General features: G+C 60.0%; 4 protein-coding genes across 6 annotated transcripts in view; 2 read left to right on the forward strand and 2 right to left on the reverse strand.

Annotated features, from left to right (window-relative positions):
* The window catches only part of FHOD1 (formin homology 2 domain containing 1), a 15223-nt gene extending 9685 nt beyond the window's left edge, over nt 1-5538 (forward strand). Inside the window, exons 13-25 of the mRNA XM_035336890.1 lie at nt 76-171; nt 268-321; nt 797-957; nt 1205-2115; nt 2365-2517; nt 2688-2870; nt 3114-3233; nt 3434-3595; nt 3676-3866; nt 3950-4142; nt 4229-4388; nt 4476-4652; nt 5160-5538. Of these exons, the coding sequence (XP_035192781.1) occupies nt 76-171; nt 268-321; nt 797-957; nt 1205-2115; nt 2365-2517; nt 2688-2870; nt 3114-3233; nt 3434-3595; nt 3676-3866; nt 3950-4142; nt 4229-4388; nt 4476-4652; nt 5160-5242 (2644 nt within the window). The 3' untranslated portion in view covers nt 5243-5538. The remainder of the gene's footprint in view (nt 1-75; nt 172-267; nt 322-796; nt 958-1204; nt 2116-2364; nt 2518-2687; nt 2871-3113; nt 3234-3433; nt 3596-3675; nt 3867-3949; nt 4143-4228; nt 4389-4475; nt 4653-5159) is intronic.
* A 6713-nt stretch (nt 5539-12251) lies between these two features.
* HSD11B2 (hydroxysteroid 11-beta dehydrogenase 2) lies at nt 12252-26214 on the forward strand. 2 transcript variants are annotated; one of them, XM_035336684.1, is made up of 5 exons: nt 12252-12548; nt 23784-23996; nt 24223-24408; nt 24590-24727; nt 25276-26214. In XM_035336684.1, the coding sequence occupies exons 1-5, from the start codon at nt 12281-12283 to the stop codon at nt 25632-25634; spliced, it is 1164 nt and encodes a 387-aa protein (XP_035192575.1). In that variant the 5' UTR covers nt 12252-12280; the 3' UTR covers nt 25635-26214. The 2 variants fall into 2 exon arrangements, with proteins under 2 accessions (XP_035192575.1, XP_035192576.1); XM_035336685.1 differs by lacking the exon at nt 12252-12548 and adding an exon at nt 22722-23228.
* A 157-nt stretch (nt 26215-26371) lies between these two features.
* On the reverse strand, nt 26372-60668 carry ATP6V0D1 (ATPase H+ transporting V0 subunit d1). Its single transcript, XM_035336686.1, has 8 exons — nt 60519-60668; nt 50294-50465; nt 37414-37592; nt 34222-34301; nt 29500-29577; nt 28730-28906; nt 28106-28183; nt 26372-27585 (listed from the first exon to the last, which is right to left on the reverse strand). Exons 1-8 carry the CDS (start codon nt 60646-60648, stop codon nt 27424-27426), a joined length of 1056 nt encoding a protein of 351 aa, XP_035192577.1. The 5' UTR covers nt 60649-60668; the 3' UTR covers nt 26372-27423.
* Nucleotides 60669-62343: 1675 nt separating this feature from the next.
* AGRP (agouti related neuropeptide) lies at nt 62344-65401 on the reverse strand. Of its 2 annotated transcripts, XM_035336689.1 has the most exons (4): nt 64936-65401; nt 63636-63826; nt 63439-63533; nt 62344-62638 (listed from the first exon to the last, which is right to left on the reverse strand). In XM_035336689.1, the coding sequence occupies exons 2-4, from the start codon at nt 63808-63810 to the stop codon at nt 62447-62449; spliced, it is 462 nt and encodes a 153-aa protein (XP_035192580.1). In that variant the 5' UTR covers nt 63811-63826; nt 64936-65401; the 3' UTR covers nt 62344-62446. The 2 variants fall into 2 exon arrangements, with proteins under 2 accessions (XP_035192580.1, XP_035192579.1); XM_035336688.1 differs by having other exon boundaries at nt 63439-63826.
* Between the last annotated feature and the right edge of the window lie 730 nt (nt 65402-66131).

Consider the following 66131-nt stretch of genomic DNA (forward strand, 5'->3'; position numbering starts at 1 on the left):
CCCCGTGCCACCGGGGTCCCACTTGGGGTGGCAGTGCCCTCCAAACCCCGTTAATGGTGCTCCTTGGTGGCGCAGCCCTGGAGCTGCCGTCGTCCACGAGAACCTTCCTGGTGGCTCTGATGATGGGGACGGTGCCCCCACGTCGCCAACACCACCCGGTGTCCAGGCAAGGGGAGTTCTTGGTGGGGGTCCCCAGGCCATGCCGTGGGGCTGGGGGTGGGTGCAGGAGACCCCTGTTAGCGGGGGCTAACCCCTGTTTTCCCTCAGGCGGGAGGATGCCCCCTCCTTGCATGGGGACAAGCCTATTCTGAGGAGGTTTGAGTAAGTAGAGGCATGCGTGTGTCTCCAGGCATGCGCTTCCTCAGACCGGAGGTGTCTGGCCTTGGAGGGCCGAGGAGCAGGAGGAGGGGTCCTCGTGTGTCCCAGCTCCACCACAACCTGGTGCCCTCCTGGGAGCTCCGTCTCGCAGCTTGAGGGTCATGGTGAACACCAGCTTGGGCCCAAGGACTGATGGTGGCACAGGTGCTGGTGGAGTCACCATCCTTGGAGATGCTCAGAAGCCACCACTGTGGCATCCCTGTCCCCGAGCCATGGTGGCATTACCCATCTCTCTGAAGGGCTTGGAGGCAGCTGGGGGCATGGATGGACCCTGCTGTGGTGCGGCTGGTGCCGGGGGTTTTGGTGCAGGACCCGGCCAGCGCGGTGCTTGCTGTGTGGTGCCGTGTGGTGTGGTTTGCCCGTCCCCACCTCCCCTGCCCCCTGGTGCCCCCAGCTGACGGCTGCCCCGGTCTTGCAGAGCTCGCTTCCTGGAGAACCTGGCTGCTGCCCAGAAGGAGAAGATCTCCGCCATGGCCAAGGGACGGCTCGACATCCTCAGCGATGTTGCTCCGGAGCATCTCGTCGCTTGGGATGGGGACAGCAGCAACGCTGAGCCTGGCACGGAGCCACCCAGCATGAGTACGTGCAGGAATGGGGTTGGAGCGTGTCCCCTCTGGGCCCACCAGGATCCGGGGGTGGGCAGCAGTGGTCCCTCTGGCCCCAGCCCACCCCGTGATGCTGGGCACCATGGAGGTGCCAGCACCATCCCGCTCCAAATAGTGTCCGAGCGTGCTCCCACCAGGGAATGGGCCCCAAACGTGGCGTGCAGCCCGGCAGCACCCTCCCCTCGGGTAGGATGTCTCACCCCCTCCCCATCTCCCTGCAGGGTCCCATGCGGGCCGTCAGGACACCACCGACTCCTGCAGCGCCATCTCCTCCGATACCAAGTTCATGCTGGACATGCTCTACGCTAAGGGCTCCTCAGAGATGGGGAGGCAGAAGGTCTTCCCCGAGGGACTGTCGTCCTCCCCGTACCAGGGCAAGGAGGAGACGGGCACCAGGCAGGGCTGCGCTGAGGGACACGGTGGTCGGGAGCAGGAGAGCACCTGGCTCCATGGCAGGGCTCCGGACGGGCCGGTGGCCAGTGCCCACGCCAAGCTGGCACGTGCCACATCCAACATTGATGCCGAGACCCACACGCAGAAGCTGGAGAACACCATGATGATGCCCATCAAGAAGGACACGGAGCTGTCGTGGGAGCACCTTCAGGCCAACCCTGTGCAGCTGAAGATCAAGGACCTGGACTTCACTGACTTGGGGGAGGAGGAAGACTTTGACATCTTGGACACGGGGCCCATAGCCAATGGCTCCTTCCTTCCTCCCGGCATCCAGGCAGCAAGCGCTGGAGTTCTCATGGTTCCCCCTCCACCTCCCATGGACCCCGGCTGTCCACCACCTCCCCCTCCACCTCCTATGGTCCCTGGCTGTCCACCACCTCCCCCTCCACCTCCTATGGTCCCCGGCTGCCCACCACCTCCACCTCCACCTCCTGTGGTCCCCGGCTGCCCACCCCCTCCAGGGCTCCCAGGCCCTTCGGCCACTGATGGCCCTTCCCAAGCCAAGAAGAAGAGGACAGTGAAGCTCTTCTGGAAGGAGCTGAAGCAGCTAGATGGCTCTGTGGGGCCGGGCAGGTTTGGGCAGGCGACGCTGTGGGCGTCCCTGCAGAACGTTGAGGTCAACACTGCCAAACTGGAGCATCTCTTCGAGTCCCGGGCAAAGGAGGTGCCGGCTTCCAAGGTACCAGCAGGCTGGCACCATCAGCTGGGGGGACTTTGGGGCACTGTTGGTTCACGTGGGACTCCTGGGCATGCACCGTCACCCTGACCCTGTGCTGACGGGCACCAAAGCCCCGAGGCTCGGCGGGGAGGTTGGGGCAGGGCGGATGCTTGGTGTGTGGGTTTGCTTGCCCCCGGCTCATGTCCACGGTGCTCTCATGAAGGTGAGCCCCCTGCCTGGCTGCCAGCCTCCGCCCTGTCCTCCCTGCAGAAAGCTACCGACGGGAAGAAGGTGGTGGTGGTGCTGGACCCCAAGAGGAGCAACGCCATCAACATCGGCCTCACGGTGCTGCCCCCCGTCCACATCATCAAGACGGCCGTGCTCAGCTTCGATGAGTTTGCCGTCAATAAGGAAGGGATCGAGGTGAGAAGCTGGTTCCTTGTGTGGGTCCTTTCCCCCAGCTAGGAGGTCTCCATGCCCATGCTGCCACTGTGGCACGATGTAGATGGCCTTCGGGTGACACGTCACATCTCCCACCAGCTTGGGGAGCGGTGACGTGGCTGGAGTCTGATGCATCCCCTTGCCTGCTTTAGAAAATCCTGACCATGGTCCCGACTGAGGAGGAGAAGCAGAAGATCCAGGAGGCCCAGCTGGCCAACCCCGACGTGCCCTTAGGCTCTGCAGAGCAGTTCCTGCTCTCCCTGTCCTCCATCAGCGACCTCACGGCCAGGCTCCAGCTCTGGGCCTTCAAGCTGGACTACGAGAGCCTGGAGCAGGTACAGGGCCACCTACCCCAACCCCCCCCACCGCCGCCAGCCCCAGCAGGGTCCCTGGGACGAGCCATGTGTGTTCCTGGTGGGACGTGGCCATATCTCAGTACAGGAGGTGTCCTGGTTGGGGACAGGCTGCAGGTCCCTAAGGCAAGCATGGGGTGGTTGTGCCCATGTTTGAGGGCAAATGCTGAAGCCCCTGAGGGTGGTGACACCCAAGGGGTCTGACCTGCCCCTGTCTTCATCCAGGAGATTGCAGAGCCGCTGTTTGATCTGAAAGTGGGCATGGAGCAGCTGGCCAAAAATCACACCTTCAAGTGCATCCTGGCCACGCTGCTGGCCATGGGCAACTTCTTGAATGGCTCCCAGGTGAGGAACGGGGTGCAGGGATCGCAGCCAGTCCTGGGTGCTGCGAGGATGATGGGACCGACCATGGCATGTGGGTACCCGAGGGGAACCCCTTGAGGCTTGGGAAGGTGCCTGAGGCTGGGTGGTGTGGGTGCTGGCCCACGTGGTCTGCTGGAGGGTGGGAGGATGGATGGGCCCTGCTGACCCTCTTGGGGTTTCAGAGCAGAGGCTTTGAGCTGGGCTATCTGGAGAAGGTCTCGGAAGTGAAGGACACGGTGCACCGGCAGTCCCTGCTCCACCACCTCTGCCAGATGGTGGTGGAGAAGTTCCCAGAAACCACGGACCTCTACTCGGAGATCGCCTCCATCACGCGCTCCGCCAAGGTGAGGCCAGGCCCGGAGCCCACACCTCCACCCCACCACCACCACCACCACCACCAAGGGCTGACGTCTCCCTCCTCCAGGTTGACTTTGACGAGCTGGCCAACAGCCTGGTGCAGCTGGAGCGGCGCTGCCGGGCCTCCTGGGACAACCTGAAGGTGATCGCCAAGCACGAGACCAAGCCGGTGCTGAAGAGCAAGCTGACGGACTTCCTCAAGGACAGCACCCAACGCATCGTCGTCCTGAAGGTGGTCCACAGGCGCGTCCTCAACAGGTGGGCGGCTCTCCGCGGGCAGGCCCCCGGCCCTGTGGTCCACCCGTGGTGGCAAGGCCCTGCGGTGACCGGCGTCCCTGCAGGTTTCACTCCTTCCTGCTGTACCTGGGGTACCCGGCCAGCGCCGTGCGGGACGTGAAGGTGATGCCCATCTGCAAGCTGCTGCGGGAGTTCGCCCTGGAGTACCGCACCTGCCGGGAGCGCGTCCTGCAGCAGCAGAAGAAGCGCGCCGCCCACCGGGAGCGCAACAAGACCCGCGGGCGGCTCATCACCGAGGTACGGGGCCGCCCCGCTGGCCGCGTCCCCCCAGCGCCCCGAGGGCCGCCCCGTGTCCCCAACGGCCACCTCTCGCCCACCTGCAGACCGAGAAGTTCTCCGGCATCGCCGAGGCCACCGCACCGCCTGCTGTGGTGTCGGCCAGCCCCGAGCAGCAGGAGCAGGCGGAGGTGGGCCATGAGAGCATGAAGAGCGTCCTGAGCTTGCCCACGGACGTCCCTGCCCGACGCAGCCGGGCCAGCCGGGGTAGGAGCGGGCTGGGGACAGGACAGCGGAGCGGGGTGGCCCATGAGGACACCCGGCTGATGCCAGCGTCCTCATACCCCCATGCAGGGACAGGGCATGTCACCCCAAGCCAAGGCTCCCCGGCCCAGGAGGACGTCCCCAGCTCGCCCGACGACGCCTCGGACGAGATCATGGACCGCCTGGTGAAGTCGGTGACGCAGAGCGCCAACCCCCGGCCCTGCGCCAACAAGGAGCGCAGGAGGTCCCGCGGCAACAGGAAGTCCCGTGAGTCCCTGCTGCCACTGTCCCCACGCCCTGTCCCACCTCTGTGTCCCTGCCACCATGCTCTGTCCCCTCTCTGTCCCCTTGCTCTGTCCCTGTACTCCCCCCTCCCTGTGTCCCAGCCCAGTTGCTCTTTCCCATCTGCTTGTCTCCACCCCCCTGCCCTGTCCCATCCCTGTCCCCTTGCTCTGTCCCCATTTTCTTTCCCATCTGTGTCCCTGTCCCATCTTAGTGTTGCTGGCCCCCAGTTCTGTCCCAGTACTCTGCCATGCCTGTGTCCTTGCCCAGATGCCCTGTCCTGTTTCTGGGTCCCTGTCCCCACGCCACCCCATGCGCTGTCCCTGTCCCCATGCCCTGCCTCCATCCTCACTGACCGCTCCGGAGCCCACGGAGCCACAGGGCACAGAACCTACCGAGGGACCCAACCGTGCCACCAGGACCCCTCGTCCCCCCCCCAGGGCCACCTCCCCGGCAGGCGGTGCCCCAGCAGCCGCTCTCCTCTCCCCGCAGTGCGACGGACGCTGAAGAGCGGGCTGAGCGAGGACCTGGTGCAGGCGCTGGGCCTGGGGCGGGCGCCGGGCATGGAGGTGTGACCTGACCACCCCTGCAACCCGGGGGGGCCCTGCCACCCGCACCCCGCGGGGAAGGACGCGGGAGGGACACTGGCACGCTCAGCACCCTTGGTCTGGCGGTCGGCTCCGGAACAGGATGGGAGCGATGCCGTGAGGCTGCTCCGGGGGGGGCAGGATGGAGGACGGGGAGAGTGCGAGTCGTGGAGGGCTCCGAGCAGTATGAGGCGAGAGGGCCCCGGCCCCGGCCCTGGCCCGGACCCCCTCTGGGAACGGGGATGGCCAGCGGCTGCTGTGGCAATAAAGTGTTGTGACATGTGCTGATGGCGTTGTCCCTTGTCCCTGCTCCTGGACCAGGGTGCTGGAGGATCTCGGGGCTGGGGCGATGCTCCCTGCAGCAGCCCTGGGGCAGCCAGCACCCTGGCGCTGAGCAGGGTGGGCTCGGGCTGTGGAGGTGGAGCCCTTGCAGACCCCCACAGGGACCCCACAGCTCACGGGCTGGGGACAGCATGATCCCCCTGTACCAGGACACCCAGGGGACCCTGCCAGACAGAGGACTGCTGCCAGCGCCAGGACAAGCTCAAGGCTGCACGCTCAAGGGCAGGATGGAACATGAGGCCACAGCGTTGTAAATACAGACGGGGCAGCGCTGCAGCGCCCAGATCCAAACCTCACATTTCCCTCCTAGCCCTCTCCTGGGGCATTTTAGGTGGACCAGGCCCTGGGCATGGGACGTGTACATGCCCCTGCCAGCGTGGCTGTGGCCGAGCTGGAAGCCTCGCAACCATCTCTGTGCGCTTGGCAGAGACACGCCAGCTTTGCGAGGACAGCAGCTCCCTGTCCCCGTGTCCATGCCACCTCCTGGCCATCCTGGGCATGAATTAAAACCCAAGCCGGGAGCAGGTGGGTACCATTTCCGAGCATCCTGCTGTGGCAGATGTCTCACCGCTTTCCGCAGCAGAGGTCACCGTGCTTGGGGCGCCGTCCCCCACGGCGAAGGCATTTGGGAAGGGTGTCAGGTCATCCATCACCGCAGCTCCGCTGCCCCGGCGCTGCCGCCGGCCCCAAATCCAGCACAGCAGGTCTCTGCGGCTTTCAAAGAATGAAGAAAAACTCCACCGGGCAGGGCAGCTCCTTCCTCGCCTTCGCCACGCGGGGTCTTCCCCCGCCACCAGACCCCGGGGAGGCTGGACTCGCCGGTGGCCTCGGCCACCAGCCCGTGTGCCTGTGCTGTTTCCTGGGACGCTTTGGAGCCAGCGGGGTGCCCAGAGCTGCAGGTGTTCAGGAGGTGCTGCAGGACGTGGTGTGGTGCTCGGGTCGGTCCCCAGATGGAGGACAAGAGGTGCCCAGGGACACCAGGGCAGCTGCCAGGGGCTGGGCACGTGGTGATGCGCAGCGGGGTGTGAGGGCCCCTGCAGCAGGGGACAGAAGTGACATTATGTGCATCACCTCGGATGCCACATGGCACATGTCGCAGGCTCACGGGGTGGGTAAACTGAGGCAATGCCACCCCCCCCAGAGGCCGTGTCCCCACCGAAGGCCTCTGCCAGCCTCTTTGTTTATTTTCCAGCTGTTTTTTTGGCTTTGCAGCCTTGGGGATGTTTCCAAGATACCCTGCCCGGCCCCTGGCACGCGCTGCCCTTGAGAGGCGCCTGAAGTGCTTGGCTTGGCCGCGGAACAAGAGCCTGGTGCCAAAAAAGCCATCAGGCAGGCGTGCCACCCCCACCCCCGCCGCGGGACGGAGCGGCATGCCGGGATGCAGGAGCAGAGGCAGGTTGGTGGGTCCCCACGGGGCTGCGTGGGGCTCCTCGGGGACACGAAGCGCGTGCAGCCCTGGGTGCCACCAGCAGCACTGCATTTGGGATGCCCCAGGGTGCTGCACCCCCAGGAGTGCCCTAGAGGATGCTGCTGGTGACATCTCCAGCCCTTCTCCTTGTCCCCATCCGCGTGGCGACCCACCAGCCTGCCGCTGGCCCCGGGCCACCCGCTGTCCCAGCTGTGTCCTGCTGCCACGAGGGGGCACGGCGGCCACGCGCACGGCACCGCGCCGAGGCCGTGTCCCCACAGCGCCTGTCCCGGCACCCCGTGTCCCGTGGGTCCCCGGGGAGTCAACCGGGGGCCTTTGGCTCACTCTCCTCACCTCTGCCACCCAGGGGGTGGACACGTCCCCCCCCCAAACACACACAGCTGCTGCCCCCTGCGAGATGTCCTGTGGCCGGGTGATCGCTGTCACAGGAGGTGACAGCCACGTCCTTGGTCCTGGATGTTCGTTTGCCTGGTTGGGACCTGCTCGTCTCTTCCTGCACTCTGCCACCTCTCCGGGTCCCATCCCCAAACCCCACCAAGACCTGGCCCTGCGCCAGAAGGCAGAGGACAGCAGAGGACAGCGGGGACGAGCCCAGCAGGGTTTGGTGCCATTTCTGCTATTCCCTGCAGCAGTTTGTCTCCTCACCGTTAGGGTGCGAAGAACTACAGCAGGAGCCTGTCCCCTTGTGCTCCGAGACGTCCTCTGCCTCCTCCACCCCTCCCTAAATCCGTGCTCGGGCACCACAGACATCATAACCTCACGTTTGTTCCTGGGCTAGAGACATCAAGAGAACTTCTTGCAAGACCTGGTGAGCCCTGGCCACCTGCCAGGTGCCTCCCCCAAATTCCTCCTGCCGTCTCCGCTGCAGGACTCATCCTTTGCCTCTTGAGCAACCCCGGGCTGCTGACACACTCGGCTCCGCGCCTGCCCTTCCCGGCAGCACGGAGCACAGAGGTGGAGGGCAGGATCCAGGTCACCGCGGCTGTGACCTACTGCCCTGGTCCCTCGGGGCGGAGGAGGCAGGATGTCACCTGGGGATGCTCCTGGCCCGGTCTCGTGGCCAAGAGGAAGCGGCGTTTGCTCCATCACCCTCATACTGAGGCTGAGGACCTGCGGCAACCGCAGGGAAGGGAGATGAGCGGTGATGTTGGGCTGATGTGATGGAGAAATGGGCTCAGCCCTGAGCTGCTCTAGGGATGAAGATGCTGGAGATGCCAGCCAGCTTCCCCTGCCCTCTTGCTGGTGGGGACTGGCATGGGTACCATGCTGGGAAAGGGTGCAGGGCCAGATACCCCTGCCTGGGACAGCATCTGAATGTCACCAAAGCTTCACAGCCCTGGCAAGAGGTCCCCACGGTGCTAATCCAGCTCTTGGCAGCGTGTCTGGGGAGCTCAGCCCCGGGGACACCACGGTGCAGGAAGCCCAGCGGCGAGGAGGCTGCCAGGGCTGGGTGGGGATGGTGACACGCGATCTTCATCCAGGCAGAAACGCTCGGTGTCACACCGGGGAATGGCTTTCCAGAAGGTGAAACCTCTCCCGAAGCCACGAACCCGGCTGGAAGTGGGGACGTGTTTTGTAAACACCTGGAGCTCCTGCACAACCTGAACCAACAGGTCAGAGCCTGGGATTTTCTGAAAAGGGGCTTTAGAACAAGAAAGATCCGGGCTGGGTACGTGGCTGGGTGCTAAGCACCTGCCGGAAACCTTCCTGGGGAGCAGCCCACGCAGGAGGCTTGCTGGCCGCAGGACACGTGCTTGGAGCTGCTCCAGGAGCAGGAAGGTCCACCCAGCCCCACCAGGAGCTGCAGACCCCCGCAGATGTGGGTCAAGGCCCGGGACTAAGGCTGAAGCCATGGACTGGGATGCACAGGATGACAGGTGCAAAAAAAACAAAAACAAAAACAAAAACAAAAAACACTGCAAACTGTGAGAAAACAAGCAAAAAGCCCTCGCTCCTGGACCGTCCCCAGCCTGAGATGCTCCTTCCCCTCGGAGCAGGATGGGACCCAGGGCCACCTGCCCACGAGCGATGGCCAAGGGGGTGGCAGCGCCGGAAAGACCGAAGTGCCCTGCTGGGTGCTCACCCGGGCGGTGTTTCCTGCGGAGATAACAGCGGTGGAAGGAGGACCTGCTGTTTTGGAGAAGATGAAGTACCTGTGGGAGCAGTGCGGGATGAATCACATCACTCACGGGCCCCGAGCCCCTGGAAATGGCTCGTGGCATTTCGAAAACAATGTAATGAATCTTCTGCGGATGAGATTAGGGAGGGGAACAATTATCTCAAAACCTGTTAGTCATGGGAGGCTCCGCCGAGCCGTAGGAACAGCCTAGGGCGAGGGGAGCAGGAGGAAGCCGCGATCCCCCCATGGGGACCCGAGCCGCGGCCCCGGTAAGGGCGCGGGAGGCGGCTGCCACCCGCCCGGCCCCGCTTCCAGCCGCGGGAGGTGAGCTGCAATTAGCCAAATGGGCACGGGAGACATCAAGTAGGTCAAAAGGTAATGGGGATCTCGGCGTTTCCCAACAGCGCGGGGCGGTGGGGAGGCACCCCGCGGTGTTGAGCAATGGGGAGAGGAACAAGGCCGGGCATTGTCTCCAAAGGAGCAGCCACCAAGGCCACCCCCACCGCGCACCAGCCCCTGCCTTCACGGAGAGAGGTGGGCCAGGGCACGCCGAGGATGCTGGAAGGGATGGAGGGATGGATGGACAGACTGACAGCCCAGCTCTGGAGGAGGTGGGTGAATTTGGAAGGGTCACATCTGAAACACCGTGATCAGTACGGTCACCTCAGGCTGCAGAACTACCTGGGGATGAGCTGCCCCGGGCTTTCCAGCACCGCAACCCCTCTCCAAAGCCCCAGCTCCTCCAATAGATTTGTAAAGATCAACATTGGTGGCCAACACCACGACGGCCACAGCAGGTAGACATGGTGACACTCATCTGACCTTAACGTGCATGCACAAGTGCTGCTTTGTGAGTAAATCCGTTCTCCTCAAGGTCCAGCACGGGGGACACAAAGCCCCGAGCTGGACATCTCCGAGCAGGACAGCCTCCAAACAAGCTGGGGAGCTGGGAGCCGCCGAGAGCCTCGAGTGATGCTGCATTTCTTGTAAAGAGCCATCTGCTGTTAGCCGAATGAGTGGGAGTTGGTCAAAAAATGCCATTCTGCTCTTTGGCAAACCACCTTTGTTCAGTGAGGTTGTTCAATGCCCGGAGATGGTAAGAGATGGGAAGAGAGCGGGCTGGCTGGGCTGGCAGTGCCCACTCCACCAGGCACATTCGCAGGGAAAAGGGGAATGGGCAAGACACAAATCAGTTCTGCACACAGTGATCCTCAACTTAACAACTTAAAAAAAAAATAGTTCGTAGTGTTTTAAAATGTCCCCAGCGTGGCTTTATGGTGTGAGGGATGTGGCTGGGGGCATCTGAAGGGGGTGAAGAGCCCAGGTGACACTGAGCAGCCCAGGTTCAGGTCCCTCCTGCACAGCGCAGCAACAGGCCAGGAGGGAAGAAAGAGCTTTGGGGCCTCCCCCTGCATCCACCACAACCACCGAGGGCTGTGTGGCTGCGGGGAAGCAGCGACACCTCCGTAGGTGTCTGGCTGCATGCAGCATCCTGCACCCCATCCCCATGGCTGGTCCTTTGTGCCACCGAGACCACGCTCCTCCATGCTCTGTCCCCCATCCCCTGCTGCAGTCCCCGTGCACCCTGCTTGGTAATCTCCTTGGGAAAGGAGCCCGAAGAGCAGGAGCGCTGCCGGCCATAAAGCCCGGGGAGGGCAGAGGTGGCAGGACCCCTGCCCCTCATCCCAGCGCGCTATGTCACCGCGGTGACAAAGGAGCGGATTCCTGGGGGACAGCCCGCGGCCGTGCTGCTGGGGACATCCCTCCTCCTCCTCTACCTCTCCGGCATTCCCTGCATTCCCCTGCCTGGAAGAGCAGGGCTGTGAACCCAGCCGGGTCCCACCACCACGCCCCGGAAAAACCACCCCAGCCTGTTTGCTGCTGCCCTTCTGCAGAGCTGCGGCTGCTGAAGCGTGGTTTTTCCGACGGGACCAAGGGGGTTGTGTCCGTACCACGGCAGGTTTTCTTGAAGCAGGATGGCACAGGCATGCTCCATCCCATCCGCAGCAGCCCCGCTCTGCTGTGAAGCTCGCGGGACCAGAGCCCGGTGTCGATCTGCGGAGGGCACCGCGGGTCAGGCCCGCCGCTGGCATTGGAGATGCTCCACGGCAAGGGAGCGCGAAGGATCACCGAGCACAGAGGGTTGGTGAAATATTAAAGCAGGAGCTTAATAAAGCAAGCCCAGCAGAGGCAATTACCCTGAGTAATAAAAATGGAAACGAGAGGACTTTGCCCCATTGGCCAGCACCAGCTGTACACGGCACGGCCATGGTGCGGGTGGTGGCACCTCGGTGGCAGGAGGTGCTGAGAAATCCTTTGGGATCATCCATGCTCCTCAGCCCCAAGTCCCAGGGAGCCTGGAGAGAGCCTGGGCTGTGATTCACACCCCCCCTGCCTGGGCCGGGTGCCGAAATGCACCTGAATGGGGTGGGTGGAGGGTGGCCCTCATCTCCTGTGGGGCTCCCTTGGCAGCTGAGTGGGTCCCGGGGTGCCACGGGGGTGGCAGCTGGGGGGTGTCTGGTGGGGGGCAGCACCCGGTGCTCCTGCTGGCCCAGATGGACACGGACGCTGGTGGCACCGTGTGCTGGAGGTGCCCACGGGGGGGACAGGGGGTGGTGACAGGGACAGGCAGTGGGTTGGCACCACCGGTGCCTCTGACTGCTGCGACACGGGCACCGAGCTGTGTCATGCTGAGCCGAGCCGAGCAGTGCAGAAGCGAGCCGTGCCGTGCTGAAGTGAGCCAAGCCGAGCTGCACCTGCGGCGTGCCAAGCTGAGCCGAAGCGAGCTAAACCCTACCGTGCTGCGACGCGATGGGACGAGATGGGACGAGATGGGATGGGGTGGGATGGGATGGGATGGGATGAGACCGGCTGGACCGAGCTGGGGCGCGCACAAGCGAGCCGAGCAGCGCAGAACCCAACCCGAGCCGAGCCGAGCCGAGCCCCGCCGTCCCCCGCGGTGTCCCCGCGCCGTCCCGGCCAACTTCTCCCATTGGCGAGGCGGCGGCGGCTCCGCCCCGCTCCGGGCGCTTATAACCGGCGGGGCGGCGGCCGCACGCGGCCGGGCGGCGCTCCCGGTGCCGGTGCCGGTGCTCGGGGGGCTGCCGGCGGCGGAGGCGGGGGGGGGGGGACGCGGATGGAGCGAGCGGAGCGCTGGGCGTACGGCGCGCTGTGGGCGGCGCTGGGCGGCAGCCTGGCGCTGCGGGCGGCCCGGCGGGACGTGGTGCTGGGCCGGGCGCTGCTGGTGCCGCTGGCGCTGCTGGCAGCCCTGCAGAGCCTGTGCCGAGCCTGCCTGCCCCTGCCCCTGGGGCTCGCCCTGGCCGCCGCCGCCGCCTGCCTGCTGCTCCGCCGGGCCCCGCCGCGCAGGTTGCTGCCGGTGGCGGGCAGAGCCGTGCTGGTGACAGGTGAGTGAGTGCCGGGGGGTCCCCCGGAGCTGCGCGGCGCTGGGGCTGCTTGCTCGTCTCGGTGCTTCCTCCTCCTCTTCCTCCCCGGGGGAGCCGCTCGCACCGCGCCCGGCCCAGCCGGGGTCCCCCCCTCCCCTTCTCTGCCCTCTCCGGGAGCTGCTGGGGGTGGCCGAGGCCGTGTCCCCCTCTCTGCAGTTTCCCTGTCCCTGGGATGTGCTGCTCAGCTCCTGCACGCCTCCTCGGAAGCGGAGATGCCGTGCGCTCCCAGCCCGGTGCCTTCACCCTGGCTGTGTTTCTTTGGGGTGTCCCCGTATGCAAGCACCTCGTGTCCCCTCTCCTTTCTCCTGGCCGTGTGCCTGGGGCAGCGAGGGCAGCCAGAGCCCCGTGGGACTCAGAGGGGTGCAAGTGGGCACCCCCGTGCTGGTGCTGGGCTCGGAGAGCCCCCAGCTCCCACCGGGAGCTGCAGAAGGGGACAAGCATCCCTGACTTGTGATGGGGAGCCCCAGCCTGAAGGGCTCCACGGGCAGGTGGGAAGCGGAGCAGCTCGTGGGAGCACAGGGAGGCCTCCGAGGAGCCGGGCAGCAGATGAATGAATGACTGAATGAGCACAAGGCAGGGCTGCCCGGGGAGGATGCGTGCGTGACGGCCACACGCAGCAGTCCCCGCTGCCCCGTGGCTCACCTGGCTGCTGGCAGACCGGGTCAAGCCAGCCCCGGGCATGGCATCACCCGTGTAATGGGTGAGTCAGTGGCTGGAACAAGGTGTTCTTGCCCCGGTGTGCTGAAGTGACACCTCTGTGGCTCCGCCGTGTTTGCTCTCGGCTGTAAATACTTTGTGGTTTTACAGGTTGGAGGTGCAGCTGGCCGGGTCGGCGTTTCCTTCCCGCTGCTCCAGCAGGTGCCCGCGATGGTGCAGATGTGAAGGGCTGGGGCAGCATCAGCACCCCGAGTATTTGCATGCCAATTAGCCCGACGCTTTCTGAGGGTTAATCCTGCTCCTCCGGGCAAGCTGGGCTGCTGTCTGCCCTGTGAGAGCAGCAGTCTTTCTGTCCTCCTCCTGCCTACGGGAAGCTAAACCCCTCGGAGGGAGGAGAGCAGAGCTGGGTGCCTGCGGATGCTGGGCAGAGGCAGCAGCTGTGGCGCTCTTTGCTCCCTGTGCTGCTTGAAAAACGGAGTGGGCAGGCTGGGACTCGGCATCTGAGGCTCCAGGTAACCGCCGTGATGAACATCCATGGCTTGGCCTCTCCAGGTCCAGCACCTGAGCAGGGTCTGTGCAGCACAACTTACAGGGCTGCAGGAAGGGCCCGCGCTCCCTCTACCTGGCTTGGCTCAGTTGTGAGCCCAGATCATCCTTTGGTCCCTTCTGGCCCCAGGGGATGTCTGAAATTCAGGGGTTCTGTGGAAACAGCCTGAGAAAAGTGGATTTCAGTGTTCGGAGTTGTGCAGCAGCAAACTGTCTGTTGATCCTTACACTTGGATGAGGAGTTGAAAGGAGTGAATCTTTGCTCAGATTGTGATGAAGTGAACAGCTCCAAAATAACACAGAGCGCTCGGCTGCTGGCTGGGGGGAGTTACTTGGTTATTTGGGTGGTTTGGGCCCCTCGCATCCCTGCTCCTCCCTGGTGCCCACCAGCCTGCAGGGCCAGCAGGCACACACAGACTGCCCCGGCTCCAGGCAAAGCACCTGGGTGAGCAGGGGCAGCCCGCGGGCTGACGGAGAGCGCGGCAGGTCTGGGTCGGAAGCATCGTTCCTCCTCCTTCCCCGCTGCAGGGGAAACTCGTTTTTCCTGGTGAGGCTCTCTGGTTACAATCGCATGCCCCATTAACAATCTGAAATGGGTCAGAGCTTAAGATCGTATTCAAGGTTAGCAGCGGTTTTGCAACTTGATCGTAGTCGAGCGGCGCTTCGGCGTTTCCCATGGACTCAACAGATGTTGAAGCATCTGGTGAGTGCGGCAGGATGGAGTGATTCAATCCAGATGTCCGGGCTCTCGCTGCTCGGCTGTGAAGGTGAACCGCTGTCCTTGTGAGAGCAGCAGCATCGCTCCCACCCCGACCCCCTGGGCTCTGGGTGCTGCCCTAGAGCCGTTTCTCCTTCTGTGCGTGACAGGGTGAAGACTTCAGAGCCGTTCAGCACTTTGTGCACGTGCCTGGGAACAGTTGTTGGAGCTGGGTCCCTGGGCACCTTGCGGGCTTGCCCAGCTCTGCCAGCAGCTGGGGGTGAGTTCTGGCCCGCTGGCTCTGCAGGGCAGCGTGTCCTGGTGCTGAGCACCCAGCACCGTGGGGATAATTGGGTTAAACGGGGGTGTCCCAGCAGCAGGTTGCTCCATGCCTCCAGTTTATGCTTTCCATTGCTCCCAAGTGCTGGACGTGCTGCTCCCCCAGGAGAGTCCAAGACGTGGGGAGCATCGTGTGAAGGCTGGCGGCGAGATGAGCAAAGCTCCGTCCCGGGCTGCGCCGAGCCTCCTGCAGCTCCTGCAGGCTGCGGTGGCTGTGCCAGCCCCTGGGTGCCCGGGGTTCCCGTAGGCAGCTGGCTGCAAATCAGATCGCTCCCTGCAACTGCCCTGGTTTTCCAGGCTCTATTAAAAATTAACAGCAGGGACAGCTATTCCTGCGAGCTGGGGGGGGGTGGAGGGGCAGGACCCAAACCAAACACCCCAGCCCTGGTGCACGAGCAATCCTTTGCATTAAAAAAAATAAATAAAAGCAGCACTTAACTCTGGGGTAGAAGCATCAGGTTGTTTTGCTGGGAGCAGAGCAGGAAGCCTGCTTTTTCTGCTTCTCTTTGCAGCGCTGAAGCTCTCGCCTCACTCTGTCAGCAGTTCTCCAAGGTTTTAGGATTCTTCTTCCCCTTGATAAGCTTCAAAAACAGCGATCGTCCCCAGCCCACCACAAGCATGTCGACGTATGCGCTCAGCTTTTTCTCACCGATCTATGAAATAAGCGCTCTCGAAGCCCTCTAATGACACAGATCTGTTGGGCACTGTGTGTGTGTCACCAAAAAGCGATGAGCGCAGCTAATTAGGAGGAAAAGCGCTGCGAAGCCGCACGCTGTAGGAGGACGGAGTTGGTGGCGAGACCCAGGCAGGCTTGCTCAGCGCTCAGGGTTACGCCGGGACATGAGAGCAGCAAGGCAGAGACTTCTCTGCAGAAATGAGAATGTCAGATGGTGCCGAGTGCCTCGGAAGCGGGGAAGTGTAGGCAGTTGCTGCCCTCTAGGCCGGCGAGCAGCACATCTGCGGCGAGGCCCCGTGTTGTGTTACCCGCTGGCGAGGCTGGCTCGCCCGGCGCCGCGATCTGCTTACAGGGCAGCCGGGCTGCCCCCGAGGGGCTCGCCTCCCGCTTGGTGGGGCGATGCCGCAGGCTGCCCTGCCCAGGCAAGCCGTTTGCCTGCTCATAATCTCCTGTGCTGGGGGGCTGCAGGGCTTTCGCCACCCCCCTTTGCGCTCTCCCCCTCTTCACCTCCCGATATCCAGCCTGAGCTCGCAGTCGGAGACCCCGCGGGGTGGGAAGCGTCAGGGACCTCTGTGGTCAGGCTGTAGGTACGGTTTGGGGCTGCTTTTCTTGACTCTCGCCAGAAGTGTGCCTGCTGTCTCCTTCTCCTGCTCTCCCCGCCTGCTGCAGCCTCCAGCCCCCGTTCTTCTCCCCCAGCCCGTGCGTGCCTCCACGTGCACCGTATCACTCCTGCTTCCCTGGAGGGCTGCCAAGCCCCAGCTTTTTATCAACTTTCTTGGTCGGTGCTGGCTTTCCTGTCGCACATGGTGCCGTCCCTGGATTTGGCTGTAATCTTGAGAAGCACTTTTCGGCTTTACAGGCTTTGCTGCCACGCGGCCCCTCGCTGCGCTGCTGACCCCCCGGAGCCAGATGGTGGGAGCTGCCCAGGCAGCTGGGGATGCCGAGGAGGGACAGGCTGCTGGCTGCCTGGGGAAGAGGTGCCAGCCCCAGCGGCTTCTTTCTTTGTTTCTTCTTCTGGTGGCGATTTTTCCAAGCCGGGTCTCAGCTCCTACCTCAAACACCCTTGAGCAGACCTGTGATCCCTCCCCAGTTCCTCCTCTCCGGTGCTGGGGCTTCGCTTTGACACGCCACGCACCCACTTCTCCCATCCTTTCCCAAAGGCGCCGTGACCCGCGGTTGCTCCCTCCCCAGTCCCGGTTACCAGGTGGGGACAGGCCCTATAACCTGCTGCGTGGCCGTCCCACGGTGACTTGTCCCCACGTCAGCTGGGACGCTGGGCTCTGCCTTCAGCAGCCGTGTACGAGGGATGCTGCCCCGTGCACCGTCCTTCAGTGTGACTGTGTCCGGCCGTGTCAGCTCGGAGGTGCTCTCTGTGGGTTTTGGGGACAAGGCACCAAAATGGGCTTGTGGCACTTGAGCTCTGCCTCTGCTGAGCTGCTGGGACGTGCTCCATATGGATTGTCATTACCAAGGCACCCCAACACCAACACAGCTCCATTGAAACCAGCGTGGCTTTACTGTGCTGCCTTGAGCAATGCCAGCTCTGAGCTGCTTAAAGCCATCTGCTATGGTGGCTCTGGAGCATCTGCTTTGGCCAACTCTGTCCCCAGTGTGGCTCTGTCCCATGTCCCCGGGGATGTGTCCCTGCCCACTGTGTGTGTCCAGCCCCATGGTGGTGGCACTGCCCTGCTGGGTGGCAGACCAGCCCTGGGGGCTCCTCCGTGGCTGACCTGGCCCACCACAAGGAGCCACAGCATGGCTGGCTTGGGAGGGACCTCAAAGCCCACCCAGTGCCACCCCCTGCCATGCGCAGGGAGACCCACACCCGAGCAGGAGGCCCGAGTCCCCCTCCAGTGAGCACTGCCAGGGATGGGCCGTCCCCAGCTTCTCCGGGCAGCCTGTGCCAGGGCCTCGCCGCCCTCAGAGTGGAGGTTTTTCTCCTAACATCTCATCTAAATCCCCCCCTCTTCCAGTTCAAAGCTTTAGTTTAGCGCAGCCATGGCTCTGGTTTATTGTGGCCATGGCTGGTGGGGATTCCTGGCTCTCCAGCCTGGATCCCACCCTGTGTCCTGCCCTCCCGTGGCCTCCCGGTGCTGTGGGAGGCTGGGTTGCTGTCGGTGCGGGCTCTGCTGTCCCTCGACGTGTCCCTGCTGCTGGCCCTGCGTCCTTCCCAGCGACAGCTCCCGCTGATGGATCGCCCTCGTGTCTCGTCAGCGCCGCGTTCCTGGTTCGCCGCGTTCCGCCCGAAGGTGATTATTCACCCGCTTATCGCTGAGCCTCTTCACAACTTCCTCTTCTTGGGGGGACATAAATTCCACATTAGCTTTGAAAGGAACAGGCTGTGCCATCGCCCAGGCGGTGTTTGCGCTCAGATCTGTCACCACCTCGCTCGTCCCCGCCTGGTTCCCGCAGCAGCCGTGGGGAGCGGGCACGGGGGATGCGCAAATCCCAGCCCCTGGGGGTCGCTGCCCCTCGGGGGGATGGCAGCCCCCTGCCGAAAGCTCCGGTCCAGCCCCAGCTCGTGGGGCGGCGATGTGCCGCTTCTAGGAAATTCTCAGCACACGCTTTCTGTGAAACCCCAACTCTCTGCAGTAGCTCCTGCTCAGAAGAGGCACTTCCTCCGCCGCCGTGGTTTGCTGAGCCTCCCTCCAGCCCCGTGCAGCAGCACAGCACCGAGGTCTGGCCTTGGCACCGGTGGCACCAAACCCCCCGGTCCCTTGCAGCAGCCCATGGTGCCGGCTCGGGTTGTGTCCTGGGATGTCCTACACCCGTTGCTCCTGCCTCTGAGGAACACTCTGATGCTTTTGCACAAGCACCTGCTGAGCCCCTTGGTGCAAGATTTGGGCTGAGCTCGGCAGGTGTCGAGCAAGCTTGAAGCGTGCTGTGAGGCTCTGTGCAAGCAGCCGGGTGAGCCCAGTCCTCGAGCATCACACCAAGCACTGGTCTCCTTCAGCACCAGGTGCTCGGGCTCGTCCCTGTCCTGGCTGCTCTGCTCTAAGTGGAGCTCGCCACTCCGTCACCCCTCGTTTGCAACCCGCAGAGCCCAGCTTTTGGGGCTGGGGACAGGCAGCTGGTGGCTTTTTGGTGACTGATGTCTCCCCGCGCTGATGTGTCTCACGCCTGCTCCGGTGACGTTGGGCCCCCAGCACTGACGCACTGGGGCCGATACCTGCTCCTGCAAAATGGGCTTTAATTCGGGAGCCCTGCTCGCACATCCTCCAGGGCTCCTCTCCATCTTCACCGCCGCGCCCGGCTGCCGCTGGTTGTCAAGGCAGAAAATCAGATTTTCCCCTGCTTCTCTTTGGTTTGTTAAGTGAAACATATCCTCCCGGGCAGAGGTTACGGCGCGTAATGCTCCATAAACACTCGGCTGATCTTTGTAATTCATACCATCTGGCTGCTCCAGCCCTGCCGCAGCCGGCAGCCTTGTTCCCCAGCCCCTGCTTGGGGGCAACAGGTCCCAAAGAGCCCCTTGGGGCTCTTTTTTTTTGTTCTCTTGTGGCTTTCTGGAGGGAGGTAGGGCTGGTGCGTCCTGTGGATGATGTGTCACAGGGATGGTGCCTCCCATGGATGGTGCGTCCCGTGGCTGGTGCATCCCGTGGACGATGTGTCCCACTGATGGTTTGACGCCAGCCCACGGCGTCCTTTCCCTGTAAGGGCTGGGATCAAGGCAAACGTGAGCCACGGTCCAATTTCAAATTAATCCAATTAAAATCCAGACATTTAATTTAAAGGGTCTTTGTGTGGTCAGACTTAAAAAACAAATGAGGGATGGGGCTGTGGGGCTGCTCCCCCAGCTCCCCTGGTCCATGAGCCCCACCATGGGCTCAGGGTCTGCCTGGTCCCAGTAGAGGACACACCGCTGCGGATGTGGCAGGGACACCCACCCATGCATGGGGGGAATCACTTGCTGTCCCGCTCACGTCCCCTCATCAGGAATTTGGGGCTGGGACACTGGTCAACCCAAAAGACCTCTCCCAGGGCATTCCTTGCATCCCAAACACACGAGCCGGGGACGAGCACCGCGGGCTGGGCTGCTGCCACCTTCCACCACTTCCCACCACCTCCTGCCACCCGGGGGCACGGGGGCTGCTCCCAGGGGAGCCCACGGCACGAGGCCGCCCGGGGCGCGGTTTCCTGTGGACGGTGATGGGGAAGGGGATGGCGAGGCCGGGGCGGCTGCGGCGGCTCAGCTGCTGAGGGCACAGGTGCCGCTCCAGTCCCCTCCCTCGACGTGGCCCTGCCAAGAATTTGTTCCCTCTCGGCACGGGCTGACATCACCCATTTATCGCTCCTCTCTCCAAACGCGCTCGGCATCCGGGAGGTGTTGGCTGCAGGGCCCTGCCCCAGACACATGGGCTTTTGTGTTCGGTGCTTCCTCCTGCCCACCCCGTGCACCCCTCGGGCTGCCCGTGTCCCCTGCCCGGGACGGCGGGGACGTCTGGCTCCTCCGTCTTTGTGTCCTGGATGTTCCCCACCTGTTGATGCTGTTTCTTGCTGCGCTCTCCTTTCTCCTCCTCCTCCCCCCCCGTCCCTTGGGGTGCGATCCCGAGTCCTTCTGCTGAGCAATGTGGCCCCACGTCCCTTGAGACCCTCGAGGACAAGCTCAGCATGACCCCCCCACCCCTTTGCCACTGACACCTGTGCTCTGCCTGCATCTGTCCAGCATCACCACCCGCAGCACCCGCCCCCTCCGTGCCAGCACCGAGCCGGCTCTGGCTGCGTGGCTCCCTCCTCTGCAAGGTTTTGGTTTTGGGGCAGGGGAAGGTCACTGCTTTGGCTGGGACCGGGGGCTTCCTTCCATCCCCGTGCCAGGATCAGCCCCGGCAGCGTACGGAGCACCTACGAGCAAAATGTCAGCCTTGTTTAGCTTGGCATCCCAGGCAGGATTTGCGCTTGAGCCTCTGGAAACAAGCAGCTCAGCGTGCTAATCCGCTTGGCCGCGGTGCCCGGCTCCCCTCCGGCTGATGGTGTCCTTGGGGCCGGCGCCGTCCTCGCCCCGGGCTTTGCTCGCACGAGACTCCGCAACCACAGGGTGCAGGAGGAGCTTTTGCTTTGCACCCTCTGGGATTTTCCACTTCTTCCAGCGTGGAAGGGGTCCGGGCACCATGGGAGCGGGGCTGGTCCTTCGGGGGATGCTCAGCCCTGGGGCATCCACTCCCAGCGAGGTCCCTGGGGATGCTGCGGGGTGGCCGTGGGGCGAGCAGGTCCCACAGACACCCCCCGGGCTCTGAGATGTGACCCCGTGGGGATGAGGACACGCGGCTGGGGGGAAGCCACCCCCACAGCAGCAGCCCTGCGTCACGTCCCGTGTCGGCGGTGGGCACGGGGGGGTTGTGGTTTGACAGCTACCGGCTGGTAGCCGCCTTGTCTCCCGGCTCAGATCTGCTCAGCAAAACTGCGGCGGGCGCCTTGAGCACGTGTCCGGTGCCGGCTGTGGGAGGAGACCTGAGACAGCAAAACGTGAGCACCCTGCATAGCATGGGGGGCAAGCAGCCCCCCCCAAAAATGTGCCTGGTCCAAAGCGGTGCCCACCGCCACAGCTGGGAGCTCAGCACCTCCGGTGTCTTCGCTTGTGCTGGCGAGGAGCATCCCTGGGGCTGGGCAGAGGCGATGCGAGGAGCATGCCGTGCACTGAGCACGCTGCGTGACGAGCATGCACTGCACCGAGCCCGAAATGTGCTGAGTAGGCAAACGCGAAGAGCCTGCGATGTGGGGAACGTGCCACGCCATGAGCACGCAACGTGACGAGCACAAAATACCAGCACAAAAAAAAATGAGGAGCGGGCTGTGCGAAGAAGAGCGTGCAGTGTGACGGGCACGCGCAAAGCGAGGAGCGCGCAGAGCGATGAGCGCGCGGCGCAGCGCCCGTGCCATGCTCGGCTCCCTCGTCATCCTCTTCGCCACCCCCAAAGCTGACGCTCGGTGCCGCAGAAATTGGCCGAACCTCCTGCAGAGCCCTCGGGGCAGGCTCTCGTCCCCGCTTGCAGCCTGATTTTGCAACCCGGGCTTCGTCTCCGCGCGGCCCCTGCTCCGAGGCAGGCGCTGGATTGCCGCTGGCTCGGGGCCGCAGCGTGGGAGGGCCGGGGGGGGGGGGGGGGGGGGGGCCCCCCGGCTCCTCCGGCAGCCCCTCGCCGCTCGAAGCAAAACCATTTGGCAGAGCCGGGGCTGGGACGGGGGAGAGCTGGCTTCTGCGGCCTCCTCGTGATGCAGCATCCTCCAAAGGACGCGTGCCCAGCGCCTCGGCTCAGACTGGCCGGCTCCAGCGCTCCCCGGAGGGCCGCAGCGGCTGCGGTCCCGGGGTTTGCTCCTCGCTCCGTGCCCAGCCCCGCGCTTGGGGGCATCGCGGGGTGCGCGGGTGCCGGGCACGGCTCGGGCAGCAGCACCGGTGCTTTGGGGGCTGAGGTCGGCACTCCGCTTTCTTTGCTCCCGAGACCTGTCCCGGCAGCCCCCCTCCCCCGGTCCGGCCTTTATTTGCCTTTTCTCACGCTGAATTTTTGCCACGGCTGAGTTTTCCCATGTCTCCCCTCCCGGGAAGCCCGGCAGCGCGTTAACCTCCTCGGCCGGCCACCGCCTGAGACCTTAAATAACACCAGAGCATCGCCGCCCTCCTCCCGCCAGCCCCGAGCAGACTTTGTGTGTGTGTGTGTGTGTGAGAGAGAGAATAAATTGAGACTTCCGAAGCCAGCCTCTGAGGCACCACAAACCCTCCCAGCAATTGCTGCCCGCGCTGCCCGGCCGCGCTTTCTCCCTTCTCAGCAGCCTGGGCCAAAACAAGCCCTGCTCCCGCTTGCCAGCCTTTGGGATTTATCTATTTATTTGGTCTCCCTGGGATTTTTGGGGTGTTTCCAGGTGTTCTGAGGATCCGGCGTGCAGCCGAGGGGGGTGCCGCTTTGTGCTGGGACCGGGAGCTTTCGTGTCCCAGGGAAGGCAGCGGGGAGCCTTGGGGACACGGCTGCGTGCGCTTTTATTTTCCAACTTTATCTTTATTGCGGTTTTCTCCTGCCCTGTTGGGCAAGGCGAAATGCACCTCCGGCCCCTTCCCACCCGCCAAGCACCGCGGCGGCCGGCTCCGGGGCGTTATCGCGCTGGCGGCCGGCCAGGCTCTTTTATGGGTTTATGACGCAGCAATAAAGTCGATCGGCGATGGGGACCCGGCCGTGGACACCGAGCCCAGCCCTTATCGGGCTGCCCCGGCGCTGGAGCAGGCAGCGCCCTGTTCCTGGCTGGGGGTGATGCCGCTGCACGCTGGCTCCAGGTGCGGGACACGGCCCTGTGCGTTTTATTTTTTAATTATTTTTTAATTTCTAATTTTCAATCAGGGCTGGCTGCGTTAACCCCGCTCGCTCCTCCCCCCCCCCCCCCACGCAGGTCCCCAGCTGTCCCTTCGTCCTGCCCCGTGCAGGTCACAGGTGCCCCCGGGGAGCACCCAAGGGTGCCAGGGCACCCCTGTGGGGCCCAGCGGGAGGGTGCAGGCGATGGGGCCGGCCTGGCAGCGCTCCCCTGTTAATGGTTAATGCGGCCAGGCAGCTGGGGCGGCGCGGGGAGCTATCAGCGCTGCCATCAGCCCCGGGAACACGCTGTACCGGGCCGGCTGTTTGTTTCCATCCCTGCGGCACCCATCTCCCCGCCGGCAGCACAGCCCTGGAGCTGTGGCTCTGCAGTCGCCTGCTGCGGCCGAGGACACGAGGGACATCCCATGGGGATGCTCCCCCGGGGCTTGAAGGTGGCAGGAGTGGAGCAGAATCACTTTTTGCCCTCCCTTCCCCGCCAGGTGCTGTTTTTGGCCATTGTTTTACAGAGGCTGAACGTGGCTGGGGAACTGCAGCATCTCCCACCTGGGCTTGCACCGGCATCTAAGGGTGGCTGGTGGAGGGGTCCCTGGGATGCTGCACCCGGAGGGGGACGTTCGGGGGGTCCCCTGGCATCCCCGCGGGGCTCTGGGCTGGATGGGACGTGCGCCGGTGCCGGTTCAGAGCCCGCCAGGCCGGTGCCTCGCTGTGCCTGTGGGTGCCGAGCCTGCCCTCAACGGTTTTATCTGCTCCTCGCATCAGCGGCGCGCTCGGGGCGATGGGTTTGCCGATAAGGGAGTGTTTTCTTCCTCCCGTGCGAGAGAGAAAACAGCAGCTTCGTGACCTGCGGGTGCCCCAGGACAAGGTCACGTCCCCAGCGGGTGCTGGGGACCCTGGGGCTGGGGAGGGAGAAGTGGGGCCTCGGGGACAGGGGGCACGCGTCCGGTGGCTGTGGCCGGCCACCACAGGGCTCCTGTTGGCTCTTGCAGGCTGTGACTCCGGCTTCGGGCAGGCGACGGCACGCCACCTGGACGCTTTGGGCTTCCGCGTGTTCGCCAGCGTGCTGGACCCGCGGGGCCCCGGCGCCCAGGAGCTGCAGAAGAGCTGCTCGCCCAGGCTGACGCTGCTGCAGATGGACCTGACCAAGCCCGAGGACATCCAGCGAGTCCTGCAGCACATCCAGGCTCACACCAACAGCTCAGGTGGGACCCCCCGGCACTGCGTACAGCCCCCCTGGGACCCCTGCTTGTGTCCGGCGTGGTGGTCCCCACGCACGGGCTGCACCCTTGGCTGCAGCCGCGCTAAAGGCTCTGTCCCAAGGCACCCCGTGGCTCCCTGGGCAGGGTTCCCGTGGGTGGCGGAGCAGCCCCAGCGTGGCGCTGTCCCACCTGGGCGGCTTTTTGGAGCGTCCCCCCCCCCTTCCCCCAGGTCTCTGGGGTTTGGTGAACAACGCCGGCTTCAACGACATCATCGCGGACGCAGAGCTCTCGCCGCTGGGCAACTTCCGCACCTGCATGGAGGTGAACTTCTTCGGCTCGCTGGAGCTCACCAAGGGGCTGCTGCCCCTGCTCCGCTCCGCCGGCGGCCGCATCGTCACCGTCAGCAGCCCGGCGGGTGAGCATCCCGGCGAGCCGCGGGGACAGGTTGGGGTGTCCCGCAGGGATGCGCCAGGCTTGGGTGCCCAAACCCTTGCCCAGAGGGTGGGTGTGCAGCCCAGAAAACACCCTCGGGGTCTTGCCCTGGCCACACGTGGAGCTGTGTGGGAGCCGTGGGCTTGTGCTTTCTCCCCTCCAAGGTGACCTGCCGTTCCCCTGCCTGGCAGCCTACGGGGCTTCGAAGGCTGCCCTCAGCCTGCTCATGGACACCTTCCGCAGCGAGCTCCAGCCCTGGGGCGTCAAAGTCAGCCTCATCCTGCCCGGGTACTTCAAAACAGGTGAGAGGCACCCAGCAGGCGGACCCGGAGCCCCGGGGAGGCACCGAAGGCAGCGGGGCAGCAGCTGCAGGGTGCAGCTGTGAGCGAAGGGGGCATCCCCGGGCAGCACCCCGGGGACCGGGGCCAGACGGGTTCAGAGCAGAGCCCTCTGTGGCCGGGGGTGGTGGTACCTGCGGGAGGCTCGGTCAGGATCAGGCCCTGCCGCCTGCTCCTTTACCCCTGGGGTGGCAGAACTGGGTGAGCACCATCTCCACCACCACCTCTCCATGGTCTTTACCTGGCCGTGCTCTGGGCCACCACGGAGGTCCCCACGCTGCAGGTCGCTTCCCAAACCTGCAGTTCGGTCCCACTTGGGCTGTCCCGTTTGTGACACCCGTCGCACCGCTCCCACCCCGTGGCAGATCTCCACCGGGGTTTTGGAGGGACCACGGCCCCCCGGCAGCCGCTCCCTCCCCTTCCCAAGGGACATCGCCGTACGAGCCCCAGCACCACGGGGCAGGGCAGGATGGGGGTGCCCAGCTCACGGCGCGGGGGTCACATCCTTGCAGGAACGTGCGACCCTGCCTTCTGGAACCTGCAGAAGCAGCAGCTGGTGGCCCGCCTGCCCCAGGAGCTGCTGCAGGCCTACGGCGAGGACTACGTGGAGGAGATCAACCGGCAGTTCATCCAGTTCATGAAGGTGGCCGTGGAGGACCTCAGCGCGGTGGTGAACAGCATCACGGACGGGCTCCTGGCTGCCAACCCCGCCGTGCGCTACTACCCAGGGCAGGGCCTTGGGCTGATGTATTTCATACACCGCTACCTGCCCTACTTCGTCCAAGACTTGTTCCTGAAAGGATTATTCATCAACCCCAAGCTGCCCCGAGCGCTGCGGCCGGAGCAACACACCGAGGCGAAGGAGGCCTGACCTCGGCCCGCATGCGGTCGCGGGGCAGGAGGGAGCCTTCTCCTGGGATTTCCAGGCACAGCAGCCCCCGAGCGTGTGCGCAGCCGCCGGCATCGTCGCCCTCGTGCAGCACGGGGGAACAATCAGCACTAGACCTAAAACCAAATCGCTTTCCCAAATCAGGCAGATGCAGATCTATTTTCTATCGTGCGAGAATCAACGTTTTTCTAAAGACTTTTTGTTGTTGTTTTGTTTGGTTGTTTGTTTTTTTTTGTATTTTTTCTAACCGTGCATCCTGCAACGGAGCCACTCTTGCCTGACTCTGCATCTCCGCACCAGGCGCTGGGATGTACCTGGGGCACTTCTCAGCTCTGTGACAGCTCCCCGACCGCTGCTGGAGCTGCATCCGTCTCCGCCGCCTCGCAGCTGGGTCAGGCGCGGGGCGCTGCGGATGCTGCCGTGCCTCCCCGCGGTCCGTTACACACTCCACGAGCTCCCAGCAGGAGCAGGAGCCGAGGCCAGGCTGCGGGCACTGCAGAGCTCTTCACCAGATGAACTACGTGATTGTCACTTTTTAAATAAATCTCTTCTTGATAAGCCACCGGGCTCTCGCGGTCTCCTTCTGCGTTTGGGGGTGCCCTGCCTGCGGGCAGAGCCTGGGGCACCCCGAGTCAGCCCCGGGGCAGCCAGAAGCACGCCACCAGCGCGGGCCCCTGGGGACGTGCGAGCAGGCGCCGGAGAAAGCAGGGAGAGCGCGGTGCGGTAGGCAGATATTTATTGGTGTGGAGAGGAGGGGGGTCACGGGGTAACAAACACTGCAGAGGTGACCACGGCGCAAGCTGGGACAGAGCCGCTGCTGCCAGGCAGGACGGATGGGGAGCACCGGGAACTCCTCATCAGCGAAGCCCCTCCGCTGCCGCACGGCCACGGGGCAGCCAGGGGGTTGCTCTGCCCCGGGGCCAGGCGTGCTGTACGGCCACGCAGCCACCCGGAGCAGGGCAGGGGCTCTCCCGTGTCACAGCACCATCCGCAGAGCCCAGACCCTTGCACGCTGTGCCAAACACAGCTCCAAGCCACGGGGTTCACAGGGGAGGAAGGAGCTCAGGCGGCTTACGGAGCCCCTTCAAGCTCCAGCGACTGAAGAGAGCAGCTTTTGAGGACGCTCGCACTAGGGCAGATGCTGCTGGAGCCAGGAGGAGCGCGCTCCACACATGCTCTGGCTCTGCCCTCACGTTCCCACAGGCTCCGTCCCAGTCCTGGCCAGGGCTGCTCAGTCTGTCCCACAACGGGGTTTGCTACAAGGGATGCGGGGATTACACAGCAGCATTGGCTACGCTACAAATCACACTCAAACTAAATCTCACGGGGACAACGCTGAGGAGGAGGCGTGCTCGGAGCTCTGACAGCGAGGGCTCCTGGCCGTGGCAGACCTGACGCGTTCCTCCGCAGCGGTGGGAACCACTTGGAGGCAGCAAGCCCCGGCTGGTGCTTGCTCTGCGAGCACAAGCGCATACAGCAGGTTAGTACAGTAACACGGGTACTATGAGATACACGACAGGAGGCGGCCCTCCCGCTGCACAGGGCCAAGCCTGTGCCACCGGCCCCTCCGGACCCCTCACTGCACACACAGCTCAAACTTCAGCTTGTGAATAATTTAACTAGCAACTGTACAGTTTCCCCATCCGAGCCAGTTCAGCAGCCGGGACTTCCCTGGAGTCTGGGCAAGGGATAACTCAGGGAGCATGTAGAAGGTGGACAGGGGTCCCGCTGGACTCCAGGGGTGGGAGGGTCGGACGGGAGCAGGGTGGGGTTAGAAGATGGGAATGTAGTTGTCGATCTTGGTCCGGTGCCGCTGGGCGATGCACTCTGCGATCCACACGATGTTGCGGCACTCCTGCTCCTTCAGCTTCACAAAGGCGTAGAAGACTCCGAAGTGGAACTGGTTGAGGAACGCCAGCTTGTTCAGCTTCACCTGGGGAAAGCCCGGAGGAGGATGTCACTTGTCCACCTCTGCCAGGCTGTCCTCTGCCGGAGGAGGCAGCCCAGGCAAGGATGGAGCAGCTCGGAGGTCCTGTGACTTCCCCAGCAGGCTGGGGGCTCGTGGCTCAGAGAGGACAGGCTCTGGCATTTGAAAGGGGAAGGATTTATACCCTCACGTGCTGTGAGAATCCTCCTTTCCCACATAATTACTCTGCTTTTGCTCTCGGTGGACCAAACATCCATCGGCAGCCCCAGACCTGCCTCCCACACTGCTTTAAGCTGTCTGGGTGACAACGTGGACTGAGCACCAGGCTGGGCCCCCACAGCCATCAGTATTGAGTGCCATTCCCTCACCGGAGCACAGGGGTAGCACCCTCTTCCTTCCCCCAAACTCTGCTTATCTGCAGCACTGATGCTCGGGAGCATCGGGCAGACAACCTTGCTGCTGCCCTGAGCTTTGCAGGAGGCACAGGCAGACACGCTTATCGAGCGGTGCCTCAGGGCTCACTCACCTCGTGCTCAAAGAACCTGTCTTCAAGGGTCTTGTCTCCAGGGTTGCTGCCAGCCCCTTCAAACAACAGCTTGTACTCCTGCAGGAAGACGTTACAAGAGGATGTACCCGGACTCCAGCACCCTCCAAGCTCAGCAGCGCGCCTGGACCCCATACATCAGACACCCCAACCTCCAAGTCAGGTCAGCAGAGGACAGAGAAGCCAGAAGTCATCTGCCCTGTGAGCACACAGGATGCTGTGAGGCTGCACTGCGCACACACCACCTGGGGACCCGCCGAGGACAAAGCCCAGAACGGCAGAGAAAGCCCTTCTTTCATCTGTGAGCATCACAGATCCAGCCAGGGATCCTGCCCCTCCTCTGAAAGGTTCAGCGCTCGAAGCCACATCGTTGTGTGGTGCTGCAGGCAGGATGCACCAGGCACGTCCCCTCCAGCGTGTCTGGGCCAGGCCCCTGCACCCACAAACACTGGCACACCCTTCAGCGAGGGGACACGGAGCTCTCCGACCCCAATCAGCAGAGGACAGGCAGCCCCCTCCCCAGGCTGTCCATCCACGCGCTCCCCCAGGCCCCTGAGGAGCTCCGAGGCAGAGCAGGTCCTTGCCCCAGTCCCCCAGAGCACTCACGGGGTAGTAGTCAGCAACGTTTTTGACTTGTTCGTAGTCATCTGCTCTGGCCAGCTGAGCCAGCCCCTCGGGGTAGAGCTTGCCGCAGTGCGGGAACAGCTTCGCCCGGTCCTCCTTGGACAGCTCAGTGCCGAACGAGTTGATGGTGATAATGAAGGCCCTCCGGTCAGCTTCAAACTGCGGGAGAAGAGAGTTTCACCTCGGGCTGCCGTGGCTTTGCCAGAGGCCGGCAGATACCGGTGCTGCTCTGAACAGAGCCGCATCAGAGAGCAGCACCAGCAAGCCCAGCTGGGTGCCTGGGACGCACACAGCTCGCCTGTGCTCATCCAGGGAAGGCCACATGTGTGGGCCACCTGCATGACCACGAGCTGATGCCTGGGGACTAGTCAGGAGAGGAAATCCCCACCTCAGGCACAAGCCAAGGCACTGAGCAGAACCCTGCCCAGCTCCAGGAGCGGTTCCCTGCTGCCCCTGAGCCCTGCACATCCAACAGTCAGCTCGGGCACGCAGACGGGCCTCAGAGAGACCGGGTCTGGTTGTTCTCCTGCTTGTTGGACGGGTGAAGGGGCTGCCACGAAGGCAATAGATGGGCCAGCATCTGGCCCAAAATCAGGACCAGGCAACCAAACCTGCCCAAAGCCAGGTGTTTTCCCAGGTTGGATGGGATGCGCTGGGATGCTGAACAGTATCCCGAGCATCTGAAACACCGGCAGGCAGGCTGCGCCCGAGCGTGGAGCGATGAGTATCGCTACAGGAGTTTCCAGACCTACCTCCAGGATTGGACACATGGCATCTGCCGTGGTACCTCCAAGTGCCTTGCAGAACTTGTAGAAGGACTCCAGGTACGCCTGGAAGAGAGAGAAATGAGTGTTCTTCCACCCAGCTTCCTTTACTGCCCCACAGGGCCATTCAGGAGGGGGCAGAAGGCAAGCAGGGATGCTCCCAAGACACTTCATAGCCCAGCACAGGCTCTCTCACCCCATGTGAACTCGGATACCAAGCCCACACGAGGGACAGTGCTTCCCCGGGAGCCGGAGACATGAAGGGCTGTGGTTTGGTTTGCTCAAGTGACTGGATGAGCTTACAGCAGGCAGATCCCCAGGCAACAAGGTTAAAGCCTATTTTGCTCCTTCGAGTGGTCTGACTCCAAAGCATTCGCTGAAGTTTCACATGGTTTCCTGACCCCGCTCTGGCCTCTATAAGCGTGCCAAGCCACACAACTAGAGCCGCAAGACCTAAGCTCAGAAAGTAGCCCTGTGGAAGCGGAGTCGAGATGAGACAGGACATCTGTGAAGGAAACCAGCCATTCTCTGCAATTCTCTTTTCACACTGCAGCCGCTTGGTCTCCATCCCAACTGGAGCACTGCAGAAATCATACAAGGCTAGGCACAGCTAGGCTGCCTCCAGGAAACGTAATCCTTTGTGGAGCTGTACCATAATCCAGCTGGAAGATGACTCCATCTCCCACGGGGAGCCATGGAGGCAGAGCACGGCTAAAAGCGCTGTTCAGCAAAAACTTTCTCAGAGGAAACCATCGTGTGCTAAAACACCTCCCTGCGCAGAGCTGCAAGCGGAATCACATCAAAGGAACGGCAAAGCAACGACGCTGAGACATCGCCAACCGCCGCCTTGTCATGAGATGGACCACAAATGCGTGTGCTGGACGCCCTCCGCTCCAGAAAGGCACCTGGATTTCTGCGTCCGGTGAATATTTGTCACCACACAGTGCACAAGGGCACTGCTGGGTGAGCGCTACACATCGCCGAAACGCGATGCGAGCAGCAGCCCAGCTGAAGCGCCTCCACACCAACGCACGCAGCATGGGAAACGAGCAGGAGGAGCTGGAAACCATGGCGCAGCTAGACAAACATGACCTGGTTGCTTTCACGTACGCGTGGTGGGATGGATCACCCAGCCGGAGCACTGCAGCAGAGGGCTACAGACCCTTCAGGAGGGGTTGGAGGGAAGGAAGCGGGGGAGTGGTGCCCTCTACATTCGGGAAGGGATGGATTGTGAGGAGTTGCCTCTGAGAAACAGCCGCGGACAGGTTGGGAGCTTGTGGGCGAGAGTTAGAGACCGCACCGATAAAGGACAGCCTGTGGCTGGGGTCTACCACAGGCCTCATCCAAGGATGAGGCATTTGGGCTTCAGCTACAAGAAGTGGCGTGCTTGCAGGCTCTCCTCCTGATGGGGAACTTCTTCCACAAGGATTGTCAGCTTGGAAAACTACACAGCAGGTTGTAAGCAACCGAGACGATTCCTAGAGTACGCGGAGGATATCTGCTTGGTCCAGCATTACACGAACCAGCCAGAGGGGAAGTGTGACGGACCGGGAGTTCACCAGCGCTGAAGAGTTCACTAAAGAGTTTGGAGGCAGCCTGAGCTGCAGTGACAGCACCCTGCTTGAGTTTGTGATCTCGAGGAACACAGGCCTGGCAACGAGCAAAGTCAGGGCCCTGAACTTCCGAAGAGCAAACTTCAAGCTATTTTAAGACCTAGTAGCTGACACCCCCTGGAACACCGTCCTTAGGGACAAAGGAGCTGAGCAGAGCTGGCAGCTCGTGAAGGATGTTTTCCTTAGAGCACAAGAACTCTCCGTCCCGTGTAAAAAAGCAGTCAGGGAGGGCAGACAACCGGGATGGCTGAGCAAGGAGCTGCTGGTCAAACTGAGGTGCAAGAAGGAAATGCTCACGCAGAGGCATGGACATCAAACTTTGCTTGAGGTCCACAGAAGAACGATGCTGGACAAAAGGTTCAGCCCCAGCTCTGCCCTTCCCAGAACTAGGAAGCAAATTTTAGGCCTTAGAAGCAAAAATGGGTGAACTCGGATACCCAGCACTGAGTGAGGATCCGGCGTCACAGGCATCGTGGAGACACAGGCTGCAGGGAAGTGGTGCTGGTACCCCCCTCTGCGGACCCCTCCACAGACAACATCCATTTACAGGAAACTCTCCGCTGTCCAGAAAACCACCTCCCAGAAATGGCGGTGTGCTTGCACTTAATAATCTTCTGAAGTCTTTTATTTCCGTGACACCACTCAATTACCCTCTGCCTCCTGCTACTCTTGTTTGTCTTTCCCATGCAGACTGAAGGGAGATCTGTGGCCAGCCCGTCCATGTTGACTTTTTCAACATCACCCACTATTTCCATCGTGGTTCCCTCCTCTTCCAGCTGAGGAACCCGAACCTCTTTTGTAGTTTCCCATACAGAAGTCATTGTACCCCAACCTTTATTATATCCCTCTTAGCAACTTCTCCTGTTCAGCTCTTCATATTTTGAGATGAGAGAAGAGAGGAGTAGACCAGGAAACGCACAGGACAGATGCACTACAGACGTACGCAGCAGCACGGCGATGTTGGTGCAGTTCCCTCCTGCCCTACTGTTAAGAACAGACTGCCTTAGACAGAGACACACTTAGTGAGGTCGGTCATAACCCAAGGGTTTGTTTAGTGGCAGCAGGGAACAAGGAGACTCTACAAGCAAGATTAGGATTCCCTCCTTGCCTCTCCCGTGTTATCACTCCACATTTATCCCCGCTGATGTGTCTGCTGTACGTTACTGTCCAGCCACAAAGCTCCTTCGGCAGGTTCCTACAGGCAGGTTGCCAGCAAAGGCTAGCAGCCAGCCAGCTTCATTTCAACCTATCCAATAAAGATGTGGAAAACAAAGAATAAGCAGTAAAAATTATGATGCTGGCATGCCTCCACTGCTGACCTCCTTCTACTCTGAGAGCTGACTGCTTTTATCTTCCGCTCCTCATCGTAAACATATTCAAGAACCTTCTCAGTTGCCACTGCTTACTTAAGAGCTTTCAGAAAGAAACATTTGTAATTGGTTTTCTCCTATGAATCCTCCTCAAACCTTGTCTGTGTGCTTGTTCATTCCCTCAAAAAATGCCTCCAGTAGGTCTGGGAGGTAGCACGTGTGCTTCAAGCCTTCCCTCAGCACGCTAACACCTCCTGGCCACAAGCATCTATCCCAGGCACCCATCTGCTGTGCTCTTCAGAGTAGTTCCACAGAGACATCAGACCTGATTTTACTTCCCCAATTTGCCTTCAAAGACTATTTGCATTGTGTTATCCATTTTCCAGACCCTGAGGCTGCAAGTGAGCACCTGTGAGCTGCAGTCACCTCTTCCACCCCTGCATCCCCGTGATTTATCACTGACAGAGCACGCAGCCTGCCCCTGCTCTCCCCGGGGGCTGCTCGTTAGTAAGATGCAGTCCCAGCACACGCTGAGAGGTACCAGGCAGAGACACTGCAGTGTAGGGGTAGGAAAAGCAGAATGCAAAGGAGCATCAGCCTCGGAAAGGAGCTGGAAAGGACGTGGCAGCTGGGACCCAAGGAGAGGGCACCCACCAGCCTGTTTGCTCCGTGCTTGCTCTGCTCCCTGCCTCTCCCCGGCTCACTGCGGAGCTCTGCACCCTGCAAGGGTGCAGGTATTTATGCGTACCGGCATACCTTCCCCCATTATAGCAAAAGATCAGTACATGCCAGAGGCCACACGCAGCTGGGCATGACTGCCGCAAGGCAGCAGCTTCTCCCCTCCCTTCGCCTTCTTCCCTTCATGCCTGACCTGTTCTCCACCTCTCCAAAGGGGTCAGGGCTTCCCTAGGAAGCAGAGGTCACAGTGACTGCTGGCTGGCCGTGACCAGTCAAAGCAAGGCTGGCAGATACAATCTGCATCCCACCCTTAATCCAGAGAGTCAAGATGAAGAGATAGCCACAGCCTGCACACAAACACACGTTTTTATACTGCCAGCTAAAACCAGACGGGGCCAGCAGAGGAGCTGACAGCTTCCCGTGCAGGCTCAGGACCAGGAGGTGCCATAGCCCCTCCACGTCCCTGTGCTCTCCCCAGCCTGCCCGACTCCTCCACCCCAGCTGTACTTTTCTTTGTGCTGCTCCACCAAGAGCATCTAATCCCTACCACAGCCACTGAAGGCTTGAGCAGATTGTTGGAGACTCTTCTGAAGGAGCTCAGTGCAGACAGCCAGGCCCACAGAAGTGCTTCAGCCAAGTTTAAGATCAAGCCCTTTCAGCACTCTGAGTGCAGTAACCTCATGTCTAAACTCACCTGGTTAAGCCGCAGCCTTCCCCTGCCTGCCCGGGACCTGAGGAAGTTTATTCAAAGGCAGGACCTTTGCAAAATCTCTTGCACAGACCCTTGACACTGACAGCTCCAAAAAAAAATCACTCAGCCTAGCTCCAGTGCCCTGACTGCCGTGCTGGGTGTTCGGGTGCCGCGCCCCTCCAAGATCTTTACTCTCCAGCGGATGCAACTGGTTCTTGTGCACATTCACTCAATCACCACTCCCGGGAAGAAAACAGAGGGAAAGCAAATTTATTTTTGAATCTATTCTAAGGGGAGAACACCTTCTTCCCTCTGTTTGAAGAAAGCCAGCCTCTCGGCTGGAGCTCCTGGCCGGACAGACCTGTGGCCACAATCACTAGGGAAGTTAACATCTCTTTCCCTTCCCGGTCTCATTTACCTTATAGAGCGTGTTTCGAATGATTTCAATGTTCATTTCATCAAGGTCCTGTTCGGAAATGCAGTCTTGGAAGAAAGCAGCTGAAAGAGAGCCACAGAGTTAGCGCTGCCCTAACCAGACCCACGCCCAGCCCTTCCCAGAGCAGTAGGAGAGCCCTCAACAATACCAGGCAGAAACACGCTTTATGCTGAGCTGGTCTGGCACTCACCTTCAGTGCCACCAAATTGCTGTGACTTAAAACCTCAGGCTCCACCACGGCTCCCCAGGCTGCAATCATTTTTGGGGCACTCACCTGGAAGTCTTTCTTCGCCTCTGGAAGACTTTCTTGATCCTTCAGTCCTCCTGTCTGGTTAACAGCCCATTCCTAGCAGAAATTCTCAGCTCTAGCCCCATCAGTGCCAGAGCAGCCCACATTTTTTTTAAAAAAAAAACAAACCCAAAACTGTTCCCAGATGTAGGCTCTCAGAATTGACAAGACGGCTTCCGAATTGCCAGCTGCAGCACAGCAGCAGTGCCTGTGCATCTGCAAGACTGCAAGTCGTGAGGAAGCTCGTGAGCTTCTTCCTCTTCCCGTATCTGGTGGGAAGCTTGGCCCAGACACTTTGCCAGAGTATCTCTGGGAGGGCGTTTGGGAAGCTGTTACTGCATAAAGAACATGAATGGGTTTCAGATCCAGCGCAGGGTACTGCAAGCTGCAGATAAAGCTGGGTCTTGTACATCTAGCATGACTTGAGGCTGCTGTGCCACTCTCTTGTCAGCAAGAGCACAGTAAGACCCATGGATGGGACTTGTCTGACTCCTTCAGCTCTTCCAGCAACCAGTTCTGCTGAATTTGCTGCAGAGAGAAATAGGATCTTTCCCAGTTTCCGCACTCGGGCTGTGGGTAAGGGACACTGCTCACACCGAGAGCTGACCAGCGCTCTGCTGAACCAGGTAGGCTGCGGGTCCACGCCTCTGGTGCCCACCACTCTCACTGCACGAGCCCTGTGGCAGGGACAGCGGCCACGCTGGGGATCCAGAGAGTCCTGAGCAGGGGCTATCCCCCGCAGAAGTTTCTTTGCTACTCTTTGCAACAGCATCAGAGACTAATGCCACGTAGCTAGAGGCTCGCTACGGCTGGCAGAAATGAAAACAGAGCGTGCCAGGACTGGTTTTCACTGCAAGACTCACTGGCTAGCCCAGATAGCTCAGCAGTGGCTACTTCAGAGTAGCAGAGGAATGAGAACACAGCTATTTCAGTTCTTGGCCCTCCAATATCCCAAATTAGGCTAACAGCAAGACTTATTTTGCCCTGCTAACCTATGAAAGCCGTTTGGGGTTAGGCATTCCTACCAAGCCACGTAGCTATTCAAGTCCTGTAGGAGATAGAGCTGCTGTTTCTTCGCGTGTGGTCACTGGAAGGAGTGCAAGTCAAACAACTGGAGCCTGCATGCTTGCTTGTTTAGGCAACACGGCTACTCCCCACGTACTCCTGCTGCAGAAATGCCACACTAGATGGTACACAGCCTCAAGGGCACAGCCAGGGCAAAGGTCTGAAGAACTTGGGCCAGCCAGGGCAGAAGCAGGCAGAGCTCACTCGTGTACAAGTGCACGAACACGAGAGCAAAGACCCTCACCCGCCAGCCGCGTTCCCCAGACCCCCCCGGCAGTGTAACGAGGTGTTTTCACTCCATGCACAGCATGAAGCTTTAAGGCTTCGGAGAGCTAACAATACCTTTGAAATGCTTGGTTCTATCTTATCCCCAAAGTGGGAAGGTTCACGCTTACCCTTGAGGAGGATTTTCTTCCCACACACCATCCCTACCGCGGGCTCAGCTCCGCTGCGTGCAGCGGTTCTCCCGCTGCGGTGTCCCACCTGGCGAGCCCACCGCGCTCAGCTACGCTCGCATCCCACGCACAGGGGACGCCAGGTCAGCGCGTCGGCCTTGCTGCAGACGCTCCTTCCCTCCTCAGACGCTCGAGGGTAGCTAGATCTCTTTAGACATGTTTTCCCTCCTTTGTTGGGCTCTATCTGGCAAGTCGATTTTCCATGACAACTATCTGATTCGCCCCATTACTACAGAGATCATTTGTAAAAGCACTTTCAGTTCCAAAAACGATGACTGCCATCAAAGACGATATGATGATTTAAGTGTTTTGCACTTTCTAGCAAGCCCAAAAGAATGATTAATCACTGACTCAGGCGTACCTCATTACTTGTGCCCACAGATGCTAATTTAGAAATTCTCCTGTGACTACCTCTCCTACTACTGCAAAGAGACTTCCACATTTTCTCCACAACCGCTTCCTACAACTTTTAGCTTTAAAGAACATGTCTGTCTGACTGGCTGCTCGTGAAACATTTGTTTTTACAGCATCATGTGCCTCCCGGTCAAGGCTTGTAGCCCTGGGACAGCGCCTCAGTGCAGGGTCCTGCTATACAAACAGCTTAAAAAGCTTTTGGGTCGTTGCTGTTGTGTGTTCTGGGAGGTTCTGGCATATAAAGAGCTTTCCTCAATATAGAATGAATTTGATCAATGTCAGAACAAGATCGGTCATGGGCAGAACTTTATGGTTATCTAGACAAATTGCCTACAAGACATTGCTCAACGATCCAGCTGGAAGTGCTGGAACCTAGAACAAGATCACAGCAGAGGATTTCTGTGGTAGGGGGTTAGAGCTAGGTGATCTTTAAGGTCCCTTCCAGCCCAAGCCATTCTGTGATCTGATGGCTTTCGCTAAGGAAGGGCATGGACCATGTGTCCAACAACAATTATTACAGAGATCACTTTCTCTAAGACCTCTCAAGCCTTCTCCTTCCTCCCTGCTTTCAGGGCACGATTCCCAGAAGAGCTGCCAAGTGGGTACGTGTGGCAGATGAGATCTAACCACACCTGCACTGCTGTGACAGCTCAAGGCTTGGCTCACACAAACCACATTCCCCAACAGCCTGCACTACCAGCGCGCTGCTTTGGACATTTGTTGAAGCACACGGGGCTCAGTGGCCCTCCAGATGGAGAAATTGGCATAGGGCAGGCATAAACACGAGATTAAACCCAGCCACCACAGGCAGTGCAGCCACAGCTGCACAGGACCCACTGCTTTGTCTTCCTGGAGCATGATTTGGACCTAGTTGGACCTTGTTAGACTGCAAGGGGAAAGGGACATCTGCTCCAGGCACAGCTGAGAGCTACTTTGAAAAGCTCTACTCACCCAGGGGAGTGTCCACCAGGATGGCATTGTAGAGCTCCGCGGGCGTCTGAGCAATGTTCACGGCTTCCATCTGCTCGAAACTTCCCAGAGGATGGCACTTGGGCACCAGCTCGGAGATGGAACGCTGGTGCAGAGTCCCAGTGATGAGCAGAATGACGTTGTCGATCATGTAGCTGTACCTGCAGGAACCCAAGACAAAGCCTGGCACAGATGGGCTAATGCAAAAACCAGCACCTGGTGCCCAACGTGAACATCTGCAGACCCCGTGAACATCTCCAGAAAGATGCACCCTTCCCACAAAGAGCTAGCAAGCTGCTTCCTTAATGTCTCCTTATCTTCCCTGCCTCGATATAAAGTCAAGAGTAGAGTAGTTCAAGATATAGAACCAAGCTCAGGTTCATGCTACAGCTCAACCGCATCCCTTTGGCATCTCCTGCTGACCAGTGAGGAACAGTAGATGGATGGGAAGGGAAGTTTTGTGGAGGTTTTTGGCCAACCCTCCTGCTCCAAGCACAGCCAGCTCAGGCTGCTCAGGGCTTTGTCCAGCTGAACTTTGAGTCATTTCCGAGGATGTGTAGCTCACAACCTCCCCGGGGTTCTGCTGCAGTGTTTCTGACCACCCTCACAACACAAAGGCTTTCCCTAACAGCTCCTAAAGGAGCCTGGCTGCGTAGCTGGGAACAGCCGTCCTTCCAGCCTTCCCACTGCTCTCCTCGCGTTGCCTGCTCCGCAGAGAGCAGGTCACCCGTGCCAAAGCGTTCAGCACCGCAGCGGAGGGGAATCCGCAGACAACCTGCCTCGAGCTCAGCTTCGGTGCCAGCAGCGCCGCTCCACCTTGCCAAGATACGGAGAAAAGGTCACCCCTCTGCAGTCCCGCTCGCTCCTAAAAACAATGGGGCTGGCAGCTTCGGCACAACCTTTATTCATCCCCTCGCGGAACCACACAAGGCATTTTCACCCCTCTACCACCAACACTCTCACGTTAGCCCCTGCTGTTAAGTCCCTAACTGTGTTCCCTGCTTAAATGAGATAGGATTAGGGATCAGGCTGCCTTGGGAGGGGCGTGGAGTGCAAAGGAGGCACCAAAGCAAGTTTCAACTGGGGAGCAAAGATGAGAGATGAAGAAGAGTGAAGCTGAAGATGAGAAATGGCCCTCGGTGCTTTGAGCAGTTGGTGGCAGGAGGCACAGGCAGCCTAAAGACTGGGAACGTGCGAGCTGGTGGCCTCCTCCTAGCAGAGGGTCTAAACGAAGGGATAAAGGTGCCATGCGAACACGAGGAAAAGCAAGAGCAGGAGAGGTGCTCTAGGCACCTTCACCACAAGCTGAGCCTTAAGTAAACCACGCTGAGAGCTGGGAACCTGAGAAACATCGAGTGAGAAGAGCTTCTGAGGTCAGAGGAAGGGGCACAGATGCTGAAAGAGGATATATTGGGACTTCGTGTCCCCTTGCTCTGACTGCTAGAGCTCTAACTCTACAACGTTAGCAGGAAGATGGTGAAAAAGCCCAGAAGGTAACCCCGGCAGGAGCTGCTCCAAAACAGACAGGATTGGGCCTCGATCCGTGTGGCAGATGGGAATGTGCAAGGCTGGAGCAGGAGCAGCAAGCCCTGCTCGGTTCAGGCTCCCCGCGTGTACCCGGGTACTGAAGCAAGGAAGCAGGAGCTGAAGCTTGAAGGGCAGCGGGCAGGGCAGGGCAGGACAGCGAGGCGCTGAGCACACACTGGTGGCACAGGCACGGGGATGCTGCTCTGCGTGTGTCCAAGCTAACCGTGCGGCTGCTTCCCTTTGAACCCCAGGAAAAGCAGGTGAGCAGAGCCAGTTAGAGGCAGATTTCCGTCGTTTTTATTAGACAGGTTCAAATATCCTCAAGCGGCACATCCATGAGCAAATCCACACCTTAGTTCCTCAAACAGATGCTGCAGGGCTGGGCAGCGCCCCGCCGGCCCCATTACTTCTGCAGAGCGCCCTTCTGCGCCCCGGGCAGCCTCGCAGGGACGGCACGGCCAGCAGCACACCGGGAAACCTCCCGCTGCCTGAAACCTGCAGGGTCATTATCCTCCCTTCTGTTTGTGCAGCCCAATCTCCCCGGCAGCAAGAGGGGCCTGTTTGTAAGAGCCCAGGGCAAGTCCCTCGTGGCGAGCGGCTGCTCCGGGTAAATACAGACATCTGCAGCTCCGAGGTGTGCCAGAGCAAAGGCAGAGCGTAAGGGTCATTCACCAGCTCTGCCATCTGCCCTCCGGCACACGCAGGCCTGCTCAGTGCCACGCAGGGCTTTCTGCACAGAGCGCACGGCAGCAGGGCTCTCGCCAAAGCAAGGCGACAACGTAGGGGCGGACCACAACCATTTCTTCAGCTTCCACGTTGGAGGAAGAGGCTAGGAAATAAATCATTTCATGGTAGGCTAGCACAGCTCTTTCCTAAGCTCAGGAAGGGATCTTGCTCTCCACAAGCTCTTTGTGACTTGCAAGGAGCCTGGCCAGAGTTGGAGAGGAACCGAGACAAAATGCCTGGAGCTCTTTCTAGCTGTAGGACTTCAGAGCACCTTAGCCCTGGTGAACTGGATCGATGTTGACAGCGAGAAGAAGATTCGTCCTTGCAGGAGTGACCCTGTGCAAAACAGCAGGAAATTTCACTTTTAAATCTCCTCTGTGACAGTGTTGCAAGCCTGTGCAGTAACGAGAGCTGCAGCAGGACAAAGGTCTTGTGGGGCCTGCCAAGGCCAGGCAGACACCAGCACACCCCAGTAACCCTTCCTGATCGCTCGCTAAGGATGAATCCCATTTCCTTCAGGCAAGCCCAGGCTGATACTCAGCCCCTGCTTCAACCCAGTAAAAATCGTTACGGCTTAGTCAGCCGTGGCTACGAGGCACATCTCCCGGTGCCAGGGCAGCTGGAAAAGCCTCTCCTCATCTGTGCACGGGGCAACACTTGGCTTTCCTGTGCCAGGTCCCAACGAGAACGCATCTGCTCCCAGTAGCACAGCTATACTAAAACCAGAGGAGAGGTCCTGGCTACTTCAGCATTTCCACCCAAGCCCCAGGGATTAGGTTTATTGGTGGCAGCAGCTCTCCTCCAACTGCTTTTTGAATAGAGCGGCCCTTCTCATTGTCTTCCTCGTCGCCTATCGGGTTCTTATCAGCTTCAAACGCTTCACGGTTAATGCATGCCCGGGCTCCTTAGCAAGACACGAGCCTGCTGCGTATCTGAGCTCCAAAAGCATTTTATCCCTCACTGTCCATGCAGCCGGTAAGGGGACCGGGCTCCAGGGCACCCATCAGGAACAGGAGCAGCCTGCCGCTCGCAGCACCACGAAGCCGGCCGCAGCCTGCGTGTGCCTTACGCTCCGGCTCTGAGCTGCTCCCTGCCCACACAGGGCCTGAAGGGCCCACAGATCAGGCAGCACTTCACGTGTACGCTGACATCCTGCCCCGCTTCGCTCGCTCGATTGAGGTGTGGCGTATTCCAGAAATTCGCATTCACAGAAGGACGGTTTTAGCCGATTCCTAGAAGCATCAATACTGGTGCACGCTAGAGCAGACTTTCTTACGCGGGGACAGGAAGGAGTTATCGAGCACAGAAATGTCACTCACAGCAGGAGAGACGCTGGCTGACGGCTTCCTGAGGCCTGACGTGACCGGAGCAGTACCTGCGCTCCTCTGGCAGCCCCCAGCTCCGCACCGTACAGCTGGGCAATGCTCAGCACAGCAAATTTGGACAATGCCCAGGCAAGCCAAAAAGTGCATGGGGGAGGCGGCGCGAAAGCCTTCCTTCCAGCAGCACGTAGGAGAGATCGTCCTCACTCCTGCTTCGGGAGGTGCACTCACAGACAGCCACAGCAGAGACCACCCCAGGAAAACAGAGCAGAAGCGGGCCAGGAACTTCTGGGACAGGCATCCCCGGATGACCCGCGGATGATCCGTGGATGACCCGTGGGTGCCTGTCCAGCGGAGAGGAGAGCACCCACGCAATAGCTGCACACAGGTGGTTTGGTGAGGGATGTCTACCTCCAGCTGCATTTATTAAGTACAGCCACGGACAAACAGGACACGCAGGAAAGACTGCTGAATATCCAGAAAGGCTTTTCACCGGGGGAACACATAAAATGCACCAACGCTCATCACGTGGGGCGTTTACAACGCAGCCCGCAGGCACCGGGGCAGAGCCCTGCGAGGCAGCGACCCCAAGACAGTAACGGCTTCTCCCTCCCCCGCTTCCTAATCTAATCATAAAGAGTCATTGTCCTGCAGCAGATAGGTTGGCTTTTTATTGCTTTCTGCTCCAGGATACTAAAGAAACCGTAAACAATACCGCAAGTGGCCACAAAGCATGACTAATGACAGAACATTGCATGACCTGCGTTTCTCAGGGATCCTCCGAAAGCCCTGCCAGACTGCCGGGTAACAGCTGCTCTGCGCAGGGTCAGGAGGACAGCCCCGGGGGCAGCGGCCAAACGCAGCAATCCGGGGGCTGATGTGGGAGCAGAGCCCCTGGAAAGGGAGAGGGGCTCGGGGGCCTCGCGTGCCCTGCTGCCAGAGCCACGGCTCGAAGGGAGAGGCTGGGGATATCCACCCCGAGCCCCCCTTCTCCCCCTGTGCAGGAAAAAGCTCGCCTTCCCCCCCCCCCGAGGGCTCCGATCCAGGCTCACAAGTCGGAGCGACCTGAGTCATGCCAAGCTATTCTGAGCGCTCGTGGCCAACCAGCCGGCGCTGCGTAAGCACAGCCGGCGCAGCAGCGAGCGGCCTGACTGTGCAGCTTGGTACACGACCGCATCCCAAAGCGCGCGGGATGGGTTAAGGCAGTGCTCAGGCAACTTCAGTGCTTTCCAAAACCAGCATCAGACTTCAGTGCTGACCGATGCAAGGGAAAAGGCTCTGGGAGACTGCCCTGGGCAGTTACTCAGATCACTGTAGAAACATGTGTTTATCTTGGGATAAAAGGGAAAACTCCAGCGGGATCAGAGCAGTGCTCTAAATTGTGTGAATTCGAGAGGCAGCTTTAAATTACTATGAAGTTGTACTGACTGCAGGCGCTCTTACATTTACTGCTTCCCTCTTGCGGCTCATTCAGTTCAGGGTTGGGGAAAAGTAGCCGCAGGAACTATTTGGGGATCAGCTGCAGCACTGCTTCCCTGGGCTTGTGCGCAAGCACCCAGGATCACCTCTATACCCCACGGGGTTCAAGACCCAAGCAAAGGTGCTGGTACACGGAGCCATTTCTTCCATCTCTCTTGGGTTCCGAATGCAAGCAGCTGTTGGGGAAAGCAAGGCACAGGCTTCAAAGCACAAGGGAGCAGTAGCCGACCCTGAGAACAGTGCCAAGACCTGAGAGGTCTGCAGCTGGAGCATGGCTCTGCCATCAGTACACAACCGTACAGCTGCCCTCAAGGGGAAAGGGAAGGGACCTCATGAAGATCCCAAAGCTTCTTCGAGTAACAGACAGCAATGGACTGAATTAAATCCTTGAGTCAAATTTTCAGCTCAGACGAGACCAAGGCAGACCAGCAGCCTCTGCCCAGGACGTTTTACCCGCTGTCTGCAGCCAAAGTTCAGGCAGTCCATGGAACGTAGGCGTAGCGTGATCATCTCCGGCGAGGTGTGCTGACCTCTTTCTCTCTTTCTACACTCTCTTTCCTAGCATCACACCAACAAAAACCACACGTAAGCGGTAGTTTTGTGAACCTGCTGAAGAGAAAGCTGAGAATTTTATGGTTGCCACCACAAACCAAGGGCACTCAGCCAATAAGTGGGTGCTCTACTAAACTTAGATCAACGAGACCATTTCACAGCGGAGAGCCGTAACTCCACGGTACTACAGAGGCTGGGGCAGCCTTTCATATCCAAGTATCCAGGAACGTTCTCAGCATTAATCTATATTTAGCTGCATCTCCACATGACTTTTACCATCTTTTAGTGAGTCTAGATCTCTTGGGACACTGACCTCGGTTTTCCAGCGGTATCATCCGGCAACTTGTAAGCACTCATTCAGCATTAGCCACAAAGGCTAATTAGAAAAAAAAAATAACCAAAGAAGTACTTTAATTTTGAAGTTTTATGAATATGACGATGTGTTCTAGATGCATACAAACCCCTTGAAACGGCACTGTTGTTCTGGACACCTCGCAGCCTCGTGCAAGAGTCTCTGGTTGCTCAAATCCGCTGCCTTAAAGCTTGGCCTCGCAGCTTGAGAAACGCTAGGCTGGTACACAGGGCTGAGCCCTGGCACTCCGCGCTGCGCCGAGGCAGACCTGAGCACCAATTACATTTTAAATATGGACCAGAAACATCTCATCATGCTGCCTGCACATAAATCAGTTCAAAAGCCAAACTTGCCACCTTCCTCACATCGCACGGCTTAGCAACGTTCACACGAAGTTCTACGTGAGCATCTGCTGGGCTTCTAACTGAAGAGGGGCCCAAGGCTCGCCAGCCTTCAGAAGCACCATCTCTCGGCCTCCAGGCTCTCTTGGGGCTGAAACTGCCTTGTCTAGAGCACTGAGTGAGGCAAATCTATGGGAAAGTAGAAGGAAAATGAAAGCTGCTGAGGTCCGACACCAGAAGACCTTGAGAAGAGTTTCCACGAAGGAGTGAAGCACATTACACGGGAGCAGTAGTGCTCAGTGAACGTTCATCCAGCTGAAGGCGCCTTCTGGAAAAGCTGCAACCATGCATAAATCCACCGGAGGAGCCCAGGTAGCCTCACACCATACTCCTCCTGCCTCATTTTAACGCCTCCAAGAGACAAGCTGCTCAGCCTGGGGAGAACTGTGAGAAGGAACAGGAGGCAAGGGCAAGAACCCTTCCTGCAGGCTGCAGAAAAAGCAGGAGTCAGCTCTAAGCCAAGCCAGAGAAGGCAGTTAAATCTACGCGCTGCCTCTGGATGAACCAGCATCAGCGTGGATGTGGGTGTAGTGCAAGGTGATGTGTTCTCACCTAATCACCTACAGCTTGCCTGCTAGGGCCCCTTCTCAGGGCTGCAAAGCTTCGCTGGGAAGATTTATGTTTGTTAATGAAACGTGGGCTTACATCTGGAGCTCATCACTACCATTTTGCTGCATCTTTATTACCACCAACAATAATCACAGAATATCCAAATTGGAAGGGGCCCGCAGGGATCATCGAGTCCAACTCCTGGACTTGCTTTAGTAACGCTTTGCTGGATTTTCTGATGATTGCTGCAGCTCGGTGTGCTTGCCAGGCACCATGCTAACACCTTCCAAGTGAAAAACAGCACTGGTCAGTGGAAGTAGGGTTACGGTGTTCCAGGTTAAATGAACTGGCGAAATGAAGTGTTCTCCAGGTGCTACAGGCTTGGGAATAAAGCACAAGACAACACACAGTGAAATCCACCTTTCAGAGAACACGCTGCCCTTTCCAAAGCGGACACCCACGGCTACACAGTTTGCAGAGCCGACTCCTGCAGCCACCACTCAGGCACACAACCCAGTTAGCTTCACCGACACTCGTTCTGGGAAACTGGCGTGGGTGCTGTCCCTCGGGTGAGCAGGAGAGCAGATGCAGTTCTGATGCTACCATCCGGAGGACACAAGCCTGCGATCATTTCCAGACCATTAGTTTTGTGCCCTCTTATTTTGAATGTTGCATAACCCCTCCAAGAACTTGGCTTATCAGTTCAACTTTGCACTCCCTGCAAACAGGGAAGCTGTTTGTCAGGAACCTGTGCTGCTCTGCCAAAACCGTCTCTGCCAGAAAAGGCTCGTAAACCTTTTATTGCAGGATCCCCAGCTGCTGTGGTAATTTTTCCTTCCCAATCCCACCTCCACCAAGGTCTCAACAACTAGTTGAAAACAGCATAGTGCAGTTTTCACCACAACAGCATTGGAAAAGATCCTTCAGGTTGTTGCATTTGCCCAAGTAAACTGCCAGTGCCTGTAACGTAAAGCATTTGCAGGTTTTTTTTTGTTAAGAAAGGGCTTCAAAAGGAGGTAGTCATATTTTGTAACCTCATGCAGCGATGCCAGGATGCACACTCCAGTACGTTTAGAATAAAGACAAGCAGCTTCCTACTCCCGAGGAGAGGATTATTGCTCTTCAGCTCAAGTAGCAGTTGAAACAGTTTGGCTTTAGAAAACCACTGCCGTAAGATTAGGTTTCAACTCAAAGTCATGCAGCAGAAACTAGATCTATCCAGTGCTGGGGAGAGGCAGAGCAGGAACGGGTCACGAAGAAGGTAGTAGAGGGAAGTGTCAGCTAAGAAAAGGCATGTGCAAGGGGAAAAAGTACATGCAGCCTCATCAAAAACAGGTCTTGTGACCACAAAAACACACCAGAAGCCAAGTTCCCAGGTACATCACTGGGGCAACAAGGACCCTGTTCCTGAGGCCTAGCAGACTGGTGAGGTGGAGACAAATTATGTCCTAGCCCATCCTCCGCTGACAGGCTTGATGGCAGAGTTGGGTGACACGTTCACACCCGACTTCACCTCAAGCCTTGCTCCTGCAGCGGCCTCTGAGCCTGGTTTCGGCAGCCACCAGCAGCTCCCCCAGCCTGACCACGAGATCGAGCCTTCCTCTGCCCCATCAGCGTGCTGCAGGGGCTCAAGCCTCCGAGCGGCCGCCCAAGCCCCCAGCCATGCTGCTGAGGAGCGGGGCTTTCACTAGCAGGGAAAACCCTGTGCTGGAGCGAGGGCAAAAAAGCTTCCTCCCCCCCCCCTTCCACTGGAAAAATACCAAAGCTGACAATCTGATCAGGCTACAGCTGACCAGAGTCAGGAGAAATGGCACACAGCAGAGATAAAAGGATCCTACCCGAACTGTGGGCAGGAGCACTGCAAGGGAAGACAGACAGGACATGGCATTGTGTCAGGCTAACACAAAGAACAAAGCCTTTACAGAGAGGCAGGGCAGAACATCACTGAGAAGAACCTAAAACCCACTTCCATCCCGCAAGTCAATATGTGCTTGCTGAATTCAGGAAGTGGGTTTTGCTGTTTCAAGTACACTTAATACCTGTTTGTTGCTGCCCTACAGAACGTCGCCACATTCCCTCAGCCAAACAGCCAATTATTTGTGTTGGAGCAGAGGAGCCAACAACCAGCTTGTGCCCATCACTCAGACCTACTACGGTCGACTGAAAAACACAGGGAAGCACCAGCAGTCGCCCTGCGAGGAGCTGCACAGCGAGGCACAGAGCTAGCAGGTGTCTTATAGGGGCCGTGGAAGGCTCAATAAGTCGAGCTCTCAATAAGTTGAGTTCCTCCTTGCAGCGATACGCAGTGGCACAGGAAGCCAACTGCAGCTAGAACCTGAAAAAACAAGAGGGAAGTCAGCCAACTTCCTCAATATTTCGGTACCGACAGCGCAGCGCTGCCATGGGGAGGCTCGGGGCCAGGGAAGTCACTGGGGAAAGGAGCACCACCGGGCAGAAATCAGTGACACCGAGTGGCTTTGGGAGCAAAGGCCTTGCTTTGGGGCTGCTGCGTAGCCGAGTTCTTGGCGCAGCTCAGCCCGCGTGCTTTGAAACACCCTCCTCTCGCCCAGGCTCTGCGGGGGAGCTGGCTCCTGCCCACCTCGGTGGGTGCCCACCCTTACCCACGCGCCGCAGGCACCTGGGCAGCCGCGGGGCTGGAGTGCCATCTCCTGGCAGGCTGCGGGCAGCGCTGCCTCCTCCGGGAGCTGGGCAAGGAGAGGAACACGAGTCGGCCGGCAGCTCCGGAGCCCCCACGGCATCCCAGCTCAGAGCCAGAGGTGTGCCAGGCGGTCACAGCAGCACTGGGTATCGCAGATCCTGCTTCCCCTGTCCCCATCGCCTGGCTCAAGGAGGCAAGAGAAACCACGTTGCATGGTCGCATGCAGGGATGAACGGTATGGCTTTGGTCAGCTCTGGAGCAGGCAAAGGTGGGAAGGACTGCAGCTGATCCTACAATCAGCTCCCCAGATCTCACCTCCCCTAGGAAGAAAAGCTGAGGGGGCTGGGGATGTTCAGCCTGGAGATGACGAGGCTCAGGGGAGACCTCAGTGAGACCGCTCAGTACTTAAAGGGAACTTCTAACAACGGTGGAGAAGGACTCTTTACTCGGGTAGATAATGATACAACAAGGTGGAATGGGCTTAAACTAAAAGAGAGGAGATTTAGACTAGACATTAGAAGGAATTTTACTTACTTTGCTTACTTTGCTGTAAGAGTGGTGAGGCACAGGAACAGTCTGCCCAGAGAAGCTGTGGATGCCCCATCCCTGCAGGTGCTCAAGGCCAGGCTGGATGGGGCCTTGGCCAACCTGATCTAGTGGGTGGCATCCCTGCCTGCGGCAGGGGGTTGGAGTTCGGTGATCTTTAAGGTGCCTTCCAACCCAAGCCATTCTGTGATCCTATGATCTCCTCAGCAATGTGACCGGGGTTAAGGTCTGAGCACCCTCCAAAAACAGGTAACTGGAGAGCACGTGGATCAACTCAAAAGCATCCCAGACTTGCGTGGATCAACTCGAAAGCATCCCAGACTTCAGTCCTCCAATGTTTTCACAAAGGCCAAAGACGTAAGTACGTAAGAAGCACCCTACAGCAGCGAGTTTTGGAGCTGTACTGGACATGCCACCTGACAGATCCTTCCACACTAAGCCTGACATACAGCTCCTGCAATTCCACTCCAGCTATCTGGGATGCGCATGGGAAGCTTTGTGTGGTACAATACTCTGAAACTACCGCCCCCTGCCCCAAACCAAGATCTACTAGGACCCACGGGGCAGTTTCAGGGAACAGAACACAGCCTGAAAGGCACCCCAAGAAGTCACCACTAGCCTACCCCCTTTTACACCATCCCATTCACTAAATGTATTAGGATTATGAAGAGAAGGGCAACACCAGTACCCTATCCAACCCCCCTGTCCTCATTCTTCTGTTTTAACTTGTCTGTAGCGCTATCAGAGCTTCTTATAGGCTGACAGCAACTCCCACCTTGGTCCAGCTGAAGTTGCGAACACATTCTCTGTTTCAGCAATACGCCACTGGTGTGATGAGGGCAGACCCCGAGGAGACCGCTCCACCAGCAGCGCACCAGAACGACGATGAAATGCCACTCAACACTCAGACTCCTCACACAAAACGCTCCGCAAGAGGGTGGAGACTCTTCCTGCAGGAAGACTTTCTATTCTGCTTCATCTTCTGCCTTCCTCCAGACTATGAAGACAGCGGCATTATAACAAATCTTCGGTAAAAAGAGACGAGAGCAGAGACAATTTGAGGAAGAAACGTCCTGTGCCAAATGGGAGCAATCCATTCAAGCAGAGATTACGCAGTAGGCGAGATACACAGATATCTGCACGGAGCTGTTTTGTTCTGCGCAGCTCTCCAACATCAGAGGCAGAGGCTGAACAAGATCAGAGTTAAATCGAGCTGAGAGCAAACACCAGCTTTAAAGTGAAATCATTCAAACAGCCGGTAAGATCCAGCCTGTCACATTACATGAGGAATTTCAGGTCTTCTGCACAACTCCAGCTCAATGTAAACAAGGATAAGAGTCAACAGGGCTGATGTAACAGGGAACGGGACTTCCACAGCCACCTGCAGCCCTCCGGAGGCACGCAGTGCGTTACCAGGCAGGCACGGTCTGACACCTTACAGTTCATCTTTTTCCAACATCAGTTTTCAAAGTGGAACCAAGAGAGAACAAAGTTCCTAAGTCTGCAAAATACTCACGTGTCCTGTCTGGGCTGTTGTCTTTAAAACAATACAAGAGGAGCCAAAAAGAGAGACTAACAGCGATTACGAGGATACTTCCACAGAGACTAAACATTGCTTTTCCTTTTCCCTAAAACTGAAGGGCAGCATCGGTGGAGGACAGCCTACCCAGCACGGCCAGGCTCTAACCCTGCTGGTGTTTTTACAACAAATTCAAGTTCGGCCGAACGGCGTTTGAAACTATTAGCTGAAGCTTCAGAAGATAGAAGAGATTGCTCCATACAACTACGATGACGACCTAGAAACTGCTCCAACCACTGCTGAGGGCTTTGCCATGTCTTGCTGATGTCATGCTCCGTATCTGGAGCCAGATAAGGAAATTCCATGAGCTTTAGTGACAGGCATGTAAGAAAAAGCTACCTCTTAGGAAATAGGAAAGGCTTCAAAAAGTCCGGCGGCTTTAGCACAGTGACCCAGAAAATTACAGATATGAGGCACTGGGTTAGACAAATGAGATAGTGGGACTGTTTGGACACAGAATGATTACAACAGGAAGGACCAGCAAGAACGCTGTGCTATTTCGAGCCTTCTACATCAGCTGAACCAGCTGTGGAAGTGCACACACAGGAGCCCGGTGTGTTCACACACTGACAGGGGCATGTTGAGGCTGCCCCAGCCCTGTCCTCTCCTGCTGCACACTCTAGGCCCTCCTTTTCCCTAATTGTGGTGTTTGTTGGATCCCACCAAGCTAGCTGAGGAAACTAATTAGTCAAAGATCAACCTCAAAAGCAGAAAGTTGTTCAATTTTTGGCCAGCTCAGCTCCCTGAGCCAGTTTACAATGGGGTCAGACGCAGGCTCACAGCCACTGGGATGGGGTGGCAGGATCACAGCAGCCCTGATGAACAGTCAGAACTAGCGCTGTCACGTGCATGCTGGCGTTCTGCAACAGGATCACACTCAAAGCCCTGGAAAATCTACATTAGGGACAAGGTAAACGCCTCAGCTCCAACACAGACTAAAGGCAGTTCTGCAGCAAAGGCAGTGCAAGCAAAGCACGCGCACCCTGGGAGCAAAAGCCTTTAGCACCACAGTGAAGCTGTGCCAGCTCGTTTGAGACTTGCAGAACAGTTTCATTCAAGAAGCTGCAGAAAACACGGTAGGTACAGGGCTCAGCGCGGAAAGTTGGCCCGAGAGTCCCCACGTCTGGCAGAACAAGGTTTCACGGGCTGTTACGAACAGCTGGTACTCACGTGATGAAGTCCAGAAAACTCGCCAGGGGCTCGTACGCGTGGTTCCTCATGTGCCGGAACTCCACCACCATCTTCTCCTTCAGCTTGTCGTCTATGACAGAGACGGTGAGCGGGGACGCCTCGTTCGCCAGGAAGTTCCCATAGTCGGTGCTCTGCAGGTGCAGCTTCAAGTCTGGAAAAGAAAGCACAGGTCCACGCTACAGGGTTTGTGTTGGGAAGGGTTCCGAGCATACCCGAGGAAGCCGAGGGTCAGCTCTAGGCATTCCCTTCTCTGAGAGGTCACCTAGACAGAACCGGCACGTTACAAGTCATACAGTTAGGTTTGCGCTCAGCTTTATCGCGGACCATCTAATCACAGGAGAAAGATCAGTCTGGCTGCAGCAGCCTTGCCCCATCTTAAAAGGGAAATGGTGACTGCGTAACTGAGCACATCTCTCTGCCAGCTGTGCTTGGTAAGACGGAAGGCTACTGATTTTCTAGGAAAAAGTATTTACCACTGGCCTTAATGTCTAGAGAACTTAAGTTTTATTTCCTCTAGCCAAAAGTGCTCTGGTCACAGGCTTCTGCGAAGCCACCAGGACCAAGAGCCCAGCTGCCTCCAACCAACGGGTGTCCTCAGCAATGGCTGGGAGGCATCCGAAACACTTTCAAAGCCAAAGAGACGCAAGCAACAACCTTGGAATTGTAAAGCAGCTAGGACATCATCAAGTGAGTCCAACCAACTGCTCTGCTGAAGTCAGGCATTCAGAGGCAGAGCGGGGCTGCTGAAGCCCATCCAAACCCATCTCGCTCAGGATGGACGTGCTCAGAAGCCTTCCTCCCCTCCAGCTTCGAGCAGTTTCCTCTGGTACCCTTGCTGCAGGTCAGGTGCCCAACCGAGCCGCAGTGCTGGACGACGAGCAACCACAGCACGCCGAGCTCTGTCAAGATAAGATTCCTGTGTGAGCCAAACAGTGTCCGTACGGGAGAACTGAATCCAGAGCTGAGGAACGTCACATAGTGCCACTCCTCAAAGCACTTCTAGCTGCGCTGCTGGTCACCTCCCTTCGGCTACACCTCTGAGGACCAGTTAGGCAAGCGTCCTCCCAGGGACTCCAGGCCTTTATGGGGGGAAAGGAGAAGAGCTGGAAGAGTTTTGCCAAACCAGATGTGAACGCACTGTCCAGAGAAAACAAACAGAAAAAAATAATCAAGGAACTTCTCCCTGCTTTCCCTGAAGCAGGAGCACTGAGGTTGCCTTCCCCTCCTGCTGAACCGTGCGCGTCCTCAGCACCACAGGATGAGGATGGCAACCTGCACGTGGACAGAGAGGTGAGAGAAACGCATGCATGACACGGGTCAGGCCTCGCTCGAGGAGACTGATCTTCCAACATCACATTCGGCTACAGCCACGAGCTGGACAGCATTCTCAGTGCTGAGCTCCAAGCTGAGCTTGTACTGTACAGCGTGACACTGGCCTCATCCAGAGGGGCAGAAGGGTCAAACAGCTTTCAGGCTGACATAAATTCTTCTGGGTATTTCCAACGGGGTCCAGCAAAGACATTTTTGACCCAGCACTGTTTCGTTATGAAGACGTTACCACTGCTAAGTCTCACAGGAAACAGATGGTGGTTAGAGAGGGGGTGAAAAAAGGCCAGACACTTAATAGCACTCAGTTTCTGTCATGTTTCTCAGCAGTTTCCAGGACAGTTTTATACTCCACTTACTTTTAATAAGGAATCCTGGATGCAGCAAAGAGAGCTACTTGCTCAACAACTTGCATCAAGGCTGAAGCAAAGCAGAAACTTAACCTAGCTCTCTGCTCCCCAGGCTGTGCCGCAGCCCAACAGCTGTGCTCCGCTCCACCAGAGCACCATGAACTTCTGCTCGCACTTCTGAGATGGGAAAACACGAGCTGGATAACGGAGACGATGGAGGCTTCTTTTCCCCAACGTGACCTTTGTTACAGAGTCAAGCATCCCAAGACCGGACCGTGCCAAAACCCAGAAAGCCCCTCGCATCAGTTCGGCCCGCACAGGTTCGTTACTGCTGATGGTGGCCTCCTACCCGATGGCAACCCCTTGGCGAACCCCGCAAAACCCAGCTCCCAGGAAGCTCCCACCAAGCAGTTTGGCACCTACCTGGCTTCTGACAGCCAAGAGAGTGACAATATACTGGAATTGAGACCAGCTGAGTTGTCAGTCCCCCCAAAATATACCCTAGAAAGTCTGGGCTAGAAGCCAAGGCCGAGGGCTACAAGGCAAACTGAGGCAGCGCTGACATCCGTCTTTCCAAAACAAGACAGCTTTTGGATGATGGGCTTTGGGGCACGAGTGGGCATTAAGTGCCGCTGTCAGATCAGAGCTTTGCCAGCTTGCATTTAATGGAAGCTGGAGAAAGCACGGAGCAAAAGTCAGCAGCTGCTCACCGAGCATGAGAGAAAAGGTTCCGGTAGGAGGATTGTGCCCGTGTAAGCAGACTGCAGGGTAAGGCTCAGGGGACTGCAGCAGCTACACCCACGTACCGCCTCCTCTAAGTTCTCTGGAACAGCCCTGATGAAAGCTCAGGCTGTGCAAGAAGGCATGTGATGTTGTTTTGCAGCTATACGGGAACTTGGAGAGGAAGCCGCTACTGCACATCCTACCAGATCTTGTTTCAGCAGGGAAACTTCCAAGGCTTTCAGCTTATTTCCTCAACTCCAACACAACAGAGGAGAGGGGAGAAGTGTTTTAAGGAGGCTTGTGACAGCCCCGTTGCGGCCACCGGCTCCACAAAAGCAGCTTACTGCAGTTATTCCTCAGCTCAAATGGCTTGCTGAAAGCAGCCCACGGCGCAGACAAACCGGGGCAGATGCAGCCAAAGCCCCGTGTTCAGCTTTAGCTCTCCTCAGTGAAAGTGATGGATCCGACCACTGCTTCTAGCCCTGGAGCTGAGACCTCCCAGCAACACCGAGCCTCCCGCATTCCCCCGGACTGAGAGGGAAATGGAAACAACAAGGGAAAGCTGTAAGACTCCCGAGGCGGGCAGTCCCATCCCCAACACCTTGAGCACGGCGGGAGGCCAGGCTGAAGAAGCTGGCGCCAAGCAGAGGGCTGGCGAAGAGAAGAGCTCAGCGCTTGTTTGAAGAGCTGCGTGCCGCTTCTGGCCTGCCTGAGCTGCTGCAGGGAGGGACCTGGCGGTGCCACCACCACCACCTGCAGCTCAGCTCCTACCTTTGAGGCCACAAGAATCCTCCTTGCTGCCCGGCCCCAGCCAGGGATGGAGGGACAGGAAAAGCACAGCCAAGGGGGCAGAGCTGCCCCCCACGCGCTCTGGCTGCGCCTCGCAGCCTCTCCATCAGCAGCTCTGAGCAAGCTCCGCCTGGCCGGAGTGCTTCGTCCCGCGCAGCGAGGGGGCTGCCCCCCCACGCCACAGCACCAGAGCCAGCACAACGCTGTGCTGTAACTGGACTAAGGGCCGTGTTTATGTAACACTTGGAAATCACTTTTACAGCGAAGGCCAGCCACAGACTGCGGGAACTGAACTCCTCTGCGTCGCCTCGCATCCAAGCGGACAGAACACAACATTTTCCGAACGCTGGACTGCGGTTACAAACCCTGACTCCAAGCATCCCACGGCATACCAGCGCCTCGCACGAGCCCGTCCTCCTCCAGCCGCGGGGCTGCTCCCCGGGTCCCATCCGGGAGGTGTTGGTGTGACTGCTCACGCGTCAGGCTTCCCGGGAAGAGCTGACTGATCCTGGGGCTCTTCCCGGGAAGAACTCCCTGCCGCAGGAGCCTCGGTAGCACGGTGACTAACAAGCAGACCCACTACCGCGTAAGCCTCAGGCTCTCCGAAAGCCCTTACTTCCTAGCATGAGCTGAGCTGGAATTTGAGATCCCCACGCCGCTCGGGGCTCCCACCTGAAGATGAGCTGGTCCTGGCGAGCTTCTCCAGACGCTGACTAACAGGCGCTCCGCCTCAAGCCGGGGATCGCTTCCGAGGGGAGCGCTCGCCTGCTTCGGCACTTTTCCAGGTGGTTCACGCACTTTAAGAACAGCCTGAGCCAGAAGTTGGCAATGAAGCTCGTGAATTACCGTGCTGCCTTTGTTCTCTCGCTTCCCCCGCAGAGCCCAGTAAAATCACGGCCAGGTCACAGCTCCCAGGAGGCCGCCTCACGCGGGAACACAACGGCTCCTCAGAACCACATCCTTTGTTTGGCCAAGCATTCCTGTGAAGCAGTACATGTCCCGGTAATCGGGAGGACTTCGGGCAGTCTCCTTCCAGCTCAGACCAGGCACTCCGATTTGGACGCAGTCTGCTGTCAGCTGAAGCTGACTGACTTTGGTGCACAGCTGTGCCAGCACATCTGGACGTTTCAGGTGAGGAGTAAAGTAACCGAGCGAGGGATTACGCAGCAGTCCGCGGATCAGCTGCGTCGCCCACGTCTCCCTCCAGGAGACTGCAGCCCTCGCCCTTCAGCTTGTCACTGCGTTCATAACCGCTTCGGACGCTTCTGAAACGGGTTCTCTGAAACCTGACTTGAGAAATGCCAAGAGACCCTTCCCCTTCTGCAGAACCGCAGACCTTTGCTGCGGTTTCACCACAGCAGTACCACTGATGTGCCACCCCCCCAGCGCCAGGCAGCAGATTCCACCGCACCACAGCTGGGCCCAGAAGCGACTTCTCTGGCCCTTTCCCCATCGCTGTGTCGCCTCTAACTCTCCACCTTGTTTCAGAGGTCTTCAGCCCACGTTCCTAGCCCCTGGGGTTCAACTCAGCCCCCTGAGAGCTTCCAACCCAGCACTGCCAGCTCGCGTCTCCTCAGGAGCCCCTCGACCAAGCATCCCTCTCCTGATCCTGCAGGAGATGAGGGCACCTCTCCCGGCCTGCCTGCACCAGGAAGCTTCAGCCCTACCTACCTCTTTCTCCACTCTGAAAGCGAGCTGAAGCAAACCATGGCTGCGAGCTCAGAAGTCCAGGGCACCGCTGTGAAACCTGGTGAAGTTTAAGGGAAAAGCAACAAATCATTCGGAAGCTAGGAGGAAAAGGGCAGCAGCAGGCCCACGCTGCAGGGACCCAGAGCAGCAGGACGCCAGCAGCAACAGGCTGCGGGTGATACCTGCTGGGCAGCCCGGGCACTGCCATCTTCTGACGAGGGGCAGGATCCAGACACGGCACCAGGCTGCACCGTGCTGAGAAGCTGACCTCAGGTGCCGCCTGAAGTTTAGCTACGCGAGGCTGTGGGGTAGGTCTCCACCTGGTAAAGGAGGCCAGAACAAACAGCAGCGAGCCTCTGGTGAACCCTGCAGGAAGCCAGAGACCACAGCGCCTGCTTGGCACCACAGCCGCGCAAGGGCCGTCGTTTATTTTTGACGTGTTTTGCTTGAGCTTGCTTCAAGAGGAGAGCCGACCGAGCAGCCCCGGTGGGCGCAGGGCAGCCTTGGGGCTGCTGCTCTTTTGTCACTTTCACAGCCAGGGCTCACGGGGCAGGAATGTTCCCGAGCCCTGCTCAGGCCCCAGCCCTCTGCCTGGCACGTCGGATGGAAGGCCTCTGGGGGAGGAAAGAAAGAGCCTTGGGAATATCACCGTAAAATTCTGCACTCAGCAGCAGCCTGTGGCACATGCAACACCCACGTGCTGGAGCCAGGAGCCCACGCTGCTGCCCAGGCAGGCCCTTGCTTCAGCGCGGAGCCACCCCGTGCAGCGGGAAGACGGCCACGCTGCGTCCCCTGCGGCTCGGCTGCTCGCTGTGTCACCGAGAGAGACGGAGCGGGCAACGGGGCACGTCTCTAGCTTGAGTCCGGACCCGGCTCCTCTGCTTTTCCGAGAGTCATTAAGGTTGGAAAAGCCCTCCAAGACCAGCCCCTACCACCAATGTCACCCACCAAACCATGTCCCACCTCCCGTTGAACCCCCAGGGACGGGGACTCCACCACCTCGGTGTATTTCATCACCTCTCCTCTGCGTGGAGGAGGAGAGGGAAGGGGACAAGCCATCGGAGCACGGATGCCTCTAGAAGAGGCACTTAGGGCAGCAAGCCCTCAGCGACCCAGCCCCGAGCTGACTGAGAGCAGCAAGGGGCAGCAAGGCCGCACGGAGCAACCCTGGAAATGCTCTTCCCGACTCACAGCCAGCCTGGTCTCGGCTCGTTCCACAACACCCAGCCCTGCACCAGTTTGGCACACGCTGTGCACTGACATGGATGCGCTGAACAGGGAACGGGGCTCGGGCACGCGGGAGGACGCCGCTCAGGGCGAGCCTCCTGGCGGCGTGGAGCCGGGCAGCCCAGGACACGCACGACCCACCTCCATGCTCCCATCTCACTGTCCAGCTGTCTGCACCCCAGAAACGAAGGCTGGCAGACCAGGCCGTGGAGGAGAGAGAGAAGAACTGCATCCTTGGGAACTCCTCCTTTCCCCAGGGACCACGTTTATCAATTATTTGCATCTCCCAGCCACCACCCAAACACACCTCTGGGGCTCAGCTGGCTGGCACCAAGCCCGAACCGAGCGCCTGCCACTGCCCAGCTGGCTGCTCCCCGGCCTCCTTGCCCTCAGCCAGAGGAACATCGGCCATGAGAGGCTAGCGAACGCTAACGAGAAGGTGCAGCAGCTCCTGTTCCTAAAGAAAATGCTTTTGCTCCCTTTCCGAGCTCCGTACACACCACCACCAACGCCTGCCTGTAACCGGCATTCCGGTCCCGGAGCGAGCTCTGCTCCTTCCAGCAGCCCTGCCGTCCCACTCTGCGTCCTCCAGAGCAGACCCCAGGCCTCCAGCGGGACGCTGGAGCTCGGCATCCTCCTGACAAGAGACGTCGCAGCGACTCCTAAGCCTGGTTGTCCGAGGACAGCCTGCCTGAGGACAGAGGTGCGCTTGCACAGCCCAAGCAGAGGGAAGCAGCTCCGAGGCCGTCACTGACACCTCGTGTCAGAAGCAGGAACTGGCCGCAGCAACTCAGCGCGGGCACGCAGCACGCAAGGATCCCTGGCTGAGGAACAGCCCGAGAACCAGGACTGCTGGAGCTGAAAGAGAGGATTCAACAGGTTGTTGCTGAGGGTCTCCGGAGACAGCTTACGCCCAAACAGCCGGTGTGCTCTCCTGGCAATCCTCGTCATGTTTTCCAGCCCTTTTTAAGGCCAGCTCAGTTGCCCGCCGGATCACAGCGGGCTGTACGGCTCCCCGAGGCGGCAGCCAGCGGTCTCGGCAGGCAGCAGGAGTTTTAGTCGGCTTACTTTGCCATCAGACAAGCAGAGACAGCAGAGGATCACGCAGAAAGGCACGGTCTCCTCCTTCTGGCAGCATCAAGCTGCCGGCTCAAGGCCCACAGCACAAAGCTCGACCTCTCTCTGCTTCCACGCAAGGGGGAGCAGCACCTCAGGCCCGCAAGCCCAACGCCCTCCACACACCGTCAGTGCCAGCGAACTGCCAAAGGGCCCCAGCCAGGCACCCACACCCCAGGGCCAGCGCCAGAGCAGCCCCGGGTCCCTCAGGGCCTCTCCGAGGTGGTCTGGGACCATCTGCATCACAGCGAGAAGCCGCAGTGAAAACAGGGAAAGGCAGAGGGGAGCGCGCGCACGCTGCGTGCCCAGCGACTCCTTGTGGCTACTGAAAAGCTAGCCACTAGATTTAGTGCAGGCTGAGAGAGAACACACTTTGGAGCCTGCAGAGCACAGAAAACTGCTGCTGTGGTAGGAAAACCGAAGGTACAGGGACAGAGGGAAGAAACGGTCTGCCCACAGGCCTACGTGGGCGATCACAAGGAACGCTCCTTGAAGGAAAGCCTTCCACAAAGGGGCACGTGGAGGGGGAACGAGAACAGCAGCAGCTCAGAGCAGCCTTCGAGGTCTGAATGGAGCCTGACGAGGGGCACAGCCACAGCAGCCACCAGAGAGCTGTCAGGGACAGGGCGATAGCGACACCATGACAATCAGACAGCCCTAAGTGAGCCACTTCAAATGCAGAAGGCACCGCAGGGAGAGCCACGTTTACGCAACTGGGCTTAGAAGGCAAAGAGAGGGAGAGCAAAAGGAGAAGCTGAAAACACAGAAACACCCCGAAGAGGAATTAGTCTGCGGGGACAAAGTTTAGGGCTTGGTGAGGCTGCTGGCTAACAAGGCAGCAGGAGTACTTCCCGTCACACTCCTTCAGGCCCTGTGCTCCACAGCAAGAACAATAAAGGCTGCTGCAAGCAAAGACCTGCAGAGAAGTCTGCTGAAAATAAGCTTCTGTCCTACATAAAGACATTTCAGGTACTTTTAAGGTACACAAAGGCTGAAGCAAGCAAGAGCACTGCGTGGTTTAACATCTGGGCGAGCAGCTCCAGGTAACGTGCAGCCAGAGTCTGCCTGCCAAGGACCCCCCCAAATGCTGAGCTTGGATCTGCACCACTTGGCAGTGACCAAGACGGAGCTGACACCTCAGAGAGTGTCCCGAGTAGGAAGGGACCCGCCAGGACCATCGAGTCCGACTCCTGGCACCACACAGGTCCACCCAGCAATTGAGACCGTATGACTGAGAGCACAGTCCAAAGGGTTCTCGAACTCGGGCAGGCTTGGTGCAGTGACTACATCCCTGCGGAGCCTGTTCCAGTGCACAACCACCCTCTCAGTGAAGAGCCTCTTCCTGATGCCCAGCCTGAACCTCCCCTGTCGCAGTTTGACTCCATTCCCTCAGGTCCTATCGCTGGTCACCAAAGAGAACAGCTCGGCGCCTGCCCCTCCGCTCCCCCTCGTGAGGAGGCTGTAGGCCGTGATGAGGTCTCCCCTCAGCCTCCTCTTGTCCAGGCTGAACAGGCCCAGTGACCTCAGCCACTCCTCATACATCTTCCCCTCTGGGCCCTTCACCATCCTCGGAGCCCTCCTCTGGTCACTCTCCAACAGTTTTGTGTCCTTTTTGTACTGCGGTGCCCAGAGCCGCACACAGTGCTCGAGGTGAGGCCGCACAGCGCAGAGCAGAGCGGGACGATCCCTTCCCTCCACCACCTGCCAATGCCAGGCCTGACGCACCCCAGGGTATGGCCCTCCTGGCTGCCAGGGCATGCTGCTGGCTCACGTTCAGCTTGTTCCCAAATGCCTGGCATTTTCAGAGGTTTAGGGCAAACCCGACCATTGCAGTCCCACTGACCCGACAACCAACACCTCCTAACTCACATGTTTTCAACCCATTTCACTAGGGAGCAGGCGCTGGTGTCTGTGGGTTACAGGCACATCGCCGACCAGGCCCTTGGCACCTAGGATGGGACAAGGTTAAGCAGGGCACCGGCGAGGAGAGCGGTGCGGCACCAACCAGCTGGGGTGGGATCCACAAGCGAGGGGGGCAGCCGATACACCAGCAGGAAGGGAGGCCATCCAGAGGGACCTGGACAAGCCGGAGAATTGGGCCCACGAGAACCTAATGAGGCTCAACAAGTCCAAGTGCAAGGTGCTGCACCTGGGCTGGGGCAGTCCCAGACATGAGGACAGGCTGGGAGCAGAACTCACTGAGAGCAGCCCTGCGGAGAAGGACCCGGGGGTTCTGCTGGATGAAAAGCTCGACGTGAGGCAGCAGTGTGTGCTCGCAGCCCAGAAGGCTGAATGCATCCTGGGCTACATCACCAGAGGGGTGTGCAGCAGGGGAGGGAGGTGGTTGTGCCCCTCTGCTCTGCCCTCGTGAGGCCCCACCTGGAGTCCTGCGTCCGGGTCTGGAGCCCCCAGCACAGGGAGGTGGGGCTGTCAGAGCAGGTCCAGAGCAGGGCCGTAAAGATGACCAAGAGGCTGGAGCAGGTCTGCTATGAGGAAACGTGGAGAGAGGTGGGGGTGCTCGGCCTGGAGAGGAGGAGGCTCAGGGGAGACCTCCTCGGGGGCTTTCAGTACTTAACGGGGGCTTACAGGAAGGATGGAGAGGGACTCTTGGGTAGATAACGACAGGATGAGAAGGAGTGGGCTTAAATTGAAAGAGGGGGGGATTTGCATCGGATACTGGGAGGAAATTCCTCACCCAGAGGGCGGTGAGGCCCCGCTGCGGGCTGCCCAGGGGGGCTGGGGATGCCCCAGCCCTGGCGGGCATCAAGACCAGGCTGGCCGGGGCTGGGGGCAGCCCGACCCAGGGGGCGGCCTCCCTACCGGGGGCAGGGGGAGGAACCGGGGGGGGGGTTCCGGGGCCCTCCCACCCCAGAACCGGGATCACACGGAAGGGACGCGCTGGGACGGAAGGGGCAGCGCGGATCGAGCCCCCCCCCCCCCAAAGCCCCGCACGCACAGACACAAGGAACGAGCCCGCCGCTCACCCTCGAGGCTCTCGCACTGCACCAGGTTAACGTAGTCGCCGTGCCGCAGCACGCCCGCCTTGAAGCCGCGCACCAGCCCCTCCAGGTAGCCGTTGTCCACGTTGAAGTGCAGCTCCGGGAAGCACGACATGGCGGCGGGCGGCGCCTCACGTGACCCGCCGCTCACGTGACGCCGCGCGGAGCAGCCGCCCGGCGGGAGGGAGGGGCTGGGGGAAATGGGGGGGTCTGGAGGGGGGCGAGGGGAATGGGGGGGGGGCTGGGGGAGGCTTAACCGGGAGCCTGAGGGGCCCCGGGGGGATGAGGGGGGTCAGAGAGGAGCCTGAGGGGGTCTTAGGGGGAGGCTGAAGGGGATTCTGAGGGGGTCTTATGGGGAGGCTGGGGGGAGGCTGAGGGGGTCTTAGGGGGAGCCTGAGGGGGAGTCGCAGAGGAGCCTGACGGGGTCTGACGGGGATTCTCAAGGGGGAGGCTGAGAGGGAGCCTTAGGGGAGGGCCTGAGGAAGTCTGAGGGGGGTTCTGAGGGGGTCTTAGGGGGAGCACGAAGGGGAGGCTGAGGGAGAGGCTGAGGGGACCCTGGGGGAGGCTGAGGGGGAGTCAGACAGGAGCCTGAGGGGGTCTTAGGGGGATTCTGAGGGGATCTGAGGGGGACTCTGAGGGAAGCCTGAAGGAAAAGCTGAGGGGGAGTCACAGCCTGAGGGGGTCTTGGGGGGGAGTCTCAAGGAGGAGGCCGAGGGGGGTCAGAGGGAGTCTTAGAGGGAGCCTGAGGGGGTCTTAAGGGGGAGTCTGGGGGATCCTGAAGGGGCCTGAGGGGATCCTGGGGGAGCCAGAGAGGAGTCAGAGGGGAGAATTAGTGGGAGTCTTAGGGGGAGCTTGAGGGGGTCTGAAGGGGAGTCAGAGGGGAGCCTCAGGGATTCTTAGGGGGAATCTGAGGGGAGTCTTAAGGGGCAGCCTGAGGGGAGCCTGAAGGGGAGTCCGAGGCACCCTGAGGGGTGCCTGAGGTGCCCTGATGGAGCCTGAGCCCCCCCACCCAATCAACCTGGAGCCTCCCCTGTTGTTAGGGCTTCTCACGCCGCCACAGCCCCCTTCCCCAGCCGTGGTCTGCGCCTGGCCCGGAGCCTGATGGTGTCTGTAGGGCTATGGGATGTGCCTTGTGCTGGCAGCTCAGTGCGGGGGCTTGGGGGCTGCCCTGATGGGCTAAATGTTTTGGGGCGGGAGGGCACCAGGGTGGGGGGGTCCTGGGGGACACCACAGCCACCAGGAGTCAGTACGGCCTCCGGGTGCATCAGGCAGAGGAGTGCTGGTGCCCCTGCCCCTCCATGCCCCCAGCTGGGTGCTGGACCCAGCGCCGGGCTCCCCGGGGCAGGGCAGGTGTGGGTGCCCCAAGGAGCCCAGGGAAGGGGCGCGAGGTGCTGCAGGGCCCGGAGCCTCCCTGCCTTTAGGGAGGGGAGCCCAGGAGCTGGGCCCCTCAGTGGCGGCACAGCTGCCGGGGGGGGCTCTGTCCATGGCTGTGTGCGGGCAAGGGGCAGCGGGCACCAAGGGGAGCTCAGGAGGTTCCCCCCATGTTGGGAAGTGTTTCTGTGCAGTGCGGGTGGCTGAGCGCAGGCACAGGTCACCCAGAGGATCCGTGAGGTCTCCATCATCAGAGGTCTCCAAACCCACCAGGGCTTGGTGCTGGGCACCGGCGCTGGGTGGCCCTGCTGGAGCAGGGTGGCACCGGGTGACACCAGGAGGTCCCTGCCCTCCCCAGCCGCCTGGTGAAAGGCACCCTGTGCAGGAGGTCCCGGAGCAGGACAGCAGCCCAGCTCCTGGCACAGCCCCGCTCTCAGTGACAGGTTTGCTATCGGCTGCTTTATTGGAGCTGCGGAGGAAGAGGCTCGTGGGGAGAGGCCCGTAGCGGCCCCGAGGGGCGAGGAGCGGGCAGCCCTGCGGCACTAGTTCTTGCCACACGGGAAATTGGTGCTGATCTTCCTGCAGTAGCAGAAAGCGTTGAAGAAGCGGCAGTAGCAGGTGGCGCAGGGGTCGCAGCAGGGGATCTGGTGGCCCAGACAGGACTCCAGGAGGCGGACACAGCGGCGGGGAGAACGCTCCTCTCGGCCCGGAGCCTGCAGGGCTGTGGATGACGCCTGCCAGGGAGAGGAGGACAGAGAGGGTTTGTGGTCTGCCGGCTGGTGAGGAAGATGGGTTTTGGAGAGAGCCAGGAGCCCGAGGCAGCTCCATCTCAAACGAAACGAGGCTTGCCAAAACCAGAGGTATCCAGAGCTCAGCCTGGCCCCAAGAGAAGACACTGGGGGCTTTGTGCTGAACCCTTTTTTCACTTCAGCATTGATCCACGAACCCCTCGGGGCGGGGTAGCAGGAGCAGGTCCCGCTTGGACCCTCCAAGGGGAAGGACGGGGTCCGTGTGTTGCTCCAAACAGACCTGTCGGTCCTCGCCAGTGGATTCCCCACTCCACTCCCTCTGGTTGGAAGTGTCCTCACAGTCCCTGCTGATTTTTACTGAACAATTGGTCTGGCTTGAGAAATTTCAAAAGAGGATGCTTCACGCCCATTTTTCATTACGGAAATGTGTGGTGGGAAGTTTCAGTTCCCACACTTTCTTAGGAAGTTAGGCATGGAAACCTCGCCTGCCTTCAGAACTTCCCTCCCTCCAGCCAGTTCCCCTCCCAGCCCCTGCAGCAGCGTCCCTGGAAGGCCAACCCCAAAGGAGCGGCTTTCCCGGCCCCGCGATGCCCAGCTTCTCTGATCCCAGCATGTCCGCGCTCCTCAGCGGACAGCGAAGGGATGCTCCCTTCCCAGACAACATTTAGGGTTTGCTCGAAACCACCCCGGCCACTAGGGCATGGAGAAGCCTGGTGTGGCTCAGAGCAGCCCTGGTCATTTTTATTATTATTTTTTAAGGAAAACAGGAGATCACGGAGCATTACCTGCGGTTCCAGCACACTGCTTTTCTGCAGGAGGTCACCATCAGCTTCTTGGACCTCCAGAGCCATCTGATCAAACTCCGGCCTGGGAAGAGCTCCTGCAAAATAGGGAGAGGCTGGACAATAGCTGCATGCGGGCTCCCCGCTTCTATTTTGGGGGCCTGGGTGTGCCAGCAAGGGACGGGGAGCGCAGGACTCACCTGCAGGCTCCGCCGCCACCTCCTTGACTTTCCGCAGCAGGCTGGAGTAGCGGGCTCTGTCTGCCCCGTACAGCCCGGCGCTCATCTTCTGCAGGTGGCCGTGGCTGAGGTCCGAGGTGAGCATGGCCTGGATGCCCTGCAGCAGCCCGTAGCACAGCAGCAGCACGTTCAGCATGGTCCTGGGGCGACCTGCGCGGAGGGGACATGGCCGAGGGCAGCCCGTGCCAGCTGTGACGTTGGCTCGGGTGCTCTCGTGCACCCCAGCTCTGGGCCTGCCTTCTCCATCACGTTCCCCGGCTAGGTGTTGAACCCGAGTTCAACAGCGAGAACAAGAGGGAAGGCCGTGAGGTCTGACGCTCTGTCCCCCGCTACCGGACTTCAGACGGGAGCGTCCAAAGCGCCCCGAAGCTGGTTCTGCCTCCTGGCGATGGGACTCGAGCTGTTTGTGGAGGCTCAGGGTCTCCCTGAGGGGCAACCCCGCGTGGCTGCAGCCTCCTGCAGTGCACGCGGCATCGCACCCGGAGCCGCTGCGGTGGAAATGTCCCCAAAGGGCCTGGGACGCTCCTGGGACAAACGGCCTCGCTGCAGCTCCGGCCGCAATGGAGCTGAGCTGAGGCCACCGCGGGGTCGGGGCACAACAAACAACTGTGGGGCTGCAGGAAGATAAAGGGTGGCGGGGAGGGAACAGGCACAGGTGGGCTTTGGCAGCGAAGGTCCGGATGTCACCACAAAGTCCCTTGCAGGGGCTCTGGCACCTCTGAGCCACGCGGTTACCCCAATAACCCGCGGAGGCTCAGCCGGACGGCTGCTGTGCGTGGAGTGTTTGGGTGCAGCCTCCTTTGCCCGGTCAAGCTGCCTGGAGGCCGGGCGCCATCACCCGATGTCCCCGGGTGGGACCAGCCCATGGTTTTCCCCTGCCCCAGAGCAGGGCTCCCTGCCCACAGGGGAATCCAGATTTTCCTCTCCTAGTGCAGGACAGGGCTGCAAACTTCAGCAGACTTAAAACCACTCAGGGAGCCAAAAAAAAAAGGACCCGGGAGCAGTGACCCCAGCCCGTGCAGGCAGCCCAGTCCCGTGACACCCAGTTCCTTTTTGGCTGGGCCAAAAAGCCGCCTGGGGTCTCTATCCTGGCAGCCTGGACCCGCTGACCCCTCCTCACCCCACAAGACCACCCCACGCTGTGCCACAGGAGACTCCCTCCATGCCCAGGGGACCCCCGCGGCCCCATGCGGGGTGCCCCCCTCGCTCCCCCCGCCCGGCCCCGCTCCCCAGACCCTTCCCCGGGGCAGAACCCCACTGACCTCTGGGCACAGAGGGGTTCCGGGTGCGCTGCTCCGCTGGGCTCGCGGCTCTCCGCCTCGACGTCCTCCCCACATGCTTACGGGACTTTATATCGGCTCCCCGATAATTAAGTGCCGCGGCCGCGTGACTCCGCTAAGCACCGGGTAGGTGGGCTGCTCGGGAAACGGGGCTTCGGCCGGCCGGCGCGTGGGAGGGAGGGCTCCTGCGTGGGGCTGCGGCGAGGAGCTCGGCCCCACCTGCCCCCAAATCCAGGGGAGGCCGCCCTGCGGTGCGAGGTCCTGGCTGCCCCGTGCCAGAGGAGCCACGGGGTCCCATGTCCCTTGGGGGCCCACGACAGAGGAGCCTCCGGCTGTGCCCAGCCTCGCTCCGTCATCCCTCCCCGTGCTTTGGAGTACCCTGCTCCCAGACAGAGGAACAGCAGCGCTGCTCTCCCAAGGCACGCAGAGCTCCCCGCTCCTTCCTGAGGAGCCCCTAGCTCCAGGCGTGAGTCCAGCCCCAGCTCAGAGCCCACGTGCGGCCTCCACTCCCCACCACGGCCGGTCTGCAGAGCCCGGGAGCTCCCATCTGCGCTAACTGCGCCTCGATCCTCCATCCCTCCCGCAACCTGCAGCGTCTCCGAGCTCCCCGAGGAGCTCCCTGCGCACCCCGGGCTGGTCTCCGCCACGGGGGCGGCAGACAACCGGCGGCACCAGCCTCCAGCCCCGACGGCGGCTTCCACGGCCGCGTGGTGGACGTGGCTCCTCGAGCTTCTGGGTGCCGGGACGTTCGAGCTCCGCGTCCAAACCCCGAGGAAGCTGCAGCAAAGCCCGGGGCGCGGGCTGGGCACGCCTGGAGGAAGCCAGGATGCCCCCAGCCTGCCCCCAGCCTCGTCCCCACGCTGGGGGGTCCCCCCCACCCCACGTTCCTGGGGCCGTGGCGGGGTGCGGGCCCACCCTGCGCCCCCCGGGCAGGGGCCGGTGCCCCCGCGGGCACACGGGGCAGCTCCGTGCCCACGGCCCCTACAGCCCGGCGGGGGGCTGGGTCCCCGGGGAGGGGGGCAGCGCTGCCACGAGCGGTGACGCCAGCCCCGAGCGGGCTCAGCCTGGCTCATTAGGGTCTGGCTCATTAAGGCCCGGCTCATTAAGGCCCGGCTCATTAGGGCCTCGAAGAGGCCCCGCTCGGAGGGCTGCTGGGAAGGCATTAGCGGGGCGCGCT

This window comes from Oxyura jamaicensis, chromosome 11 (assembly GCF_011077185.1).
Source record: "Oxyura jamaicensis isolate SHBP4307 breed ruddy duck chromosome 11, BPBGC_Ojam_1.0, whole genome shotgun sequence".
In the NCBI taxonomy this organism is placed as follows: Eukaryota; Metazoa; Chordata; class Aves; order Anseriformes; family Anatidae; genus Oxyura; species Oxyura jamaicensis.

What these genes read in the sequence shown, in the direction of transcription:
- HSD11B2 (XM_035336684.1), top strand. Translation starts at nt 12,281, where the DNA reads ATGGAGCGAGCGGAGCGCTGGGCGTACGGCGCGCTGTGGGCGGCGCTG. An exon ending in CAGAGCCGTGCTGGTGACAG is followed by an intron (nt 12,549 to 23,783) that starts GTGAGTGAGTGC and finishes TGGCTCTTGCAG; the next exon opens with GCTGTGACTCCGGCTTCGGG. An exon ending in GCCCGGGTACTTCAAAACAG is followed by an intron (nt 24,728 to 25,275) that starts GTGAGAGGCACC and finishes ACATCCTTGCAG; the next exon opens with GAACGTGCGACCCTGCCTTC.
- ATP6V0D1 (XM_035336686.1), bottom strand. Translation starts at nt 60,648, where the DNA reads ATGTCGTGCTTCCCGGAGCTGCACTTCAACGTGGACAACGGCTACCTG. An exon ending in AGTTTTCTGGACTTCATCAC is followed by an intron (nt 37,593 to 50,293) that starts GTGAGTACCAGC and finishes GGGTTCCTGCAG; the next exon opens with GTACAGCTACATGATCGACA. An exon ending in CCATGTGTCCAATCCTGGAG is followed by an intron (nt 28,907 to 29,499) that starts GTAGGTCTGGAA and finishes CTTCTCCCGCAG; the next exon opens with TTTGAAGCTGACCGGAGGGC.
- AGRP (XM_035336688.1), bottom strand. Translation starts at nt 63,810, where the DNA reads ATGCTGAACGTGCTGCTGCTGTGCTACGGGCTGCTGCAGGGCATCCAG. An exon ending in GCAGTGTGCTGGAACCGCAG is followed by an intron (nt 62,639 to 63,438) that starts GTAATGCTCCGT and finishes TCTCCCTGGCAG; the next exon opens with GCGTCATCCACAGCCCTGCA.